Source organism: Coturnix japonica, chromosome 6 (assembly GCF_054131305.1).
Source record: "Coturnix japonica strain WE chromosome 6, WE-NBRP24, whole genome shotgun sequence".
Classification (NCBI taxonomy): domain Eukaryota; kingdom Metazoa; phylum Chordata; class Aves; order Galliformes; family Phasianidae; genus Coturnix; species Coturnix japonica.
Window position 1 is genome coordinate 16527959 of NC_140668.1, and position 60948 is coordinate 16588906.

A 60948-nucleotide genomic window follows, 5' to 3' on the forward strand; every position below is an offset into this window, starting at 1 on the left:
TGTATCACAGCATTTTTATCATGTCGGCTGCTCTCCCTGTCTCACTGCCTGAAGGGTGGCAAAGGGCCCCTTTCATCTGGAGGATTATGAGGCCATCATGGTAAACAGCAACACCTGGTTGGGTTGACATTGTTGGAGCTTTCATCTTTTGTTCGAAGTTTTGAAGTGTTCCTTGTGGTTCTTTTGTTCCCCGAGTCATGACTTGATGTTTAGCGAGATCAGGGAGGAGCAGCTTCTTGCTGGAGTCATTAATGTGGATGGGGAGGGGAGAAGACAGTGGCCAGCTGAGTGCTTCCAGAGTCCCAAGGTTGGGGATGGCCCTACAGGTTTGGAGCTCAGTTCTGGCTGCACAGAGGGTGCCTGGATCTCTGCTTCTGCTGCTTTCACCCCAACAAATGCTCCTTAAGAATGAAATGCAACATGCCGCTTGGCTTCATACCTCTTAATCCCAGAACAGGAGTCCATCCACAAGCGGATGAGAGAAACTGACAACAAAGGACTTAGCAAAGAGACACTGACAGAGTCAGTGGGCAGTGCTGCCAGTTTCTGCCTGCACTTGTAACCAACCACCCAGCCTTGCCACCATCACACTGGCTTCCTGAGCTCATTCATTTACTCTGGGGGTGCCTGCAGGGCCTGGAGCGTGCAGGAGTGGAACGGGAGGCTGTCCATGAGGCACTGTGCTCGGGGGGATTTCCCTGGCTGGACCATTGCATGTTCTCTGCCTTGCAGCCTCTGAATGCAGACAGAGCCGGATCCTGGTGGGCGAATGCCAAAGAAATCTCTTAGTTGGTAGCCGAGTCTCATACTTGCCTTTATGATATTCTTTTAACATCAAAGTAAGATTCATATATAAAGCAGAGCACCCAAGAATATATCTCTAGTAATGGTGACAGTGAAATGTCATTTTTGGATGGAATGTTTTTATTTCCCTTCCTTTTTAGTCTCACCTTTTTTAGTTTTCTATCCACTGATTTTGCCCAGAATTTCCAGCCTGTGGAAATATATTCCCGTGTTTATTTAGCACTGCTGCTTTTCCTGTGCTAGCAGTATGGATTTAGACATTGGCTCATCCTTTATGCAGTTCAGAGAATGACTTCAGGAAAAGTCCTAATCCAGCAAAGGTGGATTCTTCAATAAGGAAAAATACAGCTCAGATTGCAAGAATAAAGATGGAATGGGTCTTTGCTGTGTTCTGCCTCTTCCAAGCATGTAAGATTTTTCACTCAGGGGTGGTGACCCCAGCACTTGCTCTTGTTGAACCTCATCCCATTGGCCCCAGCCTATTGATCAGCCTGTCCTGGTCTCTCTGTGGGGCCTGTTTACCCTAAGGCAGATCAGCACTTCCTAACAACTTGCTGTCATGTGCAAAATTATTGAGGGTGCACTGGATAGATGCATAATGCAAGGGGCTTTGACTGGTTTGCCTACAGAGGAACCCACATTGGTGATTCTCTGAGCAGCAGCAGCAAAGCCTCACATGTGGAGGCTGACCAGATTGCAGAAGGGGAACAGGATACAAACAGTTTGAGGAGCTGCTTCACTGACATTTCCAACACTGTTTTGGTAAAGGCCTTCGCTAAGCACAGTGACCTGAGATAAGCACAGAGTCAAGTTTAACATGCCTGAGAGGAGGATCTGGAGAGGAGGATGTCAGAAGTGCTCCAGTGTTACCATGATGACTGGCTTCCCACTTGCCCCCCATTGTAGTTGCACTGCTTGGCACTGGAAGGCACCAGCCTGGAGCTCCGGCTGCAAGGCTCTGCCAAATGCAGGAAACAACAGACACCCAGAGACTGGTGAAGTACAGAAATCTGAATGCTGAATTCAGATTCAGGAAAGAATAGGTCCTGTTTCACTGGGTTACACAGCTTCTGTTGGTTAATAATATTTATTGATATCCTTGTTACCGGAAACAGAGAAGAAGAGCGATTATCTTCTGTGGAGAAACCTACACTAGGGAACCTGCTGTAGCAGGGGATTTGGTCTAGGGGATCTCGTGAGGTTCAAATGACTTCCAACCCTGTTGATCTGGGATCTCCCCTGGCTTCAGGAGGTGACTCTGGCCTTACCTCCCAGAAGTCAATACAGCCATGGCTGGGAGCCTTGTGCTGCAGGCAGCAAGGTATGCAGGTGAAGCACAGCTGGTCTGACAGCTGCCATCACGCTCCTGTCCTACAGGGCTGTCTCCTTACCTACCAGACCACTCTGTGCCTGCAGGGCTGCCTTGGTTCAACACCCACAGGCTCCCAGCCAAGCCTTTCTCTGTTGGCCTTTGAGAAATATTCCTGCCTCGTGCACATGTGATTTTGCAACATGGGATAGACAGCAGTTGCTCCTGCTGTTTTCTCTACAGCATAAGCTCACCCAAAGGAGCCAGAGCCCATGCAGCTGAAGAGGCTGCTGCACATGTGGGCATCCTAATCATCATTGTTAGAGCCCCTTTGAGCTGCTTGGATCGAGCCATCTGGCCTTTTGCTCAGAGGACGTTCAGACCACCGGTGGCTGAGGGAGCAATCAGCAAAGGGCTGTGTGATGTCAGGTGCTGAGACTTTGACATGACCGGCACTGATCTTCAGCTTTGTTCCCTCTGTGGCATTTCAGCACTAAAATGAGTTTCTGCATATGCTGCAAATTCTTATGTTTCCTCAGGAGCAGTAGTTTTGATTTTCCATTTCTGTCCAAATGATTTTCCAGGGACAGTGTGTTTGGAACATAACCTGTGGGGTGGCACATGAGGAGCACAGCATCCATGGGAAATACCACCCCATTTTATTTTAAAGAAAGGCCCGGGCAGCTCCCACCTGCTTAGTAAAGAGCGTCCCCAGGAGCTCTGTCCAGAGATATGCCTCCAAATTGAGGCAGTGCCGTGGCTCAGTGGCCATGTGCCCACCCTGGGCAGCTGAGAAGGGTGGAGTCGGGCAGCCCATTTGTGACATCAGCAGGAATGCATTGCATCACAATGCAGGGGATGGGTTTAGGGCCACAGGCAGGCAGCGCTGCTGCATTTTTGACCTGGGCCAATGGTGAGTGCAGCAGCAGGGGAAGGTCGGGCTGGACGAGGGATGTGGTGCAAACAGCGGCCCCTGTGGGAGCACCACGGGCAGTGCTTGGAACTGTCCCTGCCAGCGCTGGCCTCGGTCCCTGCTGCCACCCAGCTCCCTCGTACCCACTGCTCCTACCTGAGCACAGGGCCATGCGGCTCCTGGCCCCGCTCCCTCCCAGCCCCACTGAGCCCCTCTCTCCCATCTCTTGCAGATCATGGCTTTGGTGTTTGTTCTCGCATTGTTGGTGCGGGCGCTAAGTGTCAGTGTCAATACTGATGTGCTCATGCTCGAGAACGTGCAGCGGCGCGAGGTTGATCTGCAAAAGCACATGATACCTCCGCAGCACGAGATTGAGCAGAGGAATGAGCAGCAGAGCTGGGTGGACATGTCATCTCTGCTCTTTGCTCTGCTGCAGCACTGGAAGATCTGTTTCAGTATGGGACTGATTCTGTTGCTCTTTTGGAACATGGTGCAGTCCCTAAAAATGAAAAAGCGTGATGAAAGCAGCAGTGAAAATGACAGCTCCAGTGGCAAGGAGGAGGCATCGGGAGTGAAGGAAGAGGAAGAGGAAGAGGTGGAAAAGGAGGAACAGGAGGAACATCAGGAGGAACAGGTGGAACAGCAGGTGCAGGAGGAAGAGGAACAGGTGGAACAGGAGGAACAGCAGGTGCAGGAGGAACAGGAACGGGTGCAGGAGGAACAGGTGGAACAGGAGGAACAGCAGGTGCAGGAGGAGCAGGTGGAACAGGGCGGACAGCAGGAGCAGGTAGAACAGCAGGAGCAGGTGGAATTGGTGGAAAAGGAGGAACAGGAAGAAGAGGAGGATGACGAGGAAGAAGACTTCAAAGATTCAGCACTGACAAAATTTCTCACAAGGCGTGCCCTGGAAAAGGTGGAAGGAAGGGCCACCAGGTGCCCTATAGTGGAGGAGCTGATGAACGAGCTCGTGCAGACCTTCAGATTCATCTGGTCCAACAGCTTCTTCCCGGTGCTGCAGCCTGCCATTGGGGTGGGCAGTGCCTTTGAAGGCTGGAGTCCCCAGGAGTGGGACAATGTGTACTGCCTGCTCGTGCCCATAGAGCCTCCCCCCGGGCACACCTTCCTCCTGGAGCTGGGAGATGAAGGGCACGGGCTGGCAAGGAACTCCCGCGTCCGCGTGGAGCTTCAGTGCATGTGCCAAAGGGAGAAGCAGCTGGGGAATGTGCTGTGCTTCCTCCACCACCATGAGGAAGAGCTGAGCCAAAATCAGGACCCCAGCCTGCTACAGACTCTCTGCACTGACTCCTACCTGGATGTGGAGAGAACTGTCACCTGGTTCACCGTACAGGTGGCAGCAATCTGGAAGACCACCCACCACGCGCACGCCTACAGCCTGAAGGTGCTGCCTTCCAGACGCTCCTGCAAGCTCCAGCTGACAGAAGCCTACAGCGGGGAAAAAGTCCTCGTCGAGCTGCTGTTCGGGGTGCAGCAAGAATACTCGGACATCTACCTGACCAGCCAGAACACAGACGCCGGCTTTACGCCCAGCACAACATGGCCACAGAGCTGTGCTGTGGCAGAAAAGAAGTTCTTCCAGCACACGGCCAGGAGTACCGGACAGGACAGCTCCCACCTGCACTGCCTGACGTTGCTTGCCAGCATCTTAGTGGGCATGGGCTTTTCCACCTATGTCATCAAGACTCTTGTCCTCCACAGTTTGGTCATCATCCCTTTGAAGAAGTGGCGCAGGAAGTATTTCCTGAATCGGATGGAGAATCTCCTGCGGTACCTGCGCTTCTGCCTGGATGAGAAATGCCTGAACCACTTCTTCCTTGGCAGCAAGTCGGTGCACAGCACGATTGTCCTGCCGCAGTCCTTCCGATCCGCCAAGCCGCTCAACCTCTTCCAGCACCTGGAGGAGGACCCGGACGCCCACTCCATAGCGCTGCGTGAGTTCAGGGAGCTGAGAGATCGCTACATCAGACTGCTGCTGTTCGGACGCTGAGAGAGACCTTTGTCCGAACCCTTCTCTTGTTTTGGCTGCAAGCTCACATCCTGTGAGCAATAAGACTCTGAGACCTATTTAGGAGGCCAGAGGTGGCTGTTTCCTTGTGGCAGTCAGTGTCACGTTGGAGAGAGCTTACCAGTGGAAGATCCGGCCTGTGACCAAATGACTCCATCTTGGTATGGGAGATCTGGGGATGGAACCATTGTATCTTGTGAAGGCAAGATGCAAACAGATGCTTCCCTGCTCCCTCTGACGACCATCTCTACTGAAGATCAACATCTGAACTACGAGTCATGCTGGAAACCCAGTGGTGACTAATTCTCTCTTGCTTTCTACAAAGACTCTTTGCTTTTATTTCCTATCTCTTTTCTATCACCCGACTTCCCTTCCCCATTTCCCTAAACAACAACAACTTTTAATAAACTCTTATAAACTATATATCCTGTTGTGTCTCAATCTCGCCGTCGTGTGTACGTATATTGAAAGAATATAGAGGCCACTAAGATGGTCAGGGTGCTGGAGCAGCTCTCCTGTGAGAAATGGTTGAGGGAACTGGGCTTGTTTAGCTTAGAGAAGGCTCTGGGGAGATCTCGTTGTGGCCTTGCAGTACTTGAAGGGAGCGTATACAGAGGAGGAATTGCTGTGTCACGGTGTTATCTAGATCAATCTATGTCTGTGACGGGGAGGGGCAGTAGGCTCCTGTTCCCCCTGGCTCCCAGCGTATAGGAAGGGAAAATAAGAAAGGGGTAGGGAGATGGGAGCTGGACTCAAGGAAACAAACAGAGAAGTGGCAACGATCTAAGGAGGAAAACTTATTATTTTACTAATTACAATCTAATGGAAATTGAGGCTAATAAGCCAAGTAAAATAAAAGGGAAAGAGAGAGAGAGGTTTTCCGAAGACCGAGAAGCCTACTTTGAAACTGAAGGTGCCACGGCTTGGAAGCACACCCAGACTCGCTACCAGGCAGTTTGAGAGAGAGACAGCATCACTTCCGTGATGTGTTTCCCTCTCTGACTGTGAGACCCTCTGGGACATGTACTTGTTCTCTGTGCTCTATATGATGTTATGATGTGGAATACCAATAGAAAAATGTACAAAACCATGACATTGTGAGGGTGGGCAGTGATAGGACAAGGGGGAATGGCTTTAAATTCAGACAGGGAAAGTTTAGGTTGGATCTTAGGAGGAAGTTTTTCACTCAGAGGCTGGTGACGCACTGGAACGGGTTGCCCAAGGAGGCTGTGGATGCCCCATCCCTGCAGGCATTCAAGGCCAGGCTGGATGTGGCTCTGGGCAGCCTGGGCTGCTGGTTGGTGACCCTGCACACAGCAGGGGGTTGGGACTGGATGAGCACTGTGGACCTTTGCAACCCCGGCCATTTCATGATTGTATGATGGGTGACATAAATCGCTGTCTGATTATTGTTGCAATATGCTTCTTTTCATGTGCTCTTAACCAAATACTGCTGGTGTTGCCCTGGGTGTCCTGTTTGGGGTCGTATCCTGGTAGATGCTTTACGAATACAAATGGTGCATAAAGGCCTGTATAGTTCATTAGGACCAGATCTCATGTCCATCGATAGCAGTATTATATAGAAATAATATACCTTTACATATATAAAAATGATAGACCTTTCAGAAGGGTATATAAATGCAGCACAGTGGACAAACATATATTACTCTGTCCACCTGTTTGACAAAAATGTATATATTATTTTATACCCTGAAGCAGGGGTTTTAATATTCCTTCAACAATATTTTGATATAATCATCAATGACTATAACTGCTCTGCTCTGGATCTTCTTGTCATCTTTCTAAATGTCTGCTCCATTTTTTCATCATGTTGGACCAAAAATATAGCGTGGTGATGAACTACACAGGTCTGTTTTGTGCTGTAGATGCTTAGCCCTGGAAGTTTATCAGTAAATAAGAGAGATGAAAAATCCACTTTAGAGAGAGGATTAGGTAAAAAATTCAGCTTCTTGAAAGTAATCTGAGAGGTACTACTGACGTATTCGCCAATTAACCTGACTTATCCCAGGACTTCAACTGTCCCGGGGAGAGAGACACAAACATGGATGCCATCATGTCTTCTCTCAATATATTGCTCTGTCACACACCTTATATGCCATCCTAAATCCCGCGCAGACACGTACACCCGCTACGCAAAACCCGATGCACGCGAGAGAACCTATACACACACCTACCTAAACCCGCAGCCCACTAACTCTTAACCTACAGGCCTAACTCAGCTATTCTAGAACACTCCATCTACTCAGAACTACTGTATGCACTCATAAATCCTCGCAAAGACAACTTAGCACCCCAACATACTACAGAACTCTGTGATCAGTGGGAGGTTGGCACAGGTTTGCTGTTAAAAATGGCACTTTCTGCCCTTCTGTGTCCATGGGCTCCTGAAGGATTTGTAAATCCTTGTGCTAAAGGTGGATGAGGCTTGCACATCTCCTGCCACCTGATTATTACCTTTGCAGATGGAACATATCTCTGGGTTCTGCCTGCAGGTAGCAAGGACAGAGCAATCCCACATGGACAGGGACTTGCCAAGGTATAACTGAAAGCAGGTGGTAGATAAGATGAATTGCCTTCCAGCAATTTGCAACCAGAACGAGGAGAAATTTCATATGATACTGAGCTGCAGTTCCTCCTATCAAACCTGACCTGGTGCTAAGCCTTCTAACAGCTATTGTCTCAGACCATTTAGAAGAGAGAGTCCCATTCAGCATTTCCTGTCCCTGCTGTTACCTGGAGGCTTTTTGCTGTGCTCTCACTGCTCCTTTCCATGCTGATCTTTGGGATGCTGCATTGCTGTAGCATCACTGAGGAGCAGTTAGAGAATCACAGAATCATCATCATAGACTCATAGGATGGCTGGGGCTGAACAGTACCACAATGATCATCTAATTCCATCGCTGGTGGCACCGCAAAGATGAAAGGAAGAGGCTTTGTGTTATAGGAGCATTGCCATGCAGTGCTGATTGCCTATAGGGTTTCAAGCAAGGAAACACCAAAATAATAGATCAGAGCACCCATGATTTTGTGTTGTGTTCACGACAGTATTTGGCCCCTTATTTGCTATGGTGAGTTTCATTTGCTGGAAACCTTCATCTCTCTTTTAAATGATCATTCTTTGGTTTGAATCAAGCTTTAAATGGGAGTCAGTGAATGCGCTCCTGGATTTCTGTATGTGTTTGCCCGGTGGGATAGGTTGTAGTTAAGTGAAATGCATGGTGTAAGCAAAGAGAAATTGCTGTATGCAAACCATAATTTTTGCGTACTTACTGTTTGGAGTGCTGATGAAAGGGATGTATCACAGCATTTTTATCATGTCGGCTGCTCTCCCTGTCTCACTGCCTGAAGGGTGGCAAAGGGCCCCTTTCATCTGGAGGATTATGAGGCCATCATGGTAAACAGCAACACCTGGTTGGGTTGACATTGTTGGAGCTTTCATCTTTTGTTCGAAGTTTTGAAGTGTTCCTTGTGGTTCTTTTGTTCCCCGAGTCATGACTTGATGTTTAGCGAGATCAGGGAGGAGCAGCTTCTTGCTGGAGTCATTAATGTGGATGGGGAGGGGAGAAGACAGTGGCCAGCTGAGTGCTTCCAGAGTCCCAAGGTTGGGGATGGCCCTACAGGTTTGGAGCTCAGTTCTGGCTGCACAGAGGGTGCCTGGATCTCTGCTTCTGCTGCTTTCACCCCAACAAATGCTCCTTAAGAATGAAATGCAACATGCCGCTTGGCTTCATACCTCTTAATCCCAGAACAGGAGTCCATCCACAAGCGGATGAGAGAAACTGACAACAAAGGACTTAGCAAAGAGACACTGACAGAGTCAGTGGGCAGTGCTGCCAGTTTCTGCCTGCACTTGTAACCAACCACCCAGCCTTGCCACCATCACACTGGCTTCCTGAGCTCATTCATTTACTCTGGGGGGTGCCTGCAGGGCCTGGAGCGTGCAGGAGTGGAACGGGAGGCTGTCCATGAGGCACTGTGCTCGGGGGGATTTCCCTGGCTGGACCATTGCATGTTCTCTGCCTTGCAGCCTCTGAATGCAGACAGAGCCGGATCCTGGTGGGCGAATGCCAAAGAAATCTCTTAGTTGGTAGCCGAGTCTCATACTTGCCTTTATGATATTCTTTTAACATCAAAGTAAGATTCATATATAAAGCAGAGCACCCAAGAATATATCTCTAGTAATGGTGACAGTGAAATGTCATTTTTGGATGGAATGTTTTTATTTCCCTTCCTTTTTAGTCTCACCTTTTTTAGTTTTCTATCCACTGATTTTGCCCAGAATTTCCAACCTGTGGAAATATATTCCCGTGTTTATTTAGCACTGCTGCTTTTCCTGTGCTAGCAGTATGGATTTAGACATTGGCTCATCCTTTATGCAGTTCAGAGAATGACTTCAGGAAAAGTCCTAATCCAGCAAAGGTGGATTCTTCAATAAGGAAAAATACAGCTCAGATTGCAAGAATAAAGATGGAATGGGTCTTTGCTGTGTTCTGCCTCTTCCAAGCATGTAAGATTTTTCACTCAGGGGTGGTGACCCCAGCACTTGCTCTTGTTGAACCTCATCCCATTGGCCCCAGCCTATTGATCAGCCTGTCCTGGTCTCTCTGTGGGGCCTGTTTACCCTAAGGCAGATCAGCACTTCCTAACAACTTGCTGTCATGTGCAAAATTATTGAGGGTGCACTGGATAGATGCATAATGCAAGGGGCTTTGACTGGTTTGCCTACAGAGGAACCCACATTGGTGATTCTCTGAGCAGCAGCAGCAAAGCCTCACATGTGGAGGCTGACCAGATTGCAGAAGGGGAACAGGATACAAACAGTTTGAGGAGCTGCTTCACTGACATTTCCAACACTGTTTTGGTAAAGGCCTTCGCTAAGCACAGTGACCTGAGATAAGCACAGAGTCAAGTTTAACATGCCTGAGAGGAGGATCTGGAGAGGAGGATGTCAGAAGTGCTCCAGTGTTACCATGATGACTGGCTTCCCACTTGCCCCCCATTGTAGTTGCACTGCTTGGCACTGGAAGGCACCAGCCTGGAGCTCCGGCTGCAAGGCTCTGCCAAATGCAGGAAACAACAGACACCCAGAGACTGGTGAAGTACAGAAATCTGAATGCTGAATTCAGATTCAGGAAAGAATAGGTCCTGTTTCACTGGGTTACACAGCTTCTGTTGGTTAATAATATTTATTGATATCCTTGTTACCGGAAACAGAGAAGAAGAGCGATTATCTTCTGTGGAGAAACCTACACTAGGGAACCTGCTGTAGCAGGGGATTTGGTCTAGGGGATCTCGTGAGGTTCAAATGACTTCCAACCCTGTTGATCTGGGATCTCCCCTGGCTTCAGGAGGTGACTCTGGCCTTACCTCCCAGAAGTCAATACAGCCATGGCTGGGAGCCTTGTGCTGCAGGCAGCAAGGTATGCAGGTGAAGCACAGCTGGTCTGACAGCTGCCATCACGCTCCTGTCCTACAGGGCTGTCTCCTTACCTACCAGACCACTCTGTGCCTGCAGGGCTGCCTTGGTTCAACACCCACAGGCTCCCAGCCAAGCCTTTCTCTGTTGGCCTTTGAGAAATATTCCTGCCTCGTGCACATGTGATTTTGCAACATGGGGTAGACAGCAGTTGCTCCTGCTGTTTTCTCTACAGCATAAGCTCACCCAAAGGAGCCAGAGCCCATGCAGCTGAAGAGGCTGCTGCACATGTGGGCATCCTAATCATCATTGTTAGAGCCCCTTTGAGCTGCTTGGATCGAGCCATCTGGCCTTTTGCTCAGAGGACGTTCAGACCACCGGTGGCTGAGGGAGCAATCAGCAAAGGGCTGTGTGATGTCAGGTGCTGAGACTTTGACATGACCGGCACTGATCTTCAGCTTTGTTCCCTCTGTGGCATTTCAGCACTAAAATGAGTTTCTGCATATGCTGCAAATTCTTATGTTTCCTCAGGAGCAGTAGTTTTGATTTTCCATTTCTGTCCAAATGATTTTCCAGGGACAGTGTGTTTGGAACATAACCTGTGGGGTGGCACATGAGGAGCACAGCATCCATGGGAAATACCACCCCATTTTATTTTAAAGAAAGGCCCGGGCAGCTCCCACCTGCTTAGTAAAGAGCGTCCCCAGGAGCTCTGTCCAGAGATATGCCTCCAAATTGAGGCAGTGCCGTGGCTCAGTGGCCATGTGCCCACCCTGGGCAGCTGAGAAGGGTGGAGTCGGGCAGCCCATTTGTGACATCAGCAGGAATGCATTGCATGACAATGCAGGGGATGGGTTTAGGGCCACAGGCAGGCAGCGCTGCTGCATTTTTGACCTGGGCCAATGGTGAGTGCAGCAGCAGGGGAAGGTCGGGCTGGACGAGGGATGTGGTGCAAACAGCGGCCCCTGTGGGAGCACCACGGGCAGTGCTTGGAACTGTCCCTGCCAGCGCTGGCCTCGGTCCCTGCTGCCACCCAGCTCCCTCGTACCCACTGCTCCTACCTGAGCACAGGGCCATGCGGCTCCTGGCCCCGCTCCCTCCCAGCCCCACTGAGCCCCTCTCTCCCATCTCTTGCAGATCATGGCTTTGGTGTTTGTTCTCGCATTGTTGGTGCGGGCGCTAAGTGTCAGTGTCAATACTGATGTGCTCATGCTCGAGAACGTGCAGCGGCGCGAGGTTGATCTGCAAAAGCACATGATACCTCCGCAGCACGAGATTGAGCAGAGGAATGAGCAGCAGAGCTGGGTGGACATGTCATCTCTGCTCTTTGCTCTGCTGCAGCACTGGAAGATCTGTTTCAGTATGGGACTGATTCTGTTGCTCTTTTGGAACATGGTGCAGTCCCTAAAAATGAAAAAGCGTGATGAAAGCAGCAGTGAAAATGACAGCTCCAGTGGCAAGGAGGAGGCATCGGGAGTGAAGGAAGAGGAAGAGGAAGAGGTGGAAAAGGAGGAACAGGAGGAACATCAGGAGGAACAGGTGGAACAGCAGGTGCAGGAGGAAGAGGAACAGGTGGAACAGGAGGAACAGCAGGTGCAGGAGGAACAGGAACGGGTGCAGGAGGAACAGGTGGAACAGGAGGAACAGCAGGTGCAGGAGGAGCAGGTGGAACAGGGCGGACAGCAGGAGCAGGTAGAACAGCAGGAGCAGGTGGAATTGGTGGAAAAGGAGGAACAGGAAGAAGAGGAGGATGACGAGGAAGAAGACTTCAAAGATTCAGCACTGACAAAATTTCTCACAAGGCGTGCCCTGGAAAAGGTGGAAGGAAGGGCCACCAGGTGCCCTATAGTGGAGGAGCTGATGAACGAGCTCGTGCAGACCTTCAGATTCATCTGGTCCAACAGCTTCTTCCCGGTGCTGCAGCCTGCCATTGGGGTGGGCAGTGCCTTTGAAGGCTGGAGTCCCCAGGAGTGGGACAATGTGTACTGCCTGCTCGTGCCCATAGAGCCTCCCCCCGGGCACACCTTCCTCCTGGAGCTGGGAGATGAAGGGCACGGGCTGGCAAGGAACTCCCGCGTCCGCGTGGAGCTTCAGTGCATGTGCCAAAGGGAGAAGCAGCTGGGGAATGTGCTGTGCTTCCTCCACCACCATGAGGAAGAGCTGAGCCAAAATCAGGACCCCAGCCTGCTACAGACTCTCTGCACTGACTCCTACCTGGATGTGGAGAGAACTGTCACCTGGTTCACCGTACAGGTGGCAGCAATCTGGAAGACCACCCACCACGCGCACGCCTACAGCCTGAAGGTGCTGCCTTCCAGACGCTCCTGCAAGCTCCAGCTGACAGAAGCCTACAGCGGGGAAAAAGTCCTCGTCGAGCTGCTGTTCGGGGTGCAGCAAGAATACTCGGACATCTACCTGACCAGCCAGAACACAGACGCCGGCTTTACGCCCAGCACAACATGGCCACAGAGCTGTGCTGTGGCAGAAAAGAAGTTCTTCCAGCACACGGCCAGGAGTACCGGACAGGACAGCTCCCACCTGCACTGCCTGACGTTGCTTGCCAGCATCTTAGTGGGCATGGGCTTTTCCACCTATGTCATCAAGACTCTTGTCCTCCACAGTTTGGTCATCATCCCTTTGAAGAAGTGGCGCAGGAAGTATTTCCTAAATCGGATGGAGAATCTCCTGCGGTACCTGCGCTTCTGCCTGGATGAGAAATGCCTGAACCACTTCTTCCTTGGCAGCAAGTCGGTGCACAGCACGATTGTCCTGCCGCAGTCCTTCCGATCCGCCAAGCCGCTCAACCTCTTCCAGCACCTGGAGGAGGACCCGGACGCCCACTCCATAGCGCTGCGTGAGTTCAGGGAGCTGAGAGATCGCTACATCAGACTGCTGCTGTTCGGACGCTGAGAGAGACCTTTGTCCGAACCCTTCTCTTGTTTTGGCTGCAAGCTCACATCCTGTGAGCAATAAGACTCTGAGACCTATTTAGGAGGCCAGAGGTGGCTGTTTCCTTGTGGCAGTCAGTGTCACGTTGGAGAGAGCTTACCAGTGGAAGATCCGGCCTGTGACCAAATGACTCCATCTTGGTATGGGAGATCTGGGGATGGAACCATTGTATCTTGTGAAGGCAAGATGCAAACAGATGCTTCCCTGCTCCCTCTGACGACCATCTCTACTGAAGATCAACATCTGAACTACGAGTCATGCTGGAAACCCAGTGGTGACTAATTCTCTCTTGCTTTCTACAAAGACTCTTTGCTTTTATTTCCTATCTCTTTTCTATCACCCGACTTCCCTTCCCCATTTCCCTAAACAACAACAACTTTTAATAAACTCTTATAAACTATATATCCTGTTGTGTCTCAATCTCGCCGTCGTGTGTACGTATATTGAAAGAATATAGAGGCCACTAAGATGGTCAGGGTGCTGGAGCAGCTCTCCTGTGAGAAATGGTTGAGGGAACTGGGCTTGTTTAGCTTAGAGAAGGCTCTGGGGAGATCTCGTTGTGGCCTTGCAGTACTTGAAGGGAGCGTATACAGAGGAGGAATTGCTGTGTCACGGTGTTATCTAGATCAATCTATGTCTGTGACGGGGAGGGGCAGTAGGCTCCTGTTCCCCCTGGCTCCCAGCGTATAGGAAGGGAAAATAAGAAAGGGGTAGGGAGATGGGAGCTGGACTCAAGGAAACAAACAGAGAAGTGGCAACGATCTAAGGAGGAAAACTTATTATTTTACTAATTACAATCTAATGGAAATTGAGGCTAATAAGCCAAGTAAAATAAAAGGGAAAGAGAGAGAGAGGTTTTCCGAAGACCGAGAAGCCTACTTTGAAACTGAAGGTGCCACGGCTTGGAAGCACACCCAGACTCGCTACCAGGCAGTTTGAGAGAGAGACAGCATCACTTCCGTGATGTGTTTCCCTCTCTGACTGTGAGACCCTCTGGGACATGTACTTGTTCTCTGTGCTCTATATGATGTTATGATGTGGAATACCAATAGAAAAATGTACAAAACCATGACATTGTGAGGGTGGGCAGTGATAGGACAAGGGGGAATGGCTTTAAATTCAGACAGGGAAAGTTTAGGTTGGATCTTAGGAGGAAGTTTTTCACTCAGAGGCTGGTGACGCACTGGAACGGGTTGCCCAAGGAGGCTGTGGATGCCCCATCCCTGCAGGCATTCAAGGCCAGGCTGGATGTGGCTCTGGGCAGCCTGGGCTGCTGGTTGGTGACCCTGCACACAGCAGGAGGTTGGGACTGGATGAGCACTGTGGACCTTTGCAACCCCAGCCATTTCATGATTGTATGATGGGTGACATAAATCGCTGTCTGATTATTGTTGCAATATGCTTCTTTTCATGTGCTCTTAACCAAATACTGCTGGTGTTGCCCTGGGTGTCCTGTTTGGGGTCGTATCCTGGTAGATGCTTTACGAATACAAATGGTGCATAAAGGCCTGTATAGTTCATTAGGACCAGATCTCATGTCCATCGATAGCAGTATTATATAGAAATAATATACCTTTACATATATAAAAATGATAGACCTTTCAGAAGGGTATATAAATGCAGCACAGTGGACAAACATATATTACTCTGTCCACCTGTTTGACAAAAATGTATATATTATTTTATACCCTGAAGCAGGGGTTTTAATATTCCTTCAACAATATTTTGATATAATCATCAATGACTATAACTGCTCTGCTCTGGATCTTCTTGTCATCTTTCTAAATGTCTGCTCCATTTTTTCATCATGTTGGACCAAAAATATAGCGTGGTGATGAACTACACAGGTCTGTTTTGTGCTGTAGATGCTTAGCCCTGGAAGTTTATCAGTAAATAAGAGAGATGAAAAATCCACTTTAGAGAGAGGATTAGGTAAAAAATTCAGCTTCTTGAAAGTAATCTGAGAGGTACTACTGACGTATTCGCCAATTAACCTGACTTATCCCAGGACTTCAACTGTCCCGGGGAGAGAGACACAAACATGGATGCCATCATGTCTTCTCTCAATATATTGCTCTGTCACACACCTTATATGCCATCCTAAATCCCGCGCAGACACGTACACCCGCTATGCAAAACCCGATGCACGCGAGAGAACCTATACACACACCTACCTAAACCCGCAGCCCACTAACTCTTAACCTACAGGCCTAACTCAGCTATTCTAGAACACTCCATCTACTCAGAACTACTGTATGCACTCATAAATCCTCGCAAAGACAACTTAGCACCCCAACATACTACAGAACTCTGTGATCAGTGGGAGGTTGGCACAGGTTTGCTGTTAAAAATGGCACTTTCTGCCCTTCTGTGTCCATGGGCTCCTGAAGGATTTGTAAATCCTTGTGCTAAAGGTGGATGAGGCTTGCACATCTCCTGCCACCTGATTATTACCTTTGCAGATGGAACATATCTCTGGGTTCTGCCTGCAGGTAGCAAGGACAGAGCAATCCCACATGGACAGGGACTTGCCAAGGTATAACTGAAAGCAGGTGGTAGATAAGATGAATTGCCTTCCAGCAATTTGCAACCAGAACGAGGAGAAATTTCATATGATACTGAGCTGCAGTTCCTCCTATCAAACCTGACCTGGTGCTAAGCCTTCTAACAGCTATTGTCTCGGACCATTTAGAAGAGAGAGTCCCATTCAGCATTTCCTGTCCCTGCTGTTACCTGGAGGCTTTTTGCTGTGCTCTCACTGCTCCTTTCCATGCTGATCTTTGGGATGCTGCATTGCTGTAGCATCACTGAGGAGCAGTTAGAGAATCACAGAATCATCATCATAGACTCATAGGATGGCTGGGGCTGAACAGTACCACAATGATCATCTAATTCCATCGCTGGTGGCACCGCAAAGATGAAAGGAAGAGGCTTTGTGTTATAGGAGCATTGCCATGCAGTGCTGATTGCCTATAGGGTTTCAAGCAAGGAAACACCAAAATAATAGATCAGAGCACCCATGATTTTGTGTTGTGTTCACGACAGTATTTGGCCCCTTATTTGCTATGGTGAGTTTCATTTGCTGGAAACCTTCATCTCTCTTTTAAATGATCATTCTTTGGTTTGAATCAAGCTTTAAATGGGAGTCAGTGAATGCGCTCCTGGATTTCTGTATGTGTTTGCCCGGTGGGATAGGTTGTAGTTAAGTGAAATGCATGGTGTAAGCAAAGAGAAATTGCTGTATGCAAACCATAATTTTTGCGTACTTACTGTTTGGAGTGCTGATGAAAGGGATGTATCACAGCATTTTTATCATGTCGGCTGCTCTCCCTGTCTCACTGCCTGAAGGGTGGCAAAGGGCCCCTTTCATCTGGAGGATTATGAGGCCATCATGGTAAACAGCAACACCTGGTTGGGTTGACATTGTTGGAGCTTTCATCTTTTGTTCGAAGTTTTGAAGTGTTCCTTGTGGTTCTTTTGTTCCCCGAGTCATGACTTGATGTTTAGCGAGATCAGGGAGGAGCAGCTTCTTGCTGGAGTCATTAATGTGGATGGGGAGGGGAGAAGACAGTGGCCAGCTGAGTGCTTCCAGAGTCCCAAGGTTGGGGATGGCCCTACAGGTTTGGAGCTCAGTTCTGGCTGCACAGAGGGTGCCTGGATCTCTGCTTCTGCTGCTTTCACCCCAACAAATGCTCCTTAAGAATGAAATGCAACATGCCGCTTGGCTTCATACCTCTTAATCCCAGAACAGGAGTCCATCCACAAGCGGATGAGAGAAACTGACAACAAAGGACTTAGCAAAGAGACACTGACAGAGTCAGTGGGCAGTGCTGCCAGTTTCTGCCTGCACTTGTAACCAACCACCCAGCCTTGCCACCATCACACTGGCTTCCTGAGCTCATTCATTTACTCTGGGGGTGCCTGCAGGGCCTGGAGCGTGCAGGAGTGGAACGGGAGGCTGTCCATGAGGCACTGTGCTCGGGGGGATTTCCCTGGCTGGACCATTGCATGTTCTCTGCCTTGCAGCCTCTGAATGCAGACAGAGCCGGATCCTGGTGGGCGAATGCCAAAGAAATCTCTTAGTTGGTAGCCGAGTCTCATACTTGCCTTTATGATATTCTTTTAACATCAAAGTAAGATTCATATATAAAGCAGAGCACCCAAGAATATATCTCTAGTAATGGTGACAGTGAAATGTCATTTTTGGATGGAATGTTTTTATTTCCCTTCCTTTTTAGTCTCACCTTTTTTAGTTTTCTATCCACTGATTTTGCCCAGAATTTCCAGCCTGTGGAAATATATTCCCGTGTTTATTTAGCACTGCTGCTTTTCCTGTGCTAGTAGTATGGATTTAGACATTGGCTCATCCTTTATGCAGTTCAGAGAATGACTTCAGGAAAAGTCCTAATCCAGCAAAGGTGGATTCTTCAATAAGGAAAAATACAGCTCAGATTGCAAGAATAAAGATGGAATGGGTCTTTGCTGTGTTCTGCCTCTTCCAAGCATGTAAGATTTTTCACTCAGGGGTGGTGACCCCAGCACTTGCTCTTGTTGAACCTCATCCCATTGGCCCCAGCCTATTGATCAGCCTGTCCTGGTCTCTCTGTGGGGCCTGTTTACCCTAAGGCAGATCAGCACTTCCTAACAACTTGCTGTCATGTGCAAAATTATTGAGGGTGCACTGGATAGATGCATAATGCAAGGGGCTTTGACTGGTTTGCCTACAGAGGAACCCACATTGGTGATTCTCTGAGCAGCAGCAGCAAAGCCTCACATGTGGAGGCTGACCAGATTGCAGAAGGGGAACAGGATACAAACAGTTTGAGGAGCTGCTTCACTGACATTTCCAACACTGTTTTGGTAAAGGCCTTCGCTAAGCACAGTGACCTGAGATAAGCACAGAGTCAAGTTTAACATGCCTGAGAGGAGGATCTGGAGAGGAGGATGTCAGAAGTGCTCCAGTGTTACCATGATGACTGGCTTCCCACTTGCCCCCCATTGTAGTTGCACTGCTTGGCACTGGAAGGCACCAGCCTGGAGCTCCGGCTGCAAGGCTCTGCCAAATGCAGGAAACAACAGACACCCAGAGACTGGTGAAGTACAGAAATCTGAATGCTGAATTCAGATTCAGGAAAGAATAGGTCCTGTTTCACTGGGTTACACAGCTTCTGTTGGTTAATAATATTTATTGATATCCTTGTTACCGGAAACAGAGAAGAAGAGCGATTATCTTCTGTGGAGAAACCTACACTAGGGAACCTGCTGTAGCAGGGGATTTGGTCTAGGGGATCTCGTGAGGTTCAAATGACTTCCAACCCTGTTGATCTGGGATCTCCCCTGGCTTCAGGAGGTGACTCTGGCCTTACCTCCCAGAAGTCAATACAGCCATGGCTGGGAGCCTTGTGCTGCAGGCAGCAAGGTATGCAGGTGAAGCACAGCTGGTCTGACAGCTGCCATCACGCTCCTGTCCTACAGGGCTGTCTCCTTACCTACCAGACCACTCTGTGCCTGCAGGGCTGCCTTGGTTCAACACCCACAGGCTCCCAGCCAAGCCTTTCTCTGTTGGCCTTTGAGAAATATTCCTGCCTCGTGCACATGTGATTTTGCAACATGGGGTAGACAGCAGTTGCTCCTGCTGTTTTCTCTACAGCATAAGCTCACCCAAAGGAGCCAGAGCCCATGCAGCTGAAGAGGCTGCTGCACATGTGGGCATCCTAATCATCATTGTTAGAGCCCCTTTGAGCTGCTTGGATCGAGCCATCTGGCCTTTTGCTCAGAGGACGTTCAGACCACCGGTGGCTGAGGGAGCAATCAGCAAAGGGCTGTGTGATGTCAGGTGCTGAGACTTTGACATGACCGGCACTGATCTTCAGCTTTGTTCCCTCTGTGGCATTTCAGCACTAAAATGAGTTTCTGCATATGCTGCAAATTCTTATGTTTCCTCAGGAGCAGTAGTTTTGATTTTCCATTTCTGTCCAAATGATTTTCCAGGGACAGTGTGTTTGGAACATAACCTGTGGGGTGGCACATGAGGAGCACAGCATCCATGGGAAATACCACCCCATTTTATTTTAAAGAAAGGCCCGGGCAGCTCCCACCTGCTTAGTAAAGAGCGTCCCCAGGAGCTCTGTCCAGAGATATGCCTCCAAATTGAGGCAGTGCCGTGGCTCAGTGGCCATGTGCCCACCCTGGGCAGCTGAGAAGGGTGGAGTCGGGCAGCCCATTTGTGACATCAGCAGGAATGCATTGCATCACAATGCAGGGGATGGGTTTAGGGCCACAGGCAGGCAGCGCTGCTGCATTTTTGACCTGGGCCAATGGTGAGTGCAGCAGCAGGGGAAGGTCGGGCTGGACGAGGGATGTGGTGCAAACAGCGGCCCCTGTGGGAGCACCACGGGCAGTGCTTGGAACTGTCCCTGCCAGCGCTGGCCTCGGTCCCTGCTGCCACCCAGCTCCCTCGTACCCACTGCTCCTACCTGAGCACAGGGCCATGCGGCTCCTGGCCCCGCTCCCTCCCAGCCCCACTGAGCCCCTCTCTCCCATCTCTTGCAGATCATGGCTTTGGTGTTTGTTCTCGCATTGTTGGTGCGGGCGCTAAGTGTCAGTGTCAATACTGATGTGCTCATGCTCGAGAACGTGCAGCGGCGCGAGGTTGATCTGCAAAAGCACATGATACCTCCGCAGCACGAGATTGAGCAGAGGAATGAGCAGCAGAGCTGGGTGGACATGTCATCTCTGCTCTTTGCTCTGCTGCAGCACTGGAAGATCTGTTTCAGTATGGGACTGATTCTGTTGCTCTTTTGGAACATGGTGCAGTCCCTAAAAATGAAAAAGCGTGATGAAAGCAGCAGTGAAAATGACAGCTCCAGTGGCAAGGAGGAGGCATCGGGAGTGAAGGAAGAGGAAGAGGAAGAGGTGGAAAAGGAGGAACAGGAGGAACATCAGGAGGAACAGGTGGAACAGCAGGTGCAGGAGGAAGAGGAACAGGTGGAACAGGAGGAACAGCAGGTGCAGGAGGAACAGGAACGGGTGCAGGAGGAACAGGTGGAACAGGAGGAACAGCAGGTGCAGGAGGAGCAGGTGGAACAGGGCGGACAGCAGGAGCAGGTAGAACAGCAGGAGCAGGTGGAATTGGTGGAAAAGGAGGAACAGGAAGAAGAGGAGGATGACGAGGAAGAAGACTTCAAAGATTCAGCACTGACAAAATTTCTCACAAGGCGTGCCCTGGAAAAGGTGGAAGGAAGGGCCACCAGGTGCCCTATAGTGGAGGAGCTGATGAACGAGCTCGTGCAGACCTTCAGATTCATCTGGTCCAACAGCTTCTTCCCGGTGCTGCAGCCTGCCATTGGGGTGGGCAGTGCCTTTGAAGGCTGGAGTCCCCAGGAGTGGGACAATGTGTACTGCCTGCTCGTGCCCATAGAGCCTCCCCCCGGGCACACCTTCCTCCTGGAGCTGGGAGATGAAGGGCACGGGCTGGCAAGGAACTCCCGCGTCCGCGTGGAGCTTCAGTGCATGTGCCAAAGGGAGAAGCAGCTGGGGAATGTGCTGTGCTTCCTCCACCACCATGAGGAAGAGCTGAGCCAAAATCAGGACCCCAGCCTGCTACAGACTCTCTGCACTGACTCCTACCTGGATGTGGAGAGAACTGTCACCTGGTTCACCGTACAGGTGGCAGCAATCTGGAAGACCACCCACCACGCGCACGCCTACAGCCTGAAGGTGCTGCCTTCCAGACGCTCCTGCAAGCTCCAGCTGACAGAAGCCTACAGCGGGGAAAAAGTCCTCGTCGAGCTGCTGTTCGGGGTGCAGCAAGAATACTCGGACATCTACCTGACCAGCCAGAACACAGACGCCGGCTTTACGCCCAGCACAACATGGCCACAGAGCTGTGCTGTGGCAGAAAAGAAGTTCTTCCAGCACACGGCCAGGAGTACCGGACAGGACAGCTCCCACCTGCACTGCCTGACGTTGCTTGCCAGCATCTTAGTGGGCATGGGCTTTTCCACCTATGTCATCAAGACTCTTGTCCTCCACAGTTTGGTCATCATCCCTTTGAAGAAGTGGCGCAGGAAGTATTTCCTGAATCGGATGGAGAATCTCCTGCGGTACCTGCGCTTCTGCCTGGATGAGAAATGCCTGAACCACTTCTTCCTTGGCAGCAAGTCGGTGCACAGCACGATTGTCCTGCCGCAGTCCTTCCGATCCGCCAAGCCGCTCAACCTCTTCCAGCACCTGGAGGAGGACCCGGACGCCCACTCCATAGCGCTGCGTGAGTTCAGGGAGCTGAGAGATCGCTACATCAGACTGCTGCTGTTCGGACGCTGAGAGAGACCTTTGTCCGAACCCTTCTCTTGTTTTGGCTGCAAGCTCACATCCTGTGAGCAATAAGACTCTGAGACCTATTTAGGAGGCCAGAGGTGGCTGTTTCCTTGTGGCAGTCAGTGTCACGTTGGAGAGAGCTTACCAGTGGAAGATCCGGCCTGTGACCAAATGACTCCATCTTGGTATGGGAGATCTGGGGATGGAACCATTGTATCTTGTGAAGGCAAGATGCAAACAGATGCTTCCCTGCTCCCTCTGACGACCATCTCTACTGAAGATCAACATCTGAACTACGAGTCATGCTGGAAACCCAGTGGTGACTAATTCTCTCTTGCTTTCTACAAAGACTCTTTGCTTTTATTTCCTATCTCTTTTCTATCACCCGACTTCCCTTCCCCATTTCCCTAAACAACAACAACTTTTAATAAACTCTTATAAACTATATATCCTGTTGTGTCTCAATCTCGCCGTCGTGTGTACGTATATTGAAAGAATATAGAGGCCACTAAGATGGTCAGGGTGCTGGAGCAGCTCTCCTGTGAGAAATGGTTGAGGGAACTGGGCTTGTTTAGCTTAGAGAAGGCTCTGGGGAGATCTCGTTGTGGCCTTGCAGTACTTGAAGGGAGCGTATACAGAGGAGGAATTGCTGTGTCACGGTGTTATCTAGATCAATCTATGTCTGTGACGGGGAGGGGCAGTAGGCTCCTGTTCCCCCTGGCTCCCAGCGTATAGGAAGGGAAAATAAGAAAGGGGTAGGGAGATGGGAGCTGGACTCAAGGAAACAAACAGAGAAGTGGCAACGATCTAAGGAGGAAAACTTATTATTTTACTAATTACAATCTAATGGAAATTGAGGCTAATAAGCCAAGTAAAATAAAAGGGAAAGAGAGAGAGAGGTTTTCCGAAGACCGAGAAGCCTACTTTGAAACTGAAGGTGCCACGGCTTGGAAGCACACCCAGACTCGCTACCAGGCAGTTTGAGAGAGAGACAGCATCACTTCCGTGATGTGTTTCCCTCTCTGACTGTGAGACCCTCTGGGACATGTACTTGTTCTCTGTGCTCTATATGATGTTATGATGTGGAATACCAATAGAAAAATGTACAAAACCATGACATTGTGAGGGTGGGCAGTGATAGGACAAGGGGGAATGGCTTTAAATTCAGACAGGGAAAGTTTAGGTTGGATCTTAGGAGGAAGTTTTTCACTCAGAGGCTGGTGACGCACTGGAACAGGTTGCCCAAGGAGGCTGTGGATGCCCCATCCCTGCAGGCATTCAAGGCCAGGCTGGATGTGGCTCTGGGCAGCCTGGGCTGCTGGTTGGTGACCCTGCACACAGCAGGAGGTTGGGACTGGATGAGCACTGTGGACCTTTGCAACCCCGGCCATTTCATGATTGTATGATGGGTGACATAAATCGCTGTCTGATTATTGTTGCAATATGCTTCTTTTCATGTGCTCTTAACCAAATACTGCTGGTGTTGCCCTGGGTGTCCTGTTTGGGGTCGTATCCTGGTAGATGCTTTACGAATACAAATGGTGCATAAAGGCCTGTATAGTTCATTAGGACCAGATCTCATGTCCATCGATAGCAGTATTATATAGAAATAATATACCTTTACATATATAAAAATGATAGACCTTTCAGAAGGGTATATAAATGCAGCACAGTGGACAAACATATATTACTCTGTCCACCTGTTTGACAAAAATGTATATATTATTTTATACCCTGAAGCAGGGGTTTTAATATTCCTTCAACAATATTTTGATATAATCATCAATGACTATAACTGCTCTGCTCTGGATCTTCTTGTCATCTTTCTAAATGTCTGCTCCATTTTTTCATCATGTTGGACCAAAAATATAGCGTGGTGATGAACTACACAGGTCTGTTTTGTGCTGTAGATGCTTAGCCCTGGAAGTTTATCAGTAAATAAGAGAGATGAAAAATCCACTTTAGAGAGAGGATTAGGTAAAAAATTCAGCTTCTTGAAAGTAATCTGAGAGGTACTACTGACGTATTCGCCAATTAACCTGACTTATCCCAGGACTTCAACTGTCCCGGGGAGAGAGACACAAACATGGATGCCATCATGTCTTCTCTCAATATATTGCTCTGTCACACACCTTATATGCCATCCTAAATCCCGCGCAGACACGTACACCCGCTACGCAAAACCCGATGCACGCGAGAGAACCTATACACACACCTACCTAAACCCGCAGCCCACTAACTCTTAACCTACAGGCCTAACTCAGCTATTCTAGAACACTCCATCTACTCAGAACTACTGTATGCACTCATAAATCCTCGCAAAGACAACTTAGCACCCCAACATACTACAGAACTCTGTGATCAGTGGGAGGTTGGCACAGGTTTGCTGTTAAAAATGGCACTTTCTGCCCTTCTGTGTCCATGGGCTCCTGAAGGATTTGTAAATCCTTGTGCTAAAGGTGGATGAGGCTTGCACATCTCCTGCCACCTGATTATTACCTTTGCAGATGGAACATATCTCTGGGTTCTGCCTGCAGGTAGCAAGGACAGAGCAATCCCACATGGACAGGGACTTGCCAAGGTATAACTGAAAGCAGGTGGTAGATAAGATGAATTGCCTTCCAGCAATTTGCAACCAGAACGAGGAGAAATTTCATATGATACTGAGCTGCAGTTCCTCCTATCAAACCTGACCTGGTGCTAAGCCTTCTAACAGCTATTGTCTCAGACCATTTAGAAGAGAGAGTCCCATTCAGCATTTCCTGTCCCTGCTGTTACCTGGAGGCTTTTTGCTGTGCTCTCACTGCTCCTTTCCATGCTGATCTTTGGGATGCTGCATTGCTGTAGCATCACTGAGGAGCAGTTAGAGAATCACAGAATCATCATCATAGACTCATAGGATGGCTGGGGCTGAACAGTACCACAATGATCATCTAATTCCATCGCTGGTGGCACCGCAAAGATGAAAGGAAGAGGCTTTGTGTTATAGGAGCATTGCCATGCAGTGCTGATTGCCTATAGGGTTTCAAGCAAGGAAACACCAAAATAATAGATCAGAGCACCCATGATTTTGTGTTGTGTTCACGACAGTATTTGGCCCCTTATTTGCTATGGTGAGTTTCATTTGCTGGAAACCTTCATCTCTCTTTTAAATGATCATTCTTTGGTTTGAATCAAGCTTTAAATGGGAGTCAGTGAATGCGCTCCTGGATTTCTGTATGTGTTTGCCCGGTGGGATAGGTTGTAGTTAAGTGAAATGCATGGTGTAAGCAAAGAGAAATTGCTGTATGCAAACCATAATTTTTGCGTACTTACTGTTTGGAGTGCTGATGAAAGGGATGTATCACAGCATTTTTATCATGTCGGCTGCTCTCCCTGTCTCACTGCCTGAAGGGTGGCAAAGGGCCCCTTTCATCTGGAGGATTATGAGGCCATCATGGTAAACAGCAACACCTGGTTGGGTTGACATTGTTGGAGCTTTCATCTTTTGTTCGAAGTTTTGAAGTGTTCCTTGTGGTTCTTTTGTTCCCCGAGTCATGACTTGATGTTTAGCGAGATCAGGGAGGAGCAGCTTCTTGCTGGAGTCATTAATGTGGATGGGGAGGGGAGAAGACAGTGGCCAGCTGAGTGCTTCCAGAGTCCCAAGGTTGGGGATGGCCCTACAGGTTTGGAGCTCAGTTCTGGCTGCACAGAGGGTGCCTGGATCTCTGCTTCTGCTGCTTTCACCCCAACAAATGCTCCTTAAGAATGAAATGCAACATGCCGCTTGGCTTCATACCTCTTAATCCCAGAACAGGAGTCCATCCACAAGCGGATGAGAGAAACTGACAACAAAGGACTTAGCAAAGAGACACTGACAGAGTCAGTGGGCAGTGCTGCCAGTTTCTGCCTGCACTTGTAACCAACCACCCAGCCTTGCCACCATCACACTGGCTTCCTGAGCTCATTCATTTACTCTGGGGGGTGCCTGCAGGGCCTGGAGCGTGCAGGAGTGGAACGGGAGGCTGTCCATGAGGCACTGTGCTCGGGGGGATTTCCCTGGCTGGACCATTGCATGTTCTCTGCCTTGCAGCCTCTGAATGCAGACAGAGCCGGATCCTGGTGGGCGAATGCCAAAGAAATCTCTTAGTTGGTAGCCGAGTCTCATACTTGCCTTTATGATATTCTTTTAACATCAAAGTAAGATTCATATATAAAGCAGAGCACCCAAGAATATATCTCTAGTAATGGTGACAGTGAAATGTCATTTTTGGATGGAATGTTTTTATTTCCCTTCCTTTTTAGTCTCACCTTTTTTAGTTTTCTATCCACTGATTTTGCCCAGAATTTCCAACCTGTGGAAATATATTCCCGTGTTTATTTAGCACTGCTGCTTTTCCTGCGCTAGCAGTATGGATTTAGACATTGGCTCATCCTTTATGCAGTTCAGAGAATGACTTCAGGAAAAGTCCTAATCCAGCAAAGGTGGATTCTTCAATAAGGAAAAATACAGCTCAGATTGCAAGAATAAAGATGGAATGGGTCTTTGCTGTGTTCTGCCTCTTCCAAGCATGTAAGATTTTTCACTCAGGGGTGGTGACCCCAGCACTTGCTCTTGTTGAACCTCATCCCATTGGCCCCAGCCTATTGATCAGCCTGTCCTGGTCTCTCTGTGGGGCCTGTTTACCCTAAGGCAGATCAGCACTTCCTAACAACTTGCTGTCATGTGCAAAATTATTGAGGGTGCACTGGATAGATGCATAATGCAAGGGGCTTTGACTGGTTTGCCTACAGAGGAACCCACATTGGTGATTCTCTGAGCAGCAGCAGCAAAGCCTCACATGTGGAGGCTGACCAGATTGCAGAAGGGGAACAGGATACAAACAGTTTGAGGAGCTGCTTCACTGACATTTCCAACACTGTTTTGGTAAAGGCCTTCGCTAAGCACAGTGACCTGAGATAAGCACAGAGTCAAGTTTAACATGCCTGAGAGGAGGATCTGGAGAGGAGGATGTCAGAAGTGCTCCAGTGTTACCATGATGACTGGCTTCCCACTTGCCCCCCATTGTAGTTGCACTGCTTGGCACTGGAAGGCACCAGCCTGGAGCTCCGGCTGCAAGGCTCCGCCAAATGCAGGAAACAACAGACACCCAGAGACTGGTGAAGGGTCCTAAACCAACAGGCGGTACCACCCTCATTTGTAAATACAAGTCACCAAGCCCTGGCTTAGATGAGCCAGGATCCTGTTCACAGGACTACAGACTTCTATGGAATAGCCATGTTCTTCTTTCTTTTTTTCTTCGTATTATAAATTTTGCAAACAGATCACTTAACCCAGAGCAGAACAAAACCACGTGTAATTAGCTGTGAAGTAAGTGACACCATTCAATTCATGAGAATTTTGTTTTCTGCTTGCTCAGAAGCACAGCACTCAGCACAGGATATGATCTGCAGTAAGAAAGGAACACATCTGACACATTGGAGTCCTACTGGGATTTGGCAGTTTATTTCCATGAGCTGATTGTCAACAGTGGGGGAATTAATGACCACGTTATAAGCAGTGTGCATCTGCACACAAGCACTTATGTTTGGCATGTATAGTGTCACACGTGCAATGAAATTAATTACAGAATTATGTGCAATTATGGTTATAAGTGTAACACATTAAGCAGTCTCTTGCCAACTATTTAATGCACGTACTCTCAGTAAACTCATTTTTTTCAAGGATTCACAACTCTTTTCAAACATATACTTCAATTTAAGCAGTTCCTGGAGTTAAAGTGGTTGACTTGTGATTTATACTCTGCTGATGGGGACATTTTTTTTTTTATTTTCATGTCCTTTTAAACTGCTTATTGTAAAGATTTCTCCCCATTGCAGTGTTTCTTGTGCCACTTCTTCTTACTCTGTTCCCTCATTTTTTAACTGACTTTCCCTTTGTATTGTCCTGTCATTATACGTACCCAGAACAAACAAGGTATGGAACAGTGTCTGCCATTGGTTTGTGTCTTACTGTATTGTGGTTAGGATGGAGTAATTAAGGTGAATAGACCCAGGGTTCCAACACCCCCCAGGGGCAGCCCCAGGTCCTGCAAGAGCAGCTCCGGCCCTGCTGCAGCCCTCACCATGCCACTCACGTCACACTCTCAAAGAGCAGCTGCAATTCCAAGGAGGGTTATTTCATTTGGCACAGAATCTTTTTTAAATGGGTAGCTTCCCAGACTTATGCTGAACAGCAACGAGCAAAATTAACTTGTAGAATTGTGTGTAGAATTATCATGACAAGTGTTCTAGCTGTATCAGCCAGCAACTACATCCCTAAGATGCAATCGTTATTTCATTTTTGTAAGCCCCTTCCCCATTTTCAGATGTCACAGAATGACAGAATTGTAGGGGTTGGAAGGGACCTGCAGAGCTCATCGAATCCAGCTCCCCTGCAAAGCAGGCACTCTACAGCAGGCTGTACAGGTTGGCATCCAGATGGGTCTTGAATATCTCCAGAGAATGAGACTCCACAACTCCCCTGGGCAGCCTGTTCCAGTGCTCCATCACCCTCACTGTGAAGAAGTTCCTTTGTATATTGGTGTGGAACTTCCTATGCTCCAGTTTGTGGCCATTTCCCCTTGTCCTGTCCACACAGACAAATGAAAAGATGGTGGCCATGTGCCTTTATCTCCCACACTTAAATGCTTATAAACATTAATCAGATCCCCTCTGAGTCTTCTTTTCTCAAGGCTGCACAGACCCAGGTCACCCATTTCCTCATAGGAGAGATGTTCCAGGCCCTTTATCATGTTTGTGGCCCTCAGCTGGACTCTTTCCAGACGATCCCTGTCTGTTTTGTACTGGCAGCCCAGAACTGGATACAGTACTCAAGAACCGGATACAGTACCATATACGTATTTTTTACTTCCATAACTCAACACAACCTTCTGTTTGGGAGACAAACAGCAACCTGTTTGTGATACACACCTGCAGCGTGTATCGGTGCTTTTGACTGAGTGAAAATTCATACATTCAAAATATGATTGCCAAGAATATAAAAGGGATCTTAGGCAGCTTCTCTTCCCAGAGTTTCATCACTGGCTGCTGAGCTCATAGACAGAGCTGTGTTTGACGGGGGCAGTGCCTGAGCACTTCACACAAAGTGGCCAAGGAGCAGTGCTGCATTTCTGCATGGCTGCATTTCTGCATGGCTGCATGGCTGCCTTCAGTGCTGCAGGAGCTGTCAGTGCTGGTTGTCTCCTGGCAGTTGGAGCCATTTGGGCTCCCCAGGAGTAATTTTGCAGAAAGCCTAAGAAAAGAGAAAAAGCAGTGTGTTTTTACAGACAGCCTTCTAGGGAGAACAAAGCGCTTCCCTTGATTTCTGCACATAATTTAGGGATAACTTAATTAGCTTCACTGAAGTCATGCTAATTTACCTTAGGTAAAAGTGATTCTCTTTCTCCTTTTGTGAAAAGGGAACAGTGTAAATTTCCTGATGTTAATTAAGACAGAAGCAGACTATACCTTCATGTATTCAGTGCAAAATAAGCAAGACTAGAACACAGCCCAAACTCCAGATTACAATCACTGGCATGGTCATCGTTTGGCACAGGCATCCGCAGCAGCTGGGATTTCTGCAGCTGGCTGATAGAACAGCATAAGGAGGAACGTGTTACAGAGGTGCTTGAGAACTGCGTGGGTTTCTTTCCATGAAAATATCAGAGATTTGGAAAAGCTTTTTTGAGGGGCAGGTGCTACAGAGAGCCACTGTGCCAGGACCGTGGGGAGCTGCGTGGTGGGGTCACCATAGGACATAGAAGGTTCCAAGTTGGAAGGGACCCACAGGGATCACACAGCACCACCCAGACCTGGTGTCAGAGTGGTGTCCCAACACTCCCTGAGCTCCGGCAGCTCGGGGCTGTGCCTGCTGCCCTGGAAGCTGTGCCATGCCCACCACCCTCTGGGGCACAGCCTTTCCCTCACCCCCACCTGCCCTCCCCTGACACAGCTCCATGTGTTCCCTCAGACCCTGTGGCTGTCAGAGAGCAGAGCTCAGTGCTACCCCTCCACTCTCTGTGAGGAGCTGTAGGGTGCCATGAGGAGCTGTAGGGATGCCATGGGGAGCTTTAGGCTGCCATGGAGCTGCATTCTGACATGAGGAGCTGCTATGAGGGAGTCATAGGGCTGCCTTGAGGGATAACTAAACACAAAGACTACTAATACATTTCTGTTATTGTTTCATCTGAGGATCTCTATAAAACAGTGTAAGAGATTATTCTTTCACACCATTGTCTCAAAGTTTGCTGAGGACACAGATGGACAAGTCCTGTTCAAGGGTTGAGAAATCCTTTGTCTAAATCATAGAATCATAGAATTACCCAGGTTGGAAAAGATCTTGAAGATCAAGTCCAACAGCAGCCTAACAATAGCACCCTAACACTAACAACCCTTTGCTAAATCATATCCCTGAGCACCACATCCAAATGGCTCTTAAACACATCCAGGGATGGCGATTCAACCACCTCCCTGGGGAGCCTATTCCAGTATTTAACAACCTTTCTGTAAAGAAATGTTTCCTAATATCCAACCTAGGGACACATATGGACAAGTCCAGGCAAATCACGGTCAGAGCTGATGTAATATTTTGTGTGAAGATTTGCAGTCTGAGGGCAGTGATAAAGAAAGAGATAAGCCACAGCTTAGTGGCTGGGAAGCAGTCTTTTCTCAAGGGAGATGCCATCTCGGGGGTTCTGCACATGGCTCTTACCCAAGTACCCAGGAATGCCACATTAGCAGAAGAAGGATAAAAAAGGGACCAATAAACATGACATCAGGTGCTTCACAACATGATTCCTGCATGCTGATAGACTCTCCTGAGCCTGCTACCTGAAACTTGCCCCTTCCTCTTGGGCCTGCTCTGTCTCTACCTGCTTGCTGCCTAAGGCCGGCCACTCTGCTGCTGCTCTTCCGTGCACTTTTGCCTTGGGGCATTGCAATGGCATGCAACAGAACACTGCTAGGTCTTGGTGGTAACTTGTGGGAATACAAGAAAAGCTGTTCAGAGCAGCAGCTGTGGAGCAAGATAAACAGCATGGGAACCAAGGACACCTCTGCAAGGAGAAGAAGAGTCTCACAGCTCTGATTGGTTATGTGCCTGCATGGACAGTTGAAAAGTGTTTTGTAGAATGCTTTGTTGACATGTAAGATGTTTGGGAAAGTTGTAAGGGCGGATGGGAAAGTTAGAAAATAACAACTTGTGAAGGTATATAAGGGATGTGAGAACTTGTAATAAACGATTTGGATCGTTCACATCTGAGTCCGTGCCGAGTCGCTGGAAATGGCGCCCACAACGTGGAGCAAATCAACCCGCGGCTGAGCGAGCCCGGTCCGGCAGCGTCGCCCGACTGAACTTCGGAGAGACTGTTTCGCGCGCACCCGCACCGTTCTGCAGGACAGAAGGTGAGCAGTCGGGAACTATGGGGAGCTCACTAACGAAGGAGCAGAAAGTAAATCTCGAAGTATTGCGGTCAGTGTTACCGTATCAGGATAAGACTGTGTCTACTAAAGCATTAGCTACTCTTCTTAAATGGATAAGCAAAAATGTCCCCGAATTTCCAAAAACTGAGTTCTCTCTCGATGGAGAACTTTGGGACAAAATCGGCTCAAAACTCTATGAGGCTTCTCTCGCTAAAGACAGAAAGGCTGCTAAGCTGTTGCCCGTTTGGAGCCGGATAATGGAAGGGATTAAGCAATCACGACGGGAAAGAATTTATTCCGACCATTCCCTGCCGCCCTCCGTCCCAACCCCGCCGCTGCCTCTCGCTGCGGGAAGCGGCCCGTGCCCGGATCCGACTGGCGGCTCCGACCCCTCCCCGATTCGGGGAGACGAGGGGCCGCGGCCGCCCCCCTTCGTGCTCCCGCCGTTCGCTCCTCCCCCGACGTTCGCCGCGTTGCCGCCCTCTACGGCGCCCTCGCCCTTCGCTCCGCCTAGGACGCTCGTCGCGCTGCTTCTGCCCTCCTCCCCCCCCACGTCATGCACTGCTGCGTCTGTGCAGTCGGCGTGTAACGTGGTTAAAGACACGGACGGATCGAAACCAGGGGATCGTTGTGACCCCGGTCCAGAAGATCCAGAAAGAGAATCGGACGCATTTCCTCCTGATGATACTTTGAAGGAAGCAGGAATGACAAATTTCCCTACAGCGTACTGTGATGTCTTAGAGCAATGCAGAGAAGAAACAATATTAAGGGGTGATGCTGACACGTTGCAGACCTTTCCTAATCAGGTCCCCCGTTTGGAATCTCTGCCTTATGAGGCAGTGAAGGAGCTAAGGGAGTCAGTGAGAACATTCGGAGTTCAGTCAGCCTTTACATACAATCTTTTGGTTGCAAACAGTGACAGTTACGCTATGACCCCTCACGATTGGAAAACTGTGTTAAGAATGATCCTCTCTCCTATGCAATACACCGTGTTTATGACTGAATATCAGCTACCTAATTTGACTGATAGCTCTTTGCCTCAGACTCGGACAAATCCATGTGGCACAGCACCTCTTCAACTGTGTCAGACAGATGTCACTCACGTTCCTGAATTTGGCCGTCTAAAATATGCACATGTAACAATAGATACTCATTCTTCTTACGTATTTTCCACAGCACATACAGGTGAATGCAGTCTCAAGATTTAGAGTTTAAGGCATTAGCTAGGATGTTGTGTGCTTCTTCTATTTTAGTAATAGATCAGATGTGTATTAAACAGGATTTGATCTAATGAATGCTAGAATCTACAGGAATAGCTCTTTTAATGTTTTAGTACTGTTTGGTTATGATGTTATTAGCCTATTAATTAGCTTTTCTTAATTTGCAAAGACAAAACCTGGAAAGGAATCCCAGGCAAAGAGATGACCCTGTATCATAGAACGGATACCTCTTTTACATCCAATTAATTGGGATCTGAAAATATAACCATGCATCATTTTAGACAAAAGTGCACGCTAATAGAACTAAATTTGATGGTTTATTCTGTTTTCCAAGCAGGTGTTCCACTTGGGCTCTATATCACGCACTGGCCATGCGGATGTGGTGTACAACTGGAAGAAATCCTTCAGACCCTGAATGCAGGAGAGAATCTGTGATGGGTGAGAGAGGAAATGTGCACCTTGAAGCAGGGGACGCCCTGCTGGCACTACCTGTCACATCCACCACCAACATGGTTTGCTCTTTCTCAAGGGTCAATAAGTAATAATGCCCTTAGTGATACTCTAGTACATTTGTCCTCTAAAATTGGTTCTATTTGACATGCTATTCCATTAAATTGTGCGATCATTAATCAATTATTAGCCCAGATAACTCAGTTGGTAGAGCATGGTTATGAACATCTTAAAAGCATTTACTGCACAAATTTTAGTGGTCATTAAAAATCAATATATCAGAGTATATAAAAATTGAAGCCTTTTCCTGATCAGTTACGGATTAACACAATGGGACCCTCATGGATTTATTTTCAGGTTGCAGAAACTTAGGTTGCAGTACAAACATGTTTGTTCTTTTTAGTGGGTTTAACAGTAATGTTGTTATGTTGTATTTGACTTGTCTCTTTTTTCACTTTTAGAGTATTGTCAATCGAGGCCTTGATTGAGTTATAATGATTATGTTATTAATATAAATAGCGTTATTATTTTATAGTATGGTAGTAGCTTGTCAATAAACAAAAAAGGGGGAATTGTGGGAATACAAGAAAAGCTGTTCAGAGCAGCAGCTGTGGAGCAAGATAAACAGCATGAGAACCAAGGACACCTCTGCAAGGAGAAGAAGAGTCTCACAGCTCTGATTGGTTATGTGCCTGCATGGACAGTTGAAAAGTGTTTTGTAGAATGCTTTGTTGACATGTAAGATGTTTGGGAAAGTTGTAAGGGCGGATGGGAAAGTTAGAAAATAACAACTTGTGAAGGTATATAAGGGATGTGAGAACTTGTAATAAACGATTTGGATCGTTCACATCTGAGTCCGTGCCGAGTCGCTGCAGTAACTATCCCTGCTTTATGCAATTTTTGCTTCTTTCCTATATTTCCTATTGCCCTCTTTCCCTTCCCCATCACCCTAATTCATAATAGTTGCCAGTCCTCCCCTTCCCCATCTCCCTGATTAAGATTTGTAATAAGCTGGTTGGACCAACATTTGAACTCTTTGTTTCTTAATCTCATGTCAGGTATACATATATCAAAGAACCTCCTCTCCTTCCTATGAATTAGAGCAAGACAAACAGCGGTAATAAATAATGGTTTTCCTTATCAACATGTGTGGGATCGCAACCTTCCTTCCTTGCAATTACCCTAGAATAAAGATTTTCTGCTAACTCCAAGTGGGCCTCAGCGTGAGTTCCTCAGATCTGAACTTTACTTGAGGATAATCAGGGCTGTTTAATTTCTGAGCAGCAGCTTCACTGAGGTAATTGATTTGTTCTTGAAATCGTGGTTTCAGGGAAATGCTCTTTGTAATTTCCTCAGCTGATATTTCATGTTGTGTAAAATTGCAGCTGTCACACTGCTTTGTATCACAATATGGTTTTCAATGGAAACATATCACCAGCTACAAGTGATTGTTGAAGGAAGTTTAAAAAAGGCACAGAGACAGATACCCTGGAACTGTGTATTCTTTGAAAAGCTATAGAAAAATTCATGGCAAAATACACTGAAGTCTCATTGAATTATTTCTATTCTACATGGACAGCAACTGTACTAATCGTGGTGCATGAAAGTAATATTTTTTTGATGAATAATGTATACAGAATGAAACTTATTCAGTACAGTTCATCCTTTAAACAATGCCTGCAAAGATATGACAAGCAGCTGGAGAGATCTTTGTGGTGTGTGTTAGCCATGAACACAAACTACCAGTAAGCTATTAGGGAAAGTGCAAATCGTCCTTTACCTTACAAAATCTGCGTATTACAGAAACACACAAAAGGCTTAACTGGAGCTCTGCTAGCCAAGCGATGGTACATATTTTCAACATCTATGTCCTTGTGTATTTTCAAAAACCTCCTAATTTGTAGCACTTAGAGACCAAGGCATGATGGGCAAAGGGTGGAGTGAAGCAATGCTGCGTGAATGAGTATTGGCAGCTGGGTGAGAGGTGTAGAATGGGTATTTTATTCCCCTATCCGGTTGCCCTCTGGGATGCCAGGCCCTTGGCAGATGGACATGGAAGGACATAGAAGAGACAGAGGGCACAGCTGAAGTGAGGTACATTTTGAGCAGGCACAAGATGACGCTATTGGCGAGAAGATGGCCAGGCACTCTGCTGGAGACCAAGGAAGCTGTGGGTTCTCCATCCCCAGTCAGAGTCGGAGCTGGACTGGCCCAGGTCTGCAGTGGAAGCAAACCTCCAGGCTGGGCACATCCGAGCAGAGGACTGGAATTGCATTCTTCCAAAATTTGTCTAACGTTTTTTTGAGTGTGATTTGCTGTTCTTAAATATATGTATATATTACACATGTTATATAAACATTTAATTGTTGTGTATTTGTATACTTAGAATATATCATAGAATCACAGAACAGTTGTCTGGAGGGACCTTTCAAGATCATGTAATTCCAGCCCCTCCAGAATTGATTGCCATGTGCATACTAAATATGTATACATCAGCTATGTAGTTGCTCGTTTCTCAAAGGACACCGTTAGTATTGAACTGAAAATCTATCTGTAAAATGGAAGTATGATTGAAAACCACACCAAGATATTTTGAATCCAGTGATGTTTCTTATAATAGAACTAAAAGAAATCAGGCTTGCATGTCACCCACAATCTAACAAAATGTGTTTCTATCACATAATCTCTAATTCTAGGGTCTGACCAGTTTCATTTTTTTATTTCAGCTTCTGCTTTTAGCTGTAATGTTTTAAAACTTCCATCGGAGATCTCTTGGTTTGCTTCATTTCATCTCATTCTATTCCTCAGTTTTAGACAGTGACTATAGCAAAGAATGTTTCTGATTTTCCTGAAAGTCGTCATTTACTCACAGTGATTTCTGACAAATGTTCTGTTGTACAGTTTCCTTTTTATGATGATTGCATGGAATGTGCATATCACCATTATTTCCTTTAAGCCATTTGGATGAAGATTTGCTTGTACATAGACAAAAGCTGTATACCTTGGCTTTCTGAGTTTTGGTTGCATTTATCTTGCTTTATTTTTCCATTTAAGGATTACTCCATGTTTAACCAGCATGGAAATAGCACAGAATTTGGAGGTTTATTAATATCTATAATACAGAGCATTTGTGTCTGTCTCATGCATTGAATAAGACGATATAAATGGGAAAAGATAAATGACAGGATTTTACAACTGATGTAGCAGCTGTTTTTGTGATGGAAAGCAAAGCCATTTCAGTCACTCTTTAATATGATTGGGCGTAGCAAGGTTATGCACTTGAGGAAGAACTGACAGAGGGAGCACTCTTAATAAGGGACAACTGAATTGTTGTGTACGAAAGAAGTGTGAAGCAGAAAGAGAGCAGTGAGACTGAGCCAGAGGAAAGCCTGGAGCCTGAACCTGTTGAGCGTTAAATCCCCTTCCCAGGAATGTGACTCATTTGTAGCAATCCATGTTCCAAATCAAACCATCAGCACACACATCTGCCTTAATCAGGGAGCATCTTTTCCAGACATTTTCTGCACTAATGGGACACATTTTCTGTTCATATTTTGATGGACAGAACAGTGCAAAAAACAGTCATCCTAAGTGAATATTTATTGTTGTATCTGCCATTATTAAATGCCAAGCAGACATTATTTTACTGCTAGATTTTTAAAAAGATTCAGAAACACTCTGCAGATTAATGCAATTCAAATATAGGTATTTCAAATGCATAGTGATATTCACAGTAATCAGTATAAAAAAAAAATCAAATCAAGTCAAATCAAATCAAATCAAGCATTACTCCTCCGTTTTCACATACTGAGTTTCCTGGTAAGGCTTACAGCGTCAGGATACGATGAAATTCTTTAAAAGACCAAAATGAACAGCCACTTGTTTAATTGCTGTAGACTTTTATGCCAGGTTAGACCTATATTTGTTTCATCATATGGGAACAGTCCCATTCTATCCCAGACAGCCATTTTATTGTGAACATTGCTCTGCACTGCAAGACCACACCTATGCCAGAGGTACTTGTTTTCTTCATACACATTAACTAACTTTGGTTGTTGAGCAGCATTGACACCAGAGGCTGTTGGGCTCCTTACCACAAAACCATTCCTCAAGAGAGGCTGAAATACAGTCTTACCCATCACTCTATGATACAGTGCACAGAGGGAGAGAACAAAGAGGGAGACAAGAAATTGAAAAAGAGAGCAAGAAAGAATATCCTCCATGTGATCTTCTGCTTTGTGTTGATTAATAGCATTGCTTGTTCTGCATGACAGTTACTCCCAGTGTGAACTGATAGATCATCCAGGGATCTTACCCAAGCCAGTTACCCATTAACTCGTAAACAAAGTATAAATATTAATTAATAATTCTTGGTTTTACAAAGTAAAGGACCCATTAAAATCAGGCAGCATGGAGATTTCATTTAGAAACATCTGCTGTCTCTCTGACTAGGCTCCCATAGGCAAGGTTCAGTGCGACGGCAGTGTCTTTTGAGGGTCGTTGGATGCCTGGGAAGCAGCAGCAGCACTTCTGTACCAAAGTGTTTCCCTTCCCCTATGCATATTTTAAATGAGGTGAATGTGCCCTGTCACTCACCAGCTCCATCAGCTCCTTATCTTAGCAGCTAATCTTGCTGCAGGTAGTAAAAAAAATTACTGCAAGCTATTAAGTTTCTACTAAAATGTCAAATTCTGTGGAGTCTTGAAAAGAAAATGAGTGTATAGTCCCATTCCAGCTAGACAGATTGAGTTTGGTGTCCACTATGAACTAAAAGATTCACTCTCCAGATTGGCTAATTCCTTGAGCATTAAATGCCCCAAGAAAGGGAGCAAACATACTATTAATAACTCTAATGGCTAAAAAGCATATTATTTTCAAGTGATTTGTTAATCAGCATGAGTTCTGCCTACAGCTATTGCAATCAGTCATCTTTCTCCAGTAGTAGCTAGTGTCTTAATAAGGAACAACAAGGGATTTGGAGGAGCTAAAATTGTTCAGGCTCGAAGGACGATAACAGAAATTATTAACCAACTTGGCTAAAAGCCACCAAACAAGATGGGAATACTATTGGAAGGGCAGATTGTAAAGCCTCATTGGAAACAGATAGAGCCAAAGAATGAGTTTGTGAGAACGTCTGTTCCGAAGCTGCTTCCCTCTGATGAAATTCTCATCCATAGTTTAAAATGGGAAGAGGAATTTTCTTGCACAAGACATCAGTGACTCATGGCTGTGGCTGCAGAAGGGACCTTGGATTTCTGGTTGAGCCTGGGGTGATGAAGCTGAGCCTGGAGTCCCCTGCAGTGCCCTCAGAGCTGCCCGCCAGGCCTTGGTTGAGTTCTCAGCTAAAAAACAAAATGATGATAATTTGTTCCTTAAAAAAAGAAGAAGAAAAGAAAAGGGAAAAAAAGAAAAAGAAAAAGAAAAAGAAAAAGAAAAAGAAAAAGAAAAAGAAAAAGAAAAAGAAAAAGAAAAAGAAAAAGAAAAAGAAAAAGGAAAAAGAAAAAGAAAAAGGAAAAGGAAAAGGAAAAGAAAAAGAAAAAGAAAAAGAAAAAGAAAAAGAAAAAGAAAAAGAAAAAGAAAAAGAAAAAGAAAAAGAAAAAGAAAAAGAAAAAAAGAAAAGGAAGAAAAGAAAAAGAAAAAAAAGGAAAAGAGAAAAAAAAAGGAAAAGAAAAAGAAAAAGGGGGAAAAAAGGAAAAAATAAAGAAGGTTCTTTGCTGTTTATGCTTCTTTTTGTCCTTCAAAGCAAAAAATAAAAATAAAAATAAAAATAAATAAAAAATTTGGGCTTGGCCCCAAAACTCCAGCATCCAGGAAGGGTTGTTATGACAGATGTGGTGAGCACCAGAATATCTGTGGGCAGGGGAAGTGAAACCATTGGAAGAAATTGCCCAGAAGTTGTCTAATTAAACAATTTGTGAAAACATTGTTGTCGTTGCCTCAGACAGCCTGGTTTGTGTGAGTAATTCAACGTTGTGTGAAGGCTGGATGAATGAATCTAATCTGTTTGAAGCTTCTGGCTTTATTGGTAACATTTTATAAATAAAATAGCAATACAGAGGGCTGTAGAATCCCAGTGCTCAGGTGGGATGCACATGATGAGATGCAGGTAGTGGACTGTAGAACACCTTCTGGGCAGGCACCCAGCACCCAAAGCACAGGACTGAAGGACACAGCCCAGAACCAACGAGGCCACTTTGCAAAGCACAGATGGGCTTTCTAGGATGTATTTTTTTCTCCTGCACTTTTTAATTACTTCTTAAATCTGGGATCTTTTTAAAGCAAGTCAGGAACATTGAATTACCATTTTAGGTTTTTTGTTTGTTTGTTTGTTTGTTCATTTGTTTGTTTAGAATTATTAAACTGTTTTTATTACATTTTCAGACTTTCTATGGAATAATAAAAATTAAAAAGCTTAGATTGAGAAACAACTCTACAACATTTATTAGATGACTGGCATCTATGAACATAAGATTTCTTCATGAAATTTTGTTAATGAACCCACAACAAGCAGGGGAGCATTTTGGTGCCCTGATGTACACAGGTGGTTTCCCAGCAGGTGGCCAGCACTGGCATTCCTGCAGTAATTGATTAGCTCAGGTGTACAAGTACAGCACTGATTGATTACCTATTAAATAACACTCCATTGCATTTCTTTCAATTATACAACACAGGATAGCTGTTGCCAGCCAAGAATTCCATGATATCAGACATATTGATGACTTATAATTGTTTATTTGCATTTGGAGCTGAGGACTTGGAGCAAACCTCTGTGAATGGCCACGAGGAGCACGTCTGTATCACACAGACAGTGTGCTGGGCTGGAGGACGAGGGCTTGGATGGGTCACTGGGCTTTGTGACAAAGTACTGTGAACAAAGGGGACAGTCCTCCTGAGCAGGGCTGAGCACAGGATCCTGCCCTGGGCTCCAGGTGGAGACACAGCAGCTCAGGACAGGCTCTAAGGAGGTGGTTCCAGTTGGGGAGGCCCTGCACTGCACACCCACCTGTTGATTTAATGCAGCTGAAAGCTGGCACTGCGCCTTGCATTGCTCGTGCAGTTTTAAACACACACAACTCCCAGATACTGGAATTTTACAAGGCCACATGCACATGTAAAGCAATCCTCTTGCTATTCTGAGGCAAAGGGAAGCTCTGTTCTAAAAATCTAACAGCTCTTTATGGCCATGTCTCTCATCTGATTGCTTTGCATCATTTCTGTGATCTCACTTCAGGATGCATTTTGGTTGGCTGTTTGTGAGAGCTTTTGTTAGTGGTGCTATTCTGGGACTGCATCCAACTTGCTCCTCATCAAGACCTCTGAGAGAAGTTTCCACATGAACCAAAGCCCTTAGAAGTCAGAAGTTTGAAGAGGAGATGCTGCAGCCAGTGAGCGGTGGGACATCCAGGGTCAGAACTATCATTACAGGTACAACAACAACTCCACTGCTGTTCCTACAGCCTAGACATGGCTGGGGGGGGGGGGGAGAGAAGGGTGGGGAAAGGGGGATCACACATGCCCCATTCTAGCAGCCCCACTATCTGTACCAGGTTGGCAGAGTCTTGAACCCCCTGAGCAGTGCTGGGTCTGCTGGCCTCAAACACACTCCTATCCAGGGCTGACCTCCAGAACAATTCGGCATGAACAGGGGCACCCAGAGCATCAGCAACATAACGAGAGGAGGGGTTGTTCTACACATGCTTCTTTTTCTGAAGAAATCTTTTCACCATCATCTCCTAGTGTGCTTTTTTTTCCCCCGCAAAGCTGTGATCAAAGTCTTCAAACATATGGCTCCATGGCAAGGCAAGGATTTCCACAAGCTCCTGGACTCATCCTACCGCTCCAGACATCAGCTTCTTGGGCAGTCATACACATGGCTGGGATCCTTTGGGCTGTTTCTACAGAAGGTTGCAGCACTACATTACAGAGCCGAACCACTGCCTTAGGAAAACTATTCAGCAGAAGCAGCTAACTAGTGATAGGATGAGAAGTAATGGCTTCAAAGGTGTGCCAGAGGAAGATTTAACAGCCCTACAAAGTCCATCCTCCTGAAGATAAGAACAGGGGAGAGACCTGAAGAACATTCAGAGCCATACCAGGACTGCATGGTGCAGTGCAGCACAGTCAGGGCGCTCAGCATGGCCACAGTCATTGGGCAATTCCCAGCCCCAGCACCAAGGACTCAGGCTGTGCTGGTGCTACAGAGTCATGAGAGAGGCACTGCAACAGTGGGAGCTCTGCACAGGGGCTGTGCTGAGGGGTGGGCTGTAGGAATGCAGGAGTCATGCAGCCTCAACATGTGTTGGTAGCCATGGCAGGGGGGGATTTGATTCTGCCAGAAGCATCATAGCAGGGTACAGCTCAGGTATGAGGAGACAACAAGGTGTGTGCTGCAGAAGACTGCAAGAGTAAGAATTCATGAGTAGCCATAGTTATACATCTTGCTGAACAGACTCATTTCCCAATTTTAAAATGGCATTTGTTTTGTCATGTTTCTCATCACCATTAGTGCATAATGGGACACTGTGCATCAGTTTAAATGAATTCATAATGAGTGCTGTAGCAAGTCTATTGAATAGGAGATAAATAGGTGATTATTCTGACTCTGCTCTGATGAATGGGATTACTTATGGAGTTATGTGCCACTTCCACAACCTTTTATGGAGAGAGATACCATAAATCAGAGCAGACTGGGTGACCCATTAGATGCCATAGCCAAAAAAGAGGAGGACTGACTACAAGAAGTAAACCAGAAAGGACTGACAATGCTAGATGCCAGCTAGCACAGATCAAAGAAGACTGATGAAATGTGAAGACATAATGTGGAGACTTGGGTGACCAGGACCCTCTTAAGGGAGTAATGTAAGGATGCAATGAGAAAAGGAAAGAAATGAAGGACTTGAGACTGGTACAAGGCAAGCTTTAGGAGAGTCATGGGCACATTCACAGGAAGGTGCATCCTTCCAGCATTTCCCTCTGGGCTTGAGGGAAATGAAATTAATGGTGGGGAAAGGAAGGGAAAGAGCAGGGAGATGCCGTAATATGTATGTTCACTTTTACACAAAGGTAGAAGAAATGAATTAGTGAGAATTTAGCAATGATATCTAGAAAGTTAGAAGGTAAATGATGTGAAGTGGCCACAGATGTATGATTATTTCCTGAGGACATCAGCTGAATGGATGATGGATATTGTTGCCCAACATTTAAAGAGGGGATGCAGGCTGTAAGAAACACAGAAATGGCTATGCTTTGGACAGATGATCAGGAACAAGGGAGAATGGACCTGAGGTCCTGGAATCAGAGATGAGAACAGATATCTTGGGTGGAAGGAACACAACAGACAAGGTATAACATCCAGGACACAGTCTGACCTGCTAGCATTAAGAGAAAATGGCATGAGTAGGAGGAGGTGCTGGGCATAAAGTGTGTGATTTGTACCATACAGGATAATAGTTCTGAGAAAAGCACTTCACAGGGAGCATGTCACATTGCAAGGCATCACAGGAGACAGGTAAAGCTGTCATTCAACTACTTACAAAGGCTGACAAAGATAAAGAAAAATTTTCCAAAGTACCCTCTGAAAGCAAAATAAAACTCAATTTCAGACAGCTTAACGATATTTCATCACGTTTTTGTGGACACTGAAGCATGATCAGAACTAAAATTCAACTTGGTTAAGAAGTGAGAAGAGAGATGGGAGTTCCTAGGAAGAGCCCGGCTGATTCATCTGCACTTTGATGCTGGAAGGAGAGCTGATACTAATGTGCAATGAGTAGTTTTGGGACAGTCTCTGGAGATACAGAAAGATCGGCTGAACTTTGGTGGCAAGGACATGCCCCAGGGAACCACCATGTGCCAAGGGAGAGGGGACTCAGATCAGGGGATGAGGTCACTTCCCACTTGGAGAGATTTGTTTCACATTTGAAATATTGTAATAAAAACTCTGAAGTTTTTGCTGTGCTGTAAGAGAGATCCTTCTCATATTGGCAATTGTGACATTGTGGGAAACTTCTAGAACAGACTGAGAACAGGTGGTCTAAATGGCAGTGCGGGCTGGCCACAGGATATGTAGCATAGTCTCTGGTGCAAAAAGTAGCAGTGACTTTAGTTTGGCAAATAGCATGGGTGGCATGGAAAGCCTGAAACCACAGAAAAATGCTGAATCATTAATAGTAACTATAAATGACTGGAATGAGTGTATATAAGGGAGAACTCATACATATATTTTAAGAAAACATAAGCATTACTGTACAGGCCTTACTAACAATGAAGTTTGGTTGTATAATGCTGAAATTTTATGTTTGACTAAGAGATTCCCACAGGAATGAAAGTAGAGAAGGGTTACGGCTGCAGTCAGTGACTGTCTGGACTTAATGAGCCAGAAGATATGAACAGAAGAGCTTCTGCGTCAACACGATGAGCCACTGGTCAGACTCAGTATGGATCACATTTGAGTCCCAAAGGCACTGAGCAGTGTACATTCCTCCAGTGTCACAGGCTGGGCAAACTGCTCAGATGTTTTCCTTCTGGATGAATGTCAGTTTTCCAGCTGCAGGGTATATCCCATACTCAGAGAGTCGGCCTGGTATTGTCCCCCATAGCACTTCTGACCAGAGCTTCTGTCCTTCCCAAACACTGCTCTAAATACATGTCTGGCTCCTGACCCACAGAGCAAGTGGATCGCAGTCAGACTGCAGTGATATGCCCCCACCTGGAGATGAGCAGGATCTCATGGTCACAGCAGGAAATACCCCAGACTGCCAGCACCCTGACAGGCAGAAAAGATGTTCAGGCAGAGACAGACAGTCAATGAAGTAGTCCCTCAGAGACTGAATACATGTCCCAGGTGTAAGGGATACTACAAGAGGACCATGAGAGATTGCTTGACAAGTTGGCAGTGCGGTGCTGCCTGAGATGGAGCTCACATCTCCTTACTGAAGGAGTGACAGATACGGTTAAAAAGAGTTGGAAGATGCACATTGCACTGTGTCCTAGGGTCCTAGCAGCAAAGACTGCCCTTATTTCTGTTGTCAAATACACATTCTCCCCCAAGGGCAGCTGGTATCTTACATATGCCAAGCACTCAAAAATGCCTCTCTGTCACCGTGTCATGGTCTGGTCTCATAGAGAAGTTTATTAGAGTGCCTCTCTATTCTTCAAAGAATAACTCTGTATCATTTACAGAAGGCTTAGGAATGCCATGTGTAATGTGTGCTTTAAGTATTTGTTTGTTCTTACTTGAGCATGGCTTTTGATGTAGGTCTACCCATTACATAAAAGCCAGTAAGCTAGAAAAGGATGAAAGAAAATGAAATGGTCTGTATCATATCATTCTGTATAGTATTTGTGTATACTGAATATTTCATTTATTCTGTAATCTGCAGATAGTTTGAAATTGAAAAGCCAGGCTATTGCAATGGCAGCCCTTTTGTTCTTGGAATGAGTTTGGCTTACTCAAGCAAAGCAAGTGAGCACCTGATTAAAGGCAATATCTATCTTTAAGGAAAAAGGCTGTCATTCTGTTGAGCTATTGAGCAACTCCCAAATTTATTTAGCACTGTACATGACAGGAGCATGAATGGACTTCTTCCTGTGAGATGCAGTCACATCCATGGCAAAGTCAAGTCCCCACTGTCCTGTCACTGGAGGGGAGCCCAGGAGCAGTGAGGGCTCTGGGGCATATGCAGACACAGCACTTGGGATGTGAGCACACAGAGCAATGCCCAGAGTCCATGGGGTAGGAGAACCATACTTAGGACACAGGTTCAGGGAAAACCCGAAGTGATGTGCCAGAAGAAATACCACATGGGTAGATGAGTGGGATGTGCAGCCTCAGAGCAGTAATCCTCGGGGCTGGAAATGAGAGGATCTGGATAGGAAATGTCCCATCCCTGGAGACAGCTCTGGGAAACCTGATCTAGCTGTGGATTTCCTCATTCACTGCAGGGGGGGTTGAACTAGATGGCCTTCAGAAATCCTTTCCAACTCTAAGGATTCTATGATTCCAAAAAGGAGAACCAAGTCACAGAAAACAACCCAGTGCATGGGATACTGGCTGAGCAGGACCATAGGCAACCCAGTGCCCTCAAAGTCTATGGTGGTAAGAAACTCTTTACTCACTGCAATATTCCTGGAAATCTGGTGTTGTTCCTAAAATGCAAAGCATGGCTGAGATTTCCTGGAATGAGAGAAGAGAGTGAATGTCTGGAGAACAAGTGGTGCTTCCCTCCTCCCATATATATACATATGTAAATAGCTTGTGACCCTGAGAAAGGCAATTCACAAGGAAAAGTGAAGAAGATACATAAAAACCTTTTAATCTTAGCAGGAAAAGATGCATTATGGAGAATGAACAAAAGTGTTCTTTCCATAGCAAGAGCTTCTATTTTATTTACTTACTTCGGTTTAAACAATAACTTGTTGCTTTCTTATTTTGAGACAAGATGTAGAATTCAGAACTATGATGATCAGAAACGTGGTTAATATTCAGCACAAAAGTGCAGAAGGCTGATTTTTTTCACTGAGAGAACTTCACACACCCCAGCACTTCACTGGAGGCTGCTAACCCTGCAGACAGTCCCACAGCCAGAGTAGCACCGCCCCTCATCTGCTGGGAGGGGCACTTCAAGTTCTGAATGCTGAGGTACAAGTAAGCAAAGAGCACAAGGAAGAGGAACAATCCCCACCTTCTGGAATTCGCACCCAGCAGGGGGCCAAGGCACTCTAGGACTCCTCTCTCCACTCATTGCTTCCTTGGCAGCTGGAGAAGAGAAGGAGAGTCACAAGGAGCCACGTGAAAGCACTGCAGCATCTCTCCAGACTGCATTCATCAAATCCCACAAGCTGAACCTAGCTCTCTTCTATAGCGTGAACTGTGTGCTCAAGAGCAATGCTCTATGCAGGCAGGATGCAGAGGCAGGTAGTCAAGTAGAAAAAGATGGACTGTACAGGATTAGCACAAAAGACACCAAGCTGAGTGGTACGGTTGACATGGAGGAAGGAAGGGATGCCATTTGGAGGGACCTTGACAGACTTGAAAGGTGGGCCCGGGTGAACCTAATGAGGTTCAACACGGCAAAGTGCAACGTTTTGCACTAGGGCCAGAAGAACCCCAGGCACCTGTACAGGCTGGGAGGAGTGGTCCTTGAGAGCAGCTCGGCAGAGAAGGACCTGGGGGTCCTGATGGACAAGAGACTGAACATGAGCCAGCAGTGCGCTCTGGCAGCTTGGAAAGCAAATGGTATCCTGGGCTCCATCAGGAGAAGGGTGGTCAGCAGGGATAGGGAGGTGATTATCTCTCTCTACTCTGCTCATGTGAGGCCCCATCTGGAGTACTGTGTCCAGGTGTGGAGCCCTCAGTACAAGAAAGACATGGAGATTTTGGAAAGGGTCCAGAGGAGGGACAGGAAGATGATCAGGGGGCTGGAGCACCTCCCCTATGAGGACAGGCTGAGGGAGTTGGGTTTGTTCAGCCTGGAGAAGAGAAGGCTGCGGGGTGACCTCATTGCAGCCTTTCAATACCTGAAGGGAACCTGTAACCAGGAGGGGAGTAAACTCTTCGAAAGGACCCCTAATAGCAGGACAAGGGAAAAAGGTTTTAAGTTGAAAAAGAGGGAAGATTCAAGTTGGATGTTAGGGGGAAGTTCTTTACTAGGAGAGTGGTGAGGTCCTGGAACAGGCTGCCCAGGGAGGTTGTTGATGCCCCGTCCCTGGAGGTGTTCAAGGCCAGCTTGGACGGGGTCCTGGGCAACCTGATCTAGTAAATGTGGAAGTTTGGTGGCCCTGCCAGGCAGGGGGGTTGGAGCTTCATGAACCTTGAGGTCCCTTCCAACCCGGGTCATTCCGTGATTCTGTGAAAAGAGACTGAGTTGGGGTATCTGAGATCCTCATGAGAACCAGCAGTCAGATCTGGCACACCCAGACCAGTCTGGTTACAAGAGAGGGGAAGAGGCCAGAGAAGTCCCCTTTTTAATCTCACAGGTTTTATAGGATTTTAGGCAATATCCATGAGATTTTATTGAGCAGAAAGAATTTTTACATTTCTGATTGCAACAGTTTCTGAGATCATTCTGCTCAAATCTCATCAGACCTCTGTATTCAGAAGTTCATCTGCTTGCAGAAAGTGATCAGACTTCAGCAAAGTGAGAGTACAAATGGGAGGAAACAAACATGTCAGCTAATGGACAATGGAGCCAGGAGTCTTAGCAGTAATCAAAGAAAAGCACTGTGAGCAGTGCAGGAAAGTGACATACCCCTCTCAATATTATAGATCAGCTTTTACTGAACTCAGCAGAGCTGTCTCAAGCTTTAACTCCAATGATATCTGCAGAGCTATCACTACTTTCAGTGTACCTTTCAGTGAAGGTGAAATAACGTCCACAAAGAAAGTGTAACTCCAAAGCGAAAGGCTGAGCAGACACTTCATACAGAAGCACAGCTCCTGGCCCACGCACTACTCACTGCTTGGTCCCACTGGGTGCAGGACTCACCTGCAGGCCAGACCTAACACATCTGGCAAACACGGTTCATCAGACTGCTAATGGAAAGCAAAGCTGCCCATTACATGCTCTCTGATGTGCTGCAGATACAGAAAAATGAACATATAAAATAAGATCACTATCAACTAATTTCCCATTGGTGTTTTTTGGTTTTTTTTGTTTGTTTGTTTTTGTTTGTTTGTTTTTTAAATAGAGAAAACTCTCTGGAGAAGGGAGAAAGAATGTTTAAATATTGATTTAATACAGAGAATGGTCTGATGGTAATACATTTTCAGAAACACTCTTAATGGAAGGCTCCATCACAGTCATACACTGCTTCTAACAAACGCTTGGGCAGAGTGTTTCTCTCATTCCTGAGGTATAAGCACACAGAACAAAGCAGAAATTTTTCTCTAACTCCATAGTTATACTATGTTCCATGGGCTGCATCTGGCCTGTGGATTGTTGTTCCTGATCTATATGTTATTTTACCTCACTTTATATTATCTTGCTCCTGTTTCTTTAAGATATTCCATATTTTAAAATGTCATGTTTATGTCCTTTAGATTTGGCATAAGAAGCAGCTGGAACTGGGCTATCTCCTCTAGCTGAAGTAGGGCTCATTTAACACAACATATTTCACTTCTTCCCATATGCTGCACACCCACAGCATTACACAGCTATTTTTCCTCCAAGAGAAAGCACACCCAACTCACAGCCTCCACACCTGTTTTAGCTCCTGTATCCAGACTAATCAAAAGAGGCTCCACAGAAGATAAGAGAGCAGTCAGACATCCTCTGTTTACTGATTTACACATCACACAGCCTAGCCTTGTGAAAGCAATGTTGAAGAAATGTAATCGGTTTATTTGCACTGTGACAGCCGCGTAAACCACAGAAAGGAATGTGACAAATGAAGCCATCAGCTGTGCTGTGCAGGGAGTGAATACATTACACTTCCAATTACCAAAGTAGATAATACATTCCTTAAATAGGCTGGCACTGAAGCCCAGAGCCATTGTCATGGCACCACTGAGCATCCCTAGCAAGGCACTGGGTGAGAGCACTTCCCCTGAGGACAGGCCCCAGATGAGGCAGGAGGTGATGGCCAATCTGGGCTCATGAGGTGCTATCAGGGATGGGGCTGACACCACACATAGGGGTGGCAGGAGAACAGGGGCTACACAGTGCATATCACTGCTGGAGCAGTTGGGGTTGCTGTATGGAGAAGTCCTGGATCCAATGATCCTGACATCAGAGATACTCTTGTGGCATTTAAACTGATAGGACCCATATACAAAGCGATTCAGGCAGCTTTTGCTCATTAAGGGATACAGTGTGGTACACAGCAGCCCTGAAAAATCTCTGCTTCTGTCTAGCAAACACTAAGGGCCTCTGAGCCACTAATCTGACTGTAAAGTTAAGAAGCTAAAGCATAGTGCCACTTAACCTTGCTGTGAGGAGACTGCATGCCTTCATGCATCTCAGCAGCTATGCTCCTTGGTGCTCTGTCAGTGAACCCCATGGCTATGCAGTGCAATGGGCACTATGTGCTTGGGGCTGCATGGACACTGCACCCACCCATCTGAAGTAAGAACCCTGACCTCCTAGTAGCCACCCCATGCCCCCATCTCTCCAGCTCCTGAATTCTTCTTCACACTGCACTGTGTTCCTCCAGCTGGGACCCACAGCTCAGAAACTGGACAAGAAATGTCAGAGCCATGTGGATTAAAAGGCACCTCAGGAAATTCCCTCGCTTTGTACAGGCCAGCAAAAGTTCTGCTGCCACCGAAGTTGTCATTGGCTGTGGGGGGTGGAGGAGGGGGGAAGGCTGGGCAGTGTTTCTAGAGGCACACAGCATACTTGTGCTGCTCACAGCAAAGAGGACCTTAGAGAGACTGAAGCTGTGCAGCCTCTTAGCTTCTCGTTTCATAACCCATTAACTTTACACTGTCCAGACTGCCTGCTCCAGATGAAAGGTCTCTGATTATCTTTCCAGGTAAATTAATGCCTGACATATTTTGTTATTAGGCTTTGAAAGGCCTAATAAATAAATTTACTAGACAATTTCTTCATTCAGTATTGCAGTTTAAACCAACATACAACAGCAGAGAAATGGTTCATTGAAGCTAACTGCCAAATAGCTGGTATCATGATGCAAATCAACCCTGAACAGTGCCCAGCAACACTTCTGGTCCACCTCACAGCACACAAATACAACTCCTGCACACTGCCTTCTTTGTGCACAGGCTGCTGCAGTCTCCATTCAGCTGAGCAAAGGCTCAGAGTTTCTGTCCTCCCCTTTTCAGTACAGTTATCCCTCACTGGGGGCACAGAGCACGTACAGTCCAGTGGTCCAGTGGAGAGGCCACAGCCCCCAGAAGTGTGAGGAAGGGACTGGGCTGCACCACAGCAGAGCTGGGTGCTGTGCTGGGAATCATCTTTTCTAAGCTGATATTGCAAATGGACCACTGAGATGATCCCTCATACATCAAAGCCTGAATTCCCATTAGCTGTTGAAAACTATTTAAAAATTACTCTCAAAATACTTCTCCTTAGTTCAAAAGTAGACAAGGCAGATATTAGAGATGTCAGAGAAGACACTTCTTTATTCCCAGTGGAAATGTTATTTGTACCTTCTAAACACCAGAGCTATTACAATAAACAATTCCATGCAAATAGGAGATATTTATGAGCAAAGAGGCACTCATGGGAATGAAATTATGAACACAGGTTCTTATTCTTAAAATAGTCCCTATTTTATGCAGATTAAAATTCTCCCTTGAACTATTCCCGTCCCTGTTCCCACCCCAGCACAGGTCAGGAGGAGTCAGCCCCAGGCCATGCCACCCAGCCCCTGCCTGGCACAGCTGGGCTCCTACCAGCCGGATCACCAGCTGCTCCAGGCTGCAACCAAACCTGCTGCCTCTGGTGTGCCTGTCATGCTTATCACTGGTTAACAGGCCAAGAGAAGCTGCTGAACCAGTGTTCTTGGCCTGTCTCACAGCAATCTCATGCAAGTCTCAAGTAGTAGTAGCCATAAATGATTAATTTTCAGCAACATGAGACAGGACTCCATCTGCATTGCTCTATACCATGGCTGTTACTATATTCTGTTCTACAAGATTTAGTATTAGCCTCATGCATCTGTGAGAAAGATTAAACAAACAAACAAAAAAATAAAAATAATTAAAATATCAACCAACACAAATGACCATGTCTAACTGAGAAGCAATGATTTTGAAGGAAATGAGTTTTAAGATACCACTGAAAGTTGCTAACAAATCTGAACCCTTACAAATACATCATCAAAATGCATCAGGAAGAGATACTTCTACTCAACAATTCCATTTGATTGTTTTGAATTTGGTTCTAGGAAGGCTGTTTTTTTGTTGTTGTTGTTGTTTGTTTTTTTGAGGGAGAAACAGAAAGAGAGAGGAATACTTAAACAAAATATCTTGATAATCCATGAGCTTATGTTTGGAAGAAAAAAAGGGTACTTTGAAAGAGTGACCTTACAGCAAATTTGCCAGTAACAGTGGTATTTCACAGGCAACCAGCACTGCACTTGCCCTCAGCTCTGCCCTGGGCAACAACTGGCACAAGCAGGTCAGGACCTGGGCAGCAGACATCCACACTGCCATCAGGCTCCCACCTGAGGGTAGCCTTCCATCCCTCCAAGATGGTTTTTACTTGGGCACCTGCATCTTCACTGTAGAACATGTGCTCAGCTTTGAAGTCTATGGAAGGGGGTGACTTTTTCTGCAACATAGCCATAGCCTAAAAATGAGCATAATATAATAACCACATGAACTTTGTTCTTTAATACCTTTGGTGTTCTCAAAAATCATGCTATTCACAAATAAAAGCACAGTTGACAACATCAAATTACCAAAAGGGAATGAGCTCTGAACATAAACAGAAGCTGGGGGACACAAATACATCTTGATACCTAAGGACATTTTGTACAGACAGAACAGCTACATTCCTGGGACGGGGACATGAAATTAAATGACTTTATGTAGTCAACTACAACTCTGTATTCACAGACAGGGAACAACTGGACATTGCATTTCACCATGCTGGAGTGGACAAGCTGTTCTCCCACACCGTATACTCAGACCTTTCTACTACCACAGTGTTGCTCATTATTCTCTTCCCTGCTTGCCTTGCTGCCCCAGCACCTTGCTGTCTTGGAGATGTGTAAGAAACATTCCTTGGAGACAGTAACTACAAGACAGACAGAGCTCTCCAGTTAAACCTTCAACTTGACAGCTTTTCCCACTGGAAAGATCATTTTGTAGGTCCTTTCCAACCTTGTGATTCTATAAGTCTATGAAAGGGCACAGTGGGAATAGCACAGTATCTCCTGGGCTCAAAGGACCCTTTTAACTCCCAGAGCCCCTGCAAAAAGCTTGGGAGTGTCTGTCACACTGCATCCTTATGGTTGTTCTCCCACAGCAAAGAGGTGGCTTGGTTGATGATAGCACTGTTGGATTAAAGCTCACTGGCCTTTGGTCACTTACACTGCACCTGGTACTGAGCTGGTGTTCAGAAGGGCCACCCACAGTCCCCATTTCTGCCAAGTGGTTTTCCCCATTTATCTGAGCTTGAACTCCTGTATCCATAAAACAGGATTAAAACAGACCTATGCTGTTGTGCACAGAAATCCATAAAGAAACAATGCTGGTTATTGGAAAGACACAAATGCTCTCAAGTATGTGTGCAAAACAGTAGTAAATATTTTAATAAGGTATTAATGGTTGACTTAAAAGGCACTATGCTAATCTACAAAGAGCAAGACCGATGTGTCTACTTTCAACACAGGATTCTACACTCCTAATGGTCCTGTAATTTTCAGCTAAAGCCTGTTTCTGGAGGATTATCAATTGTCTCTCATAGGCATTACTTATAGAAAATTCTCAGGAACACTGTGCATATTTTAGCAGAGCCAGAATTATACAGAGAACATGCCTTATTTTCGTATCTATAGGAATAACTGGCTTCTGTGTCATTGTGTGCATAGGTTTTAAATTGTGGATCATCACATCAGTATCCTCCATGAACCTTAAATGCTTGTAAACATTCTACTTAGTAATGAATCTACATTTAATATAAATGTTTCTTTTCCTGAAGTTTATTCTAGGAAGAAAAGAACAGAAATTCTCATAATAAAAAATAAATTGTAGGTAAATCATATTCTTAAACTTCATATACTATTATATTTCATAACTTAAATTCTACAAATCTTGTATTAATTAAGCAAATTTTAAGAAAATGAGATCAAAGCAGAGAGTACACAAAGCCAAGCATTTGTAGTTATAGCCTATGAAAGTCTAACAGTTCTCTCCTTATTTCCTTAAGGTAGTAAAGAGAACCATAAAACCACTGGTTGGAAGGGCTACCAGCCTGTTCAGTTGCTCACACTATGTTATGAACTCTCAGAAAGGCCTGATAAGGCATTGCTCGGGCAGACGATCTGCCCAGAACCAGACGATCTATATTAAAATACACGGCCTAACGCCATTGGCACCGTCTGGGAACCCCGGCTCTCTCCCAGCGGTGAACCGAGCCCAGCCCTGAGCCCGGCACAGAGCGACGGAATTTTCTTCTCCTTTGCAAGAAGCTCCGGAGCTGCTGCGCTCCACGAGTGCCATCTGCTGGCACTGCTGCGCATTGCCCGGGCGGCCCCGGCTCGGCTCAAGGGCAAATTGTTGTGAACTCCCTCGGATAGACAGCTATGTTAGCTGGATAATCACAGCTGCGATGCCACCAAGAGGCATTTTGCCATCCAGCTGTAATTCTGTTATTCAAAAGGTAACTGTCAAATCACTGAAATCACATCCAGTTTAATTTAAACCAACTCTCTACTGCCCCCACCCTTTGTCTGCAGAAGAAATCAATTTAGAAGGCTAGAGGAAACCTAGAAAAGTATCTCATCGCTTTAGTTATGCCAAGAAACTAAAACCTGTTTTGGTAGTCTCTGTTTCACAGACTTCCAAGAGTATTGTGGAATATTACTGCCTTGGAATGGAAAGATTTACAACCAGAAAGCCTACGAGTTATTACAAAAACAACACATTAGTTAGAGGATTTACTGTTGCAATTAGGCTCTCAGATGTGCGACATTTGGGCAAAACAAACAAACAAACCAAAACAGAAGGAAGTGCAATTGCCATGCATACAGACAGCCAGAACAACAAGAATACGTTTTCTTTAACAGAAGAAGAATTGCTGTAGAAGGTAAGTAAAATAGTGAAAGAGAATGGCTACGCTCATGTCAGTAGATTTGAACAAATTATACTGGATATGGCTCAATGAATTTGTTAGCGCATTTCTGTATGGAACATCTGAAAAAAGGTGTATCCAAATCCAGAATTATCTTTAAAATGCTAGCTAGCAAACAGCAAAACTATTGCATTTATCTTACTGAAAACACAGATGCAGCACAAGTCAGCATTACACTGTACACAATCAGGAGGTGCTACATTTGATTTTCAGCTTTCCCCTGGAAATGAACCCACAGATTTGCAGAGAATGACACACTCATAACATCAGGCACTATCCCAATCACCTCATCCAAGTATAACTCAAAACAAGGCCTGACTTGATGTCCTCCGAGTTCATATAGAAACGCACTGCTTCAGTAGTATATTCATAGACTGTAGTCCATGATCCCCCACCCCCCTTCCACACATAAAAGACAGAATACCTTCTAAGATTAATGTAACCAATTAATTGCTGATAGGAACCTCCTCCTCTACCCAGCTGCCTCTGAGAGAATCTGTATTTGAAACACCATGCCAGAACAACTTCATCTCACTTTATAGTGAACCTGTTCTGAGGAACAGATGGTACATAGAGGATGTGCTGCACTGCACCCACAAAAATCCACTGCCTGCAAGCACAGCAGATTAATGGCCTTTCACAAATTATTAGTACATCCCCATTTTTCAGGTGTCAGATAGATGTTGCCTGAAATGTTATTGCTAGTACTCTAGAAATCCAACATCTACTCTATTTTCTTTCTTGTTATTTCTGGCAAAATATGTAATTTATGTCTTCCAAGCCATCTAAGCTGCAATGTATTGACAGCCAGACAAACAAATGTGCTGGAAAGCAGATGCAAACAGACACATTCTTAATATATCTATAGTTAGGAAGAAAGAGGTCAAGTAAAGCCAACTGTTGCACAAGATACACTTTGGATTTAGTTCAGAGAAAGCTATGAGGAAGTTTTAATGTCACTTTCTTCATTAACTGTAATCTGGTCCACCTGAGGAGAAATGTGGAAGTCAACAAAAGCTAAGGTAAGAGCTTGCTCCTTCAGTCTTCCTGGCTCTGAATGAAAAGAAGAAGAACATACCAAGAAATCTTGCAGAGGAAAAAATAATCAGCTGGGATTTCAGTGAGAATTCCCAAGTGTACCTCAAGTTCAGGTTTCTGGGCATTACTTACACTGAACCCTGTGCAGTCAGATGTACAGTTGGAATAAGGCAAGAATAGTTATGTATGGTTAGAATAATACAAGAACAGTAATGTACAGTTGGAATAACACAAGAACAGTTGTAAATAAATAATCAGATGTTATCTATGGGAAAAACTCATCAACTCTGAGGCCTTCAGACAAGATGGAAAAGGTTGAGTCTTGCCACAAAGGAGCGATCTCCATAAAGAGATGCTGCCTTAGTGGTCAGCCCTTAAATGAAATCTAGGAGAGATCTCTGTCCTTTTCCTCAAAGGCAATACCAGCTGATCAATAACTGTTCCACACTTTGGACAGCCAGAGCTAATGATATTGTATATAGCTATATAGTATCAACCTTCTATTTCTATCCAGTTATAATCTTATGCGCACTTATTAAAATTAAATTGAATGCAATCACTTACAACTCCTGACCTGAATTATCTCTGCTTCACGTCAGACCTCTTCAGCACAGCACTAGGGATTAACTAGCATTGTAGACGCACAGTATGGGCAAGGAGTCCAGGACATTGAGAGTGTAGCCTCCCTGACTGCTTGGTGTCCCACTACAGTGCTGTGACCTTCCTGACAGCATGAAGAAATTCTGGAACAAGAGAATAGCTTCACTGCATTAGTAATAGTCATTACACTCCTTTTTCCTCATATATTTCCCTCCTAGCCTTTAGAAATCTATAGGAGTATTTTCAGAGCATCAAGCCTAAATTCATACTTGCAAAATCCATCCACATTTCTCCTGTAATTACAGCACACAGAGCAGTGCTGACAACCTGAAGTCTTTTGAGGCTCCTGTCCCATTGATCTGGACACTAAACAGGGGAAAGCTACTGTGGACGTTAGTGGATTCACAGCTGTATACCCAAATTTTCCTGTGCTCAAACTCATTTCTTTGTTTGGGAAGCTGAAAAGGAATTGAAGAGCATCAGTTAAATATTTCATGTTGTGCTGGAATGTATAATTCATGATCAAATCCTTGAGAAAGAAACAGATAAAATGGAGCTGCAAAAGCTTTAAATGAAGTATTTTCTTTTTGTAGTAAACTGACTGCTGAAAAAGTGCTTTTCTTCTTTTCTATTGGTATTATAATGAGAATTAAAAACGTGATAGAAGTAAGAAATGCACTAAATGGATTTGAACAGTTATTCACTTATACATTTTGTTGATTGATGCAATTAATGTTTTATACATGCTTTTCCAAAGGTACCCTGTTGTACTGAGTTCCTCCACATATCACTACCTCCCATAGGAATGGGATGCATTGGCCTCAACGTTTAAACAACCCCATGTGTTGTTCTTTTATTGTAGCAAGCTCGAGGAGTCACAGGGGCTATTTAGCAGTGCTTTTGGAACACAGCTTTTGGAACTGGTTCACTCCGTTAAAGCTGATGTGGTGGTTTCCAAAATCTGAACTTTCCTCCCCTTCTCCAGCTGGACACCCCTATCTCCCTCAGCCTCTCCTGATAGCAGAGTTGCTCTAACTTCTGTATCTTCTTGGTGGCCCTGCAGTGGACTCTGCAGCAGCTCTGTGTCTCTCTTGTACTGGGGAGTAGAAGACATAAGCAGACTACTTCAGATACGGCCTCACCAGTGTGGAGTAGAGGGGAAGGAGCTCTTCCCTCCTGCTTGCTTGAGCACAGAACTTAACAAAAACACTGGGATATGAACATTTCTTGTTTTCTGGTTGTTGGGCTTTTGGGGTCTGTTGTTGTTTATTTGGCTGGTTGGCTTGGAAAGTTCAATACCATTATACATGCGCTGGTAGGATCTCATCTGATAAACTGCATATAGTTTTGATTACACATATTCAATATAGACTAATTCAGATTGCCATCTTTTCTTGGCTCACTAACAACCAAGATCATAGAACCATAGAATGATCACAGAATCATAGAGTGGCCTGAGTAGGAAAGGACCTCAAAGAGTATCTAGTTTTAAACCCCCTGTCAAGGGGCCACCAACCACCAGACCAGGCTGCCCAGATCCACATCACACTGGAGAATCATTCGGTTTCCAGATTATTTTAAGGAAAAGATTTTAATCCATCGTATTTTCTGAAAACTAAGAATTGATCCTGCTCAAGGAAACAGAAGAGAAAAACATCACCCACAGGCTGCAGATATTTACCTCGACTTCTCTACATGCCATCCCCAGTGTGCTTTTCAACTCACCTTGCACAGTGACCCTGGCTTCTGTTATGGAGTCCTCTGTCTCACAGGGGTACTCCCCACTGTCCTTGGCAGTAGAGTCATGGATGATCAGAATGGCCCCAGTTCCCTCCTGCTGCAAGACGTACTTCTGGCTTTTTCTGATTGCTTTGCCATCCTTGTACCACCTGATGTTCAAATCCGGTTTTGACAGCTCACGGCTCAGGCTGATGTCCTGCCCTGCTGCTGCTGTCTTATCCTCCAGCTGTTTTGAAACCTCAGTAGGTTTTCCTGGAAGAAAACATTGCTTTTTGAGTAACATACACTTAGGGTAGGATGCCTCTCTCAAAATACATGCATCTACATGCTGGAGATAAGTTAGAGAGGCACTTGCAACAGACGCCATCCTACAGCCAGCAGTAATCTGCAAAGTACAGACAATAGAATTCCAGGCAGCATTTATTCTCTCTTAAATCTACCCAATTGAGGATGATGAACCATGTCTGAAAACTGCCTCTCTCTTCTCTCCACTCATCACACTGGGAGCCTCGGATGATGCTCTCAGATGCACATGCTCTAGATAGGAATTTGTTGTACAGCTAGATGGTGTGAAGGCCATCCCTTCAGCTTATACTTAGAGGATATTTGCTCCCACAGTTCCCTCAACAGAGCATTCCTGATTTACTGTTAATGGAACAAGCTGTAGTGAGATGCCCATTTCCAACACTACCCCAGTGCTTTGGGTAGTTCTCACATTTGTGTAAAATGTTTTGTCCTTTTACTTATTTTTAAGAGAAATTCTCAGTGCTTTGAGGTTTAAGTAGAAGGTTGCTATTCACTTTAACCATATTATGAGTTAGCTCTCACGACAATCTTATCAGAAGACAGTTGAAGGAATCAGGCCCCAGAATCTCTCCCATCTCATTACCTTTCACAGACAGAGAGGCTTTGGAGGTTAGAGCACGGGAAGTAAAAAACGACTTCCCCAGCGTCAGTAGGAGTCACACTTTTGATAATGAGAGTATATTTCCGACTCACGTTAGAAGCTTTAAATCGCCCACCACTTTCCACTCTGCTTCCATTCAGTGTCCAGTTGAACTCATCAATGCTTTCATGGGACAGAATGCATTCAAAAGTACAATCTTCTCCCTCCTGGATTTCAGTGGTTTTCAGCCGTTTGGTAATGCCACTATTCAGCTCTGGAAGGTAAGAGATAGGTTAGTATGAGGTTTATATGGAGAAAAGGCATTTGTGACTGACATGAGTAGCAGTACTGGTGTTTTAACTCAGGATTTGCAGAACATGGCTGCGTTCCTTACTGATGTATTCTCTAAGACATTCTCCACTCAGAATTACCAGAAAGCTATAAAAAAAAAGAGACGTGAATCTCTTGTCTTTGCTCTGGAAGAACTACAATTAGAGCAGCTCAGTCCATGGAGCAGAATGAAGATTCAATGAGCTACAGAGGGAACAACCTAACAGAGAGGACAACTCTAGAATGCTGCGTGAGAAAAAGGGTTTTGCCTATGACAAGAAATTAAATGTTTCTATTAGCTCATTTGTTACCATCCTACCCCTACTGGTGTTCAAACCATTTCTCCATTTTAGGGATGTTTAGAAAGGAAATATTTCCAGGACATTCTTGATGTGTTTGGTGATTTTCATGGCAAAATGAGATACATTTACATCAAAAGCAATGGGAATTTTCCAGACATCACTGTGCTAAATTGCAGTAATACACTTCTATTGTAGAAACTATTAAGGCTCGTGGGGGAATAGGTGTAAGACATAGTGACCACACTGAATGTGCTTTCAGCACTCCTTTACTTTCCACAGTACTTACCCTGAATGCCGACCTTTGATTTGGCAACATCAGTGCCAATATCACAGGTATAGAAACCTGCATCTGACTTCTCGAAGTCATGGATAAGGGGACATAGGGTCTTCCCAGACTGTACCAGCTCATACTTGTTGCCAGAAGTGAGCACAACACCGTCCTTCTTCCACACTGGTTTGACCTTCTCTTTAGAGACTTCGCATTCCAATTTAATCACACCCCGCTCCTCACCAAAAACATCATCCAAGGACTTCATGAAGACAGCAGGCTTCTCTGCAATTAAAAGGGCAAAACAGAACAATGCGATACAGAAGTTGAGACATTTCCAGTTGCTTTCAGATTTTTAAAGAGGGATAAATAAATCTTTACCAGCACTGACAACACCAATATAGAACCTAAAGCGGTTTCATGTGTGTTGACTGAATGCACTTTATGGAATTCTGAACTAATCAGTAGGAGAATACAGGGAACAGGAGGGACAGCCTGCATTGCCGGTGGGTGGGACTGATATCATATGAAGTAATTGGGATGCAGCTCTTCTAAAGCTGGAGAGCTGGCATTGCCCTCACATGGAGCAGAGCTCATACAGCAGGCCTCAAAATTAAGAGGATAAGCTGCTGAACACTTTTGATTTTCCTGTTTTATTGACTCCTTTTATCTATCTTCTATTTCACACATCAGATGTTTATACTGGGGAAAAAACTTCCACCAAATGCAAAAGAAAGGAGAAAGAGGAAATCCTTCAATCTCTGAGCGCATAGAGTAAAAGAGCTTAATTGCTGGGGAGAGCAGATTAGAATCACAGTACCCTTAGAATTGGAAGAGACCTTTAAAGGCCATCTAGCCCAGCTCCCCTGCAATAAAAAGGGACATTCACAGCTAGATCAGGTTGCTCACAGCCTGGTCATTAGTCATCCCAGAGGCAAAACACACACTGAATGATCTCTCCCTGCAGTCATAAATCCTTGGAGACAACAGCATTGACACTGCATGTTACTGAAGCAGTAAAAGAAACTGCTCTTGTAACTCTCCTTGTGCTAAATAAAATGATGATAAAAAGCAATGGAATGCTTTGGCAGGACACCAAAACCATCCTCCTTCCTTGATATCTGCTGCAATGGAACCTTCCACTGGAAGAAAGCCTCTGATGACTTGTCACCCCAGAGAGGTCAGCTTTAGAAGCAGGACTGCTGCACAATAGAATGAACTGGAGCTCCTTAGCATCTCTTACATCCAGGAGGGGTGTGATCAGACCCACCTATCACCTTCAGGCGCGCTTTCTGACACCTTGTCTGACTTCACTGTCACTGTGCCAGCATCCTCAGGCTTAACCTGCTTCATTGTCAGTGTGCAGCAATTGCCAACGTTCTTGATGTCATTGTAATTGTTGGTGTAAAGGAGGTTGCCATTCAGGAACCATTCCACGTCCTCATCATTATGGGACAGCTCGCAGGAGAAGACAGCAGAGCTCTCTTCTTCAATTTCTACATCCTGCAGGTGCTTCGTTACTTCTACATTGCAGGCTGTGGGGAAACAAGGTGAACTGTTACCACTGTTACTATAAATCATACTGGGATGTGGTAGAATGGTTGGACTAGATGATCTTTGTGTAATCATCTATGTGAAGATAATACATGTATAAAGTTAGCAGGAGAGAACGGCAGAAGTCAACCTCAAGAAGAGAAATCTGAGGTGAAATAGGACATGGAAGAGGCCACCCTCCCTGCTCATACCTTCAGCTGTCAGCGTGGCCTCGGTCTCTGCAATTCCTGCCTTGCACTTGTACACACCAGCATCATCGGGCTTCAGCTTCAGAATTCTGAGCTCTACTGAATGCTTATCCCTCTTGATCTTGTACTTCTCAGAGGGCTCGATGGGTGTGCGGCCCTTGAACCATTTCACAACCTTTGGAGAAGGCCTGAAGTCACAGGACAGGATGACAGAATGACGTTCCAAAGCTGTCTTGTCCTCCAACTTCCTGGTGATTTCTATATGGTAATCTGCAAAGCAGGGGTGGAAGAGAAGAAAGGATGAGGACAATTGGAAGAAGAGGAAAGTCTCTTGCGTGTATTCCATTCCAATTAATGTCAAGTTCACAATGGTTCTTTGAATGACTCTAAAGATAAAACAAACGATTGTCTATAG

The 60948-nt window shown here is 45.9% G+C and overlaps 1 protein-coding gene and 2 long non-coding RNA genes across 3 annotated transcripts; 1 reads left to right on the forward strand and 2 right to left on the reverse strand.

Moving 5' to 3' along the window:
- Positions 1-27217: 27217 nt before the first annotated feature.
- On the reverse strand, positions 27218-55488 carry LOC146760369 (uncharacterized). The gene is made up of 2 exons (XR_014947700.1): positions 55240-55488; positions 27218-29027 (listed from the first exon to the last, which is right to left on the reverse strand). It is a non-coding gene; the product is annotated as an uncharacterized LOC146760369 (long non-coding RNA).
- LOC146760370 (uncharacterized) lies at positions 31782-33712 on the forward strand. Its single transcript, XR_014947680.1, has 2 exons — positions 31782-32380; positions 32753-33712. It is a non-coding gene; the product is annotated as an uncharacterized LOC146760370 (long non-coding RNA).
- A 2317-nt stretch (positions 55489-57805) lies between the features above and the next one.
- Positions 57806-60404, reverse strand: LOC146760371 (obscurin-like protein 1). The gene is made up of 3 exons (XM_085551356.1): positions 60062-60404; positions 58810-59076; positions 57806-58165 (listed from the first exon to the last, which is right to left on the reverse strand). Exons 2-3 carry the CDS (start codon positions 59057-59059, stop codon positions 57891-57893), a joined length of 525 nt encoding a protein of 174 aa, XP_085407482.1. The 5' UTR covers positions 59060-59076; positions 60062-60404; the 3' UTR covers positions 57806-57890.
- Positions 60405-60948: the final 544 nt, after the last annotated feature.

Coding starts and splice junctions, on each gene's coding strand:
- LOC146760371 (XM_085551356.1), bottom strand. CDS start 59,059: ATGAAGTCCTTGGATGATGTTTTTGGTGAGGAGCGGGGTGTGATTAAA. Junction 58,166..58,809: donor ATCAAAGGTCGGCATTCAGG/GTAAGTACTGTG, acceptor CTTACCTTCCAG/AGCTGAATAGTGGCATTACC.